Source organism: Peromyscus eremicus, chromosome 14, assembly GCF_949786415.1.
Source record: "Peromyscus eremicus chromosome 14, PerEre_H2_v1, whole genome shotgun sequence".
NCBI lineage: Eukaryota > Metazoa > Chordata > Mammalia > Rodentia > Cricetidae > Peromyscus > Peromyscus eremicus.
Window position 1 is genome coordinate 79,554,069 of NC_081430.1, and position 65,036 is coordinate 79,619,104.

The 65,036-nt window shown below is 41.0% G+C and overlaps 2 protein-coding genes across 36 annotated transcripts; both read right to left on the reverse strand.

Moving 5' to 3' along the window:
• Positions 1 to 1,287: 1,287 nt before the first annotated feature.
• LOC131924650 (disintegrin and metalloproteinase domain-containing protein 21-like) lies at positions 1,288 to 17,596 on the reverse strand. 34 transcript variants are annotated; one of them, XR_009382973.1, is made up of 5 exons: positions 17,553 to 17,596; positions 12,326 to 12,420; positions 5,506 to 5,678; positions 5,343 to 5,408; positions 1,288 to 1,500 (listed from the first exon to the last, which is right to left on the reverse strand). XR_009382973.1 is itself a non-coding variant. In XM_059279947.1 (3 exons), the coding sequence occupies exon 3, from the start codon at positions 9,069 to 9,071 to the stop codon at positions 6,969 to 6,971; it is 2,103 nt and encodes a 700-aa protein (XP_059135930.1). In that variant the 5' UTR covers positions 9,072 to 9,238; positions 12,312 to 12,420; positions 17,553 to 17,596; the 3' UTR covers positions 6,600 to 6,968. The 34 variants fall into 34 exon arrangements, 9 of the variants coding, with proteins under 9 accessions (XP_059135930.1, XP_059135935.1, XP_059135934.1 ...); XR_009382976.1 differs by having other exon boundaries at positions 12,352 to 12,420; positions 17,553 to 17,577; XR_009382979.1 differs by having other exon boundaries at positions 5,506 to 5,681; positions 12,352 to 12,420; positions 17,553 to 17,571.
• A 6,848-nt stretch (positions 17,597 to 24,444) lies between these two features.
• Med6 (mediator complex subunit 6) lies at positions 24,445 to 40,023 on the reverse strand. Of its 2 annotated transcripts, XM_059279956.1 has the most exons (8): positions 39,909 to 40,022; positions 35,543 to 35,702; positions 35,004 to 35,095; positions 33,182 to 33,264; positions 32,266 to 32,374; positions 30,297 to 30,412; positions 25,428 to 25,455; positions 24,445 to 24,850 (listed from the first exon to the last, which is right to left on the reverse strand). In XM_059279956.1, exons 1-8 carry the CDS (start codon positions 39,928 to 39,930, stop codon positions 24,720 to 24,722), a joined length of 741 nt encoding a protein of 246 aa, XP_059135939.1. In that variant the 5' UTR covers positions 39,931 to 40,022; the 3' UTR covers positions 24,445 to 24,719. The 2 variants fall into 2 exon arrangements, with proteins under 2 accessions (XP_059135939.1, XP_059135940.1); XM_059279957.1 differs by lacking the exon at positions 30,297 to 30,412 and having other exon boundaries at positions 39,909 to 40,023.
• Between the last annotated feature and the right edge of the window lie 25,013 nt (positions 40,024 to 65,036).

A 65,036-nucleotide genomic window follows, 5' to 3' on the forward strand; every position in this document is an offset into this window, starting at 1 on the left:
CATATATTAGGGGGTTCAAAGCATCTTTTAGGTTCTTTTAAATTACCTATTTCCTTTAGTCTGACATTTTCTCTGTCATTATGCTTTATTTATTTTTTCAGGTGAGAACTGTTTATTATGAATATCAGATGATTTTGTTGACTTGCGGTCAACAAAATTTTCCTGACTTGACAGGAAAGATTTCCTGCATTGTTAGTCTTCTTACCCCTGAGATAGAGTTGTATTTTGCATGCATGTAAATACATAAATGCAACCTGCTGAATCCATTTAGTTTTATGTTATGTGTTTATAGAGCTGACCACTTGGTATTAGATAACCAGTTAGTACCTCATCTCTGGGGAAGAGTTGACTATCCCTTTCTTAGTAGTCATTGCTGCAGCTCTTTATCTAGAAATTTCCCCTATGCACATTGGCATGTCAACTGGCACTGTCATTGTTTAAGTACTGTTTGCGCGACCATAATTTTGTGATTTCATGGGTGTAAGTTCCCTCTCATGTCTAGAGGACACTACTTGTGCCAGGGGATGTCTTTCTGTATGTTGTGAATATATGTTGTTTCCATTGGTTAATAAATAAGCTGCTTTGGCCTATGGCAAGGCAGCTTAGAGGCAGGCGGGAAATCTAAGGAAAGAGACAGGAAAGAGAAAGATGGATTCTGGAGAGACGCCAGCCTGCTGCCCAAGGGAGCAACATGCCAGCAGACCAGTAAAACCATGGAACATGTGGCAGTACATAGATTAATAGTTATGGGTTGAATTAAGTTATAAGAGCTAGCTAGCAAAAGGCCTGCCATAAGCCATATAGTTTGTAATTAATATAAGTCTCTGAGTGATTAATTTGTAAGTGGTTGCGGGACCACGGGGCTGGGCAGGACCAGAGAAAACTTGAGGCTACACTACTTGGGCATCCCGGTCCCCTGACTCTTACAATTTCTCTGTCCCTTCTTCCACAATGTTCCATGAACCTTAAGCATCAGGTTGTGTTGTAGATGTATTCATTGGGATGGACATCCCATGGTTAGTTATTATCTGCATTTTAACTAGTTCTAGCTTTCTGTAATAGTCTCCATCTGCTGCAGAAAAGAAGCTTCTTTGATAATAGGTGAGAGCTACACTTATCTGTGTGTCTAAAGGTAAGTATTTAGGATGTAGTTAGAAATTATACTGGTTTAGGGTCCTTGGTCTCACCATCCATGGGTAATTGTCTCAGTTTACAGTACCAGACATGAATTCACTCCTATTGAGTGGGTCTTATGTCCAATTAGACAACTGTTTTTTAACCGAAGACTGCTGTTCTTGCCATGCTGATTATTGCTATATTTCATAAACATCACAGCTGGGTAGGAAACTGATTGCTTCCCCAAATTTGAAGGTAAATCCTTATTGCTGAAGTTGCACACAATTTGGACACAGAACTTGAAGGACTTGAGCTGGAACTGACCCAGAAGCCTCCTCCCTGTACTAACGGCCTTCACTCACAGTACTCGATGGTGTTGCACAGCTGAAAAGAGAGAGAAGCAGTCACTAGCCCGACCCAGCCATGCTCTCTTTTAAAACCAGTCTCTAATGTCTTATTGGGGTTAATTCCATTAGACAAATGCCACACTCACAAATCTCTTCAGTATAAATCCTCTCTACCTTTGTACCTCATGTGAAGCTTCTAGATGACTAAACTCCTAAATTCTAAACCAGAAATCATTGCTTAAGTCTGAAAAGTATACTCTTAGATATTCTTACAAGGCATTTAGTTGTTCTATGAGGCAGTGCCTGAATTGTTTTAAGGTATATAAACAAATATTCTCCAAGCAATTCCTTTGATATTTTACTGACACTACATAGGAAAATAGAGTTTGACATATTCCCCGAGTCACTCTTATTGGAGAGTCTTTTGCCATATGCAGATAGTTAAGGATGAGAAGTTGTTTCATTTTCCAACCCATAAAACCCAGGTTTGGAAATATCTGCTCTAAACAGTAATTGGAAAGAGAGTAACTCCTCGTTTCTTTCTTTCTCCTCTGGCTACATCAGAAGTCATTAGTAAATGCTCAGAGATTTGTTTATCAAAATTAATAAACTCATTAAGTAACCTTTGCATTTTTCACAATGCGCAGGCCACAGCTCTGCTGTTTTTCTGCCAGTACATATCCCTTTTCTCCAGGCTCTAGTAAGAGTTTCTTTACTTTGAGATTTCCTTGGCATTTATGTCAAGAGCCTTCTCATTTTTCACAATCTTCTCAGAGTCCTTCTATATTCTCCCAGAAACAGAGCTAATGGCATGCTTTCAGTAATTTAGTAAGAGTTAAGATATTAAAATCTAGTTGTCTACCAGTGTTTCCAGTCTACCAATAATTTCCCTTAAAACTTAAAGATGTTTGCTGCCAAGTCTAACAACCTGAGTTTGATCTCCAGAACCAACATAGTGGAAGGAGAGACCTTCCTATAGGCTGTCCTCTGAGCTCCATAGGTGTGCCATAGCATGTGCGTGTGTGTGTGTGTGTGTACTAAATAAATGTAATTTTAAAAGATAATCTGAAAACTTTTATTTCTCTTAGTTCTGTGGGTATAAAGTCCTGGATGGAATCTGGTGTTTAGTGCCCAGTGCATGTAATACCTAATGCAGCCACTCATGCTAGAGTTTTTCATTGACATGTCTTATTTCTTGCTGTTACATCCCTTGTCTAGTTTTATGTCAACTTGACCCAAGCCATAGTCACCTGAAAGGAGTGAATCCCAGCTAAGAAAATACCTCTATAAGATCTGGCTCTAAATAGAAAATTAGAGCCTGATGAGGAGGGCCTAACCCATGGTGTGTGGTGGTACCCCTGGGCTGCTGGTCTTGGATTTTATATGAAAGCAAGCTGTGTTAGCCATGATGAGCAAGTCAGTAAGCAACACTTCTCCACGGCCTCTGCATCAGCTCGTACCTCCAGCTTCCTGCCCTGACATCCTTCAATGATGTATAGTGATGTGGAAGTATAAGCCTTATTATTAAACCCTTTCCTCCCCAATTTGCTTTTGGTCATGATGCTTCATCATGGCAATAATAACCCTAACTGTGTCAGTGCTCCTCAGACTCCCTATTAAGAAAACAGTTTACTGTCCAAGCCTTCATGTCTATCATGGTAGCCTTTGTGATGGTCCAACTGTTTTCCAAGACTTTAATCCTCTCAAATCCTGAGCTTGAGCCTGACAAACTATTTTGGTAAAATTATTCAAAGATAAGCACAGATTCAAGGGATGGAACACCAATCCCATACATCACAGAGAGACAGATTAAAGAATTTTCAGCCCTCCTTAATCTTCTAAGTGCAGTGTTAATGAGATTATAGGGAACCTACATATAGATTCACATGCAGTAAATGTGGGAATGTCAATGTACAAAGTCCCTGTAGAGTGTAATTTGTTGGTAAAGAGTAGAAATGAACGTGCAATACCCTTGACCCAGCAATACTTCTTCTGGAATTTTGTTCCAAAAATACTGTCAAAATTTGAAATTATGTGAGATATAAAGCTGTTTGTAGCATATAATGGCAAAATATGGGAAGCCACAAAACTCTCTGTGTTCATTTGGATTTAAGCAACAATTACTTTAGTGTAGTTACTGGATAAATGAAGAGATGAGGGTGGAGAGTTCCAGAGGATCTGATACTCAGGTACCTTCATAGGTAACACACACACACACACACACACACACACACACACAGTGCACATAAATACACATAGGCAAGATGCTCATACATAAAATAAGATAAATAACTCTTTAAAAATACTATATGGCAGACTGTTGGCTTAACAGATTTTTTTTCTCACAGTTCTGATGGATTTCAGGTTGAAGACATTGTATTAATTCAGAATCTGGTGAGAGATAGCTCCCTGGTTTGTAAACAAATGTCTTCTTGCTGTTCCTTCACATGGTGAAGGGAGATCATCTTTTTCATCCATTGGGTACAAGTCCCATTCATAGCTAGGCATGGTGACACACACCTTTAATCCCAACTCTCGGGAGGCAGAAGCAGGCAGATGTCTGAGTTTGAGACCAGCCTGGTCTATAGAGCTAGTCCCAAGACAGCCAGGCCTGCTCATAGAAATCCTGTCTCAAAAAAATCCCATTCATAAGAGCTCTAACTGTGTCCAAAGGTCTTACCTTCAAATAGAACTTTAACATACAACTTCTGAAGAGACACAGATCATTCAGTCTATAGCATTTGCCCAGATATCGTAGATCAAACTATGGTACTTCAACACAATGGATACAATGAACTTTAATATGGTATCCAGAAGATTTCTGCATAGTGATTCCACATGATCTTCAGGACCTGTCCTTAAGTGGTAAAAAACCAGATCCAACACATGATGCATATGTGGCCATTTTTAAAGTAGGATTGATTCAACTCTGTATAATTATTTGCTAAATTTTCTAAAACTAAAGACTAAAAAGACAAACCAAAAGCTAATATCATAGTTATTTGGCAGTGGAGGGAAGAAAATAAGAGATTATATCTAGGGTTAGATATATTTTTGAGTCTGTATAGGTGTGTGTGTATTTGTGTGTGTGTATTTGTGTACATGCACACACATTCATATCAATGCCAAAATATATGTATGGTCAGAGGACAACTCAGGTGTCAGTTCTCTGCTTCTGTCTCACTGAGGCAGTTCATTATTTGGTTCTAATCAAGGATTTAGAGCAAGAAAAATATTTGCTCCAAAATGAAAATGAACTGAAAGTGAAACTTCCACTCAAGTTGATGGATATGTTCATTCTCCATTGCTATAACAAATGATCTGAGGCTAGGTAGCTTGCACAGATGTTTATTTTTCTCACAGTATTGGGGCCAAATGTTTGATACTGGACAAACCCCACTGACATAGCCTCTTAGGTTTGCTGAGTCACCTCGTAGAAGATAGCATGGTGATGAGAAAACAAGAAAAAATGCAAAAAGGAGAAATCAGATGAGAAGCCAGACACCAAGGAGGTTCACTTTTAATGTTTTATAGCAACCCTCTAACCAGGGTCTCACAGGAACTTCATCAATTCCTCCCATGGACAACACTCTCAATGACTTAAACAATCCCCTCTTGGCCTTCTTGGCAAGATCCATTCAAAACCTATTCAAAACAAGCAGAAGCCAGTATGACCTCAAGGACCATCTATTAACTCATTCTTTCTAGGTTTCTGCACGTGGCTCCTCCATTTCCCAGTCCTTCCAAGAACATTCACATCCTAGGGTGATAGTTTAAATTACTAACACTTGAGTCACCTTTTTTTGTTTTTTGTTTTTTGTTTTTTGTTTGTTTGTTTTTTGTTTTTTTGGGGTTTTTTTTGTTTTTTACTTTTTGTACCATAAGTCCATGGTCAGCTTGCTCCATTGATTATTTCAAAGTTGTACCAAGCATACATACAAGAGTCTGCAATTATAAAATAACATTAGATTAATACATCTTAATCAATTTCAAATATTTATGTAATAACTTTTTTTTGAAAATTAACAAATGATAGAACTACCTTTTGTCTCCATCTGGACACATATACACTTAAAGCAAGCAAGCCATTTCCTATTGTATCATCTATAGCCAAGGTTAACCAGATTATAATCTTGCTTCACTCTTCAGTTTCTATGGTTTCCCCAGTTGTCCTTTTCTTGTTTGTGACTCTGGATGGTACATGGTCCTCATCATCTACTGGGATGCAGAAAACTACTAAGGCATGACCATAAAATAACAAGGGGACACAAGTGAAATATCAAATAGTTCATCAATTATTTTCCAAAGACTGAACCTCTTTGGGGAATAGAATGGAGTTCCCAAGGGTAAAGGCATGGCAGAAGCTAGTAAAGATTTTGGAGTGCCAGTTCTACACAGAGACAGCTGTTCAAGGATGACACAGCCAAACATACTTTGAAAACTACTACAGGAGGAAAAGGACATCAGAAAGGTCAGTTGACTCAATGTTATTCAGATGTTGTCTTGAGATATGATGACTGCCTAATTAGATCTATGTTTTCAAGAGATGGGCTCTTTAAAATGCTAAGAACAGACTAAGGATGGGACACGGTAGGCACAAAAGACCAGCCAGGTACCCCTGGTATACACAGCAGCATTTTATATAAATGAGGTGAGTATTCAAAGTTGAAGTTTGAACAGAAACTCTAGTAGATTTGAACAGATAGCCAGAGTAACATCTCCAAGGTGACTAAACAAGTATCCTTTTTCTACTAATTCAATTTTTTTTTGTTTTTTGTTTTTTGTTTTTCGAGACAGGGTTTCTCAGTGTAGCTTTGCGCCTCTCCTGGAACTCACTTGGTAGCCCAGGCTGGCCTCGAACTCACAGAGATCAGCCTGGCTCTGCCTCCCGAGTGCTGGGATTAAAGGCGTGCGCCACCACCGCCCGGCCTAATTCAATATTTTATGCAATTAATATTCCACTTCATTCAGATGTTTGTTCAAATTGGGCAGTGTGCAGAAAAAGATAATGAACAAAACATATAAAAAAATTCTGTTTCATGGGATTTGTGTATATTCACAGAAAGTCTCCAAAAGGGTTCCTAAACTGCCAGATAATGGCAAAGAGAATAGACAAGCTAGGCCAGCAGACACGTGGAAAAAAAGGTCATGAATTTTTAATGAAAGGAACAACAATTAACAAAGATTCACTCTTCACTTTTGTTTGCTAAATAAATCCAAACAGTTGGGTGGGTCAGATATTATCATTTCTCAATTAAGTTTTATTTGCTGCTTAAGATAATGAACAACAGCTAAGAACACATTAAGAATTACCTGTACCTTATGACAATATTTCTGATACTGATGAAGGGAAAGATACTCTCATCTTTCTATAAGTCTCAGAAATATGCTTAGTTCATACATACAATAATATTTTGTTGCCAAACTTAATGTATAGGCTATTAAGTTAGATATATCTTCTTAACCAGGCAAACAAGCCTTAGTCTCTTTGGGACCAGAAGGTATTCAATGATATAGTATATAAAGTCCAGCTATTAACAGACAAGTTAAAATAGACAAAACAGTCAAAATTACTGACAATTCAATAATATTGACTCTTCTTTTTGGCGATGTTGGACCACTATCAACACTACCTCCATAGCCCCTGTGCAGGCAGAAAGGCAGGGACCACCCATAGTCACAATGGCAGTGATGTTTGTTATTACAGATCCCCCTCCTATTACAGGTCTCAGGAAGGCAGGCATTTGAAAGGACAGACAGGCTGATACACTTCTTGTGTATGCAGATCTTCCCTGCTCCACAGGTGGTGCCATCTTTCACTTCACCAACATCCGGTACACCCATCCCCAAATGATGGTCAGTACTCCAGCAGGTGGCACCATTGGCATAAATGTTCTGCAAAACAGAGTGAGCCTGGAGATGGAGAATGTTTTCCACGTTTTCACACTGGACTTTCCCACAAAATATATCTGACATTCTACATTTTAGGTATATTGTGCCATTTGTGCCACAGTGGCCAAACCTGTTTCCCTGTGAGTTCATTTCTTTGTAACAATTAGGAGATGCACTTCTTGCACTTTTGCCAAAAATCTCCCTGCATTGTTGGTCATGGTTATTACACTGCTTTTGATAGCAGTAGGCATTGACACCACAGGAGACCCCATTCTGTACATAGCCATCTTCTGGGCACTGGTGGGATGTTCCATTGCACCATTCTGGAAGGTCACATTCATTGACCTTTGGTCTACAGAGTTCCCCTGATAGCATGAGTTTGCAGTCTTTGCAACAAAGCCCAAAAGCACATGCAGCCCCAGGCCTCAGTTTACAGTTCAACAAACAACAGGGGTCCTGTTCACACTCATGTATAGATCCACAGTCACACTCCTCTTCTTTCTCAACCATACCATTCCCACAGCGCTTCACCAGAAAGACTGCCCCTGGTCTTGGATGATTGTGCAAACAAGTTCCTTGGTTTAAAGTAGTCTCCACAAAATCGTGGTAGCTACAGTTGGTGAATCTCTCCGCTGGTACTCTGAAGGCACTCATGACACAACCTCTTTCCCCACAAGTACAGGATTCTTCATCATGCTGCATACCAAAAGTATGACCTAACTCATGGGCCACGGTGTTGGCAAAAAGAGACCAGGAGTCTCCTTGGAAATTTTCAACCCCACAGTCAAGTGGAGGATGACATATTCCTGCCACATAGGCTATACCAAGTACACTTATAAATGAGCTTCTGATGAAAATGTGGGCAGCATCGTGAGGTACCTGAGAAAGACTGATTTGTTTCCACTCAGAAAAATCTTCTAAGACCTGATAAATGTTTTCCACTGGGAAAACATTTCCTCGATTCCAAATCTCAATGCCAATCAAAGACACATAGGTATCCAGCTGCTTGTACATGGAATCCACCATGTTAACAATGAGAACTACATCTTCTCGCACCTTTGACAAATTGCGTTGAGAGTAAGTGAAGAAACCATAGTCTACCACTACAGCCAGCTCCAGAAACCATGTGTGGGTCCATGATTTTCCAGAATTTTGCTTCACAGCTGACTTCTCAGCTTCTTCAAGTCCAAAGCGTTGGTATGGTGTTCTCTTCTCTGTTAAACCACATATCATAGGTGGAAACTGTGTCTTGTTATAATTTACTGTATAAACTAGGTGTTCAAATGTGCTGGAGTGCCTGATGGGTTCAATTTCATAGGAGAAGCCATTCACTTGTAACACTCCCTGAAACCCCCCACTGCAGGTACTTAACGCAACTAAAGACTCAGGAGCCCCCTCTACAAAACCATGATAGTAACAGTCACTAGGGACAAAGGGGTAATCCTTGAGAAGGGTATGTTCCTCTGTGTAGGTGAGCACAGAGAAGTGAGTAGGAACCAGCAGCTTCTTGACTCTTATGTGGACAACATGTCTTTGGCCTCCAAAAATCAGGCTGTAGGAGAGCCATCCTGAATTTTTTGTACCTCTGGCCCTGCTGGTCACCTTTAGGGGGATGACCACTTCTGGAGAACTGAGGTATTGAGTGGACCCAGTCTGTGAGAGGTCGATAGGGGACAGAAACACCTTAAGGCAGAGCAGCAAAAGAGTGACTCTCATGAGTGCTCCAGCATCTGCATCTAATATTATGAAGCCATCTGCCCAGAGCAGAAAAAGACTGGGTGTGAGACACTCCTGTTCTGGCTCTTCCCCTGGAGCTGATCAGAGAGTAGTGGTAACATTTAGAGATGGTGTACTGGCAGAGTTGGACCATCAGAGCCACAGTGCTGAAAGTGAAAAAAATTATTGGATAAGGTGAGACATTCAAGTGAGAAAATACTGACTGATGAGTCAAGACAGTGTTTTTGGATTTGGTTTCAATAAATAAAGTGAAAAGTTCCAGGGTGAGGGTAGAGAAGATAATATTGGCCATATGTTGATAACTGCCAAAGTATGAAGATAAGTACTTATACAATTAGCTTAATCCTTACAGGTGATATGAAAAATCTATAATAAAAAGTTAAAACAGAATTAGGATTAGAATGAATCTACATCTTGATTTGTCTAATAGTATTAGTTCACATTTGGGTGCCTTTGCATAATGATTGATAGTGTTCCACCTGGTGGCTAAAACTGGAAACAGGAAAAATAATCAACAATCAGTATAAATTTGCCCTAGTCTTGGGATTTACATGAATTGTTCTTTATTTGTTGTCTCCTCATTGGATTCTCCTTTATCTGTATGTAGTACATTGCAAGGTCCTTAACTACAGGGTTCATAATGTTCATTTTAACATCTTCTGTAATACCCAGTATATTTCTATAAACCATGAAAAAGTAGAGAGATGTGGTGGAACACCTTAGATTATAAATGAATGTTATTTAAAATGGATTCGTCTCTAATTATAATTTTGGAAGGGGGAAAATTCATGAAACGCCTGTAAGGATATAGGAAGAATATGTTATCAGTTACCTGGAGAAAATAGAAATGTCAAAAGGAAATGTCTCCAAAAGGAAAATGAGAACACATGCAATTTAAAGTCCCAACCACTGGCTGTATGGTATTTTAGGACTGCTGTGGAAGAATTTCAGTTTCAAAAACACATACTTTTGAAAATGGAGAATTTCTGCACCTGACATACAGTCTCACTGGCAACACATCCATGTCTTTATTCATTAAAAAAAAAAAAAGGATTTATGTATTTAGAGAATACAAAGTACAGAATGTTGTGCCAGATCTGGGGGGATCAAAATATAGAAAATGAATATATATTATCAATTTAGTGCAAAAACTTATAATAGAAACACGAGTAAACTTTATGGGGTCTCTATGGTTGTGTGCAAGGTTTTATATTGAATAAATTAAAGTTCTCTAGTTTTGTTTTTGTTTGTTTGTTTGTTTGTTTGTTTGTTTTCGAGACAGGGTTTCTCTGTATAACTTTGGAGCCTGTCCTGAAACTCACTCTGTTGACCAGGCTGGCCTTGAACTCACAGAGCTCCTCTTGCCTCTGCCTCCCAAGTGCTGGGATTAAAGGCATGCACCACCACCGCCCAGCTGAAGTTCTCTTGTTATTCTGAGAGAAAAAGTCTTAAGACTTCATCATTGTTTCAACTAACTTATACAAACCAAGCCTATGTGAAAACAAGAGAAGGAAACCGGCATTTGTAATACCCATTGAAACAAACCAGACTGATCCGAGGTTAACAAAGTTCATGCTTTGGGGATCCTCATTGCAGGCCTCTAGAAATACCCTAAGGAGGCCTCACAATACACTTAATACAAGTCACCAATCATACCTCATAAACAAAAACAGAATTTCTGAAATTGGATAATATATTTTTTTTCTCATTACCAATCATATGTTCTGGAGAGGAAAGTTTTTTTTTTTTTCCTAAACTATCAGGAATACAGAATAAATATTTATTATAGTAGAATGAGAACTGCTTTTTAACTCCCCCAGTAGAAAGTACAGTGAAGTAATTTTCATAAGGGAAGAGACTGGAAAAATCAATTGCTAAACCTATTAACAGTCACAGCACTTGTAGATGGAACCCAAGGAGGGAGGTTTGTGCGTTGAAGGCCAGCCCTGGTGACACAGTGAGACCCTACCTAAAACAGGTAAATAAACATGAGAGGATACGGGCCGGAGGGTGGTGGCGCACGCCTTTAATCCCAGCACTCGGGAGGCAGAGCCAGGCGGATCTCTGTGAGTTCGAGGCCAGCCTGGGCTACCAAGTGAGTTCCAGGAGAGGCGCAAAGCTACACAGAGAAACCTTGTCTCGAAAAACAAAAAACAAAAAACAAACAAAAAAAAAATGAGAGGATACATATCGTAAAGGTGTGCCCAGATCAATATAAATATTGATGAGGGTCAAATTCCATTATACCTATGGTGCTGTTGACTTTTCAAATTTATAAACTGTACTGAGTAAATGTTTGCTTTCCTACTCATTTTTGTACTTGTCATTCTGTGTGTGCTCTGAAACTAGGCCCTTCATCTTATACATGACTCAGAATCAAAATTTTTATGTCATTTCTGGTTTTTATAAAAATACTGGCCGGGCGGTGGTGGCGGCGGCGGCGGCGGTGGCGGCGGTACACGCCTTTAATCCCAGCACTCGGAAGGCAGAGGCAGGTGGATCTTTGTGAGTTCGAGGCCAGCCTGGGCTACAGAGCGAGATCCAGGAAAGGCACAAAGCTACACAGAACCCTGTCTCGAAAAACCAAAAAAAAAACAAAAAACAAAAAACTAAACAGTAGTTGGTATAAGTGTGTGTGTGTGTGTGTGTGTGTGTGCGCGCGCGCGCGCGCGCGCGCGCGCACGTGTGTGCACACGCACATGTACAAGCAGATGCACATCATGTCTATGTTAGGTGTATTCTTAAGTCACTCTGCACCCTACTTTCTGTGACAGAGTCTTAGGTCTGAAAACTTGAATCTCACTGATTCTTCTAAATTTGCTGACCAGCAAGCCCTTGCCTGTCTCTTCCTCCCTGGCACTGTAGTTACAAGTACACACCACCATGCCTGGATTTTACATGGGGAGTGAGGATTCAAACTCAGGGATGTACGCTTCAGAGGCAAGCACCTCACTAACTGAGCCATCTCCCCAGCCCCAGGATATAGTTTCTCACAGCATTTTGGTTTGGAGTTTTTGATACACACACTTGTTATGTAGCCAAAGGTGGCCTCAAAATTTCTATGTAGTCCAGGCTAAATTCAACTAGTAGCCTCTACCAGCCTCCCAAGTGATGGGATTATAGGTATACACCAGGGTGCTCAGCTTCCTAATGTATCTTTAATCATACTGATAGTGATAAACCTTGCCTGAGGAGATGTGGAAAATAAAAATGACCAACCAAATGCCAATCACCTCCCGAATTCCAAATCCATCCTCACTTGATGAAAGCTTCCTGATTCAACTTTTCCTGTACCTCCATACATCCTTTTATGTTTTCTGGAATCTTCCTTTGATGAGAGAGGAAGAGAAGGAAAGAAGGACAAAGGTTAGGAGAAAAGGAGGGAAGGACTGGAGAGAGACACAGACCTCTTTAAGACAAGTCCCCTCCCTGTGCCTCTGTTTACCTAATTAAACTTGAGTTTTTAAAAAAAAGTTACTGTTACATGAAGGCTCACCCCAACTCCATCCTCAGAGGCTTCATATACCATACGGTTTGGAGTCAAGGCTCCCGTTCTCCTGTCCACAAAGTCAATACCAAAGCATTCATTCTACAACTGACTGCACTAATCTTTACATTTCTCATCAACTACTTCATCTCTCTTGCACAAATTCCTAAGGCATTGGCCTCAGACTGATAAAATTATTCTTCACCAAAAATTTGACACACCCCTGAATCAGTTTTCAGTGACTCAGTCATAGCTATAATCTCTTTCCCACACCACCCCATCTCTTCTATCACACATATACACACACTTCTTGTATCCTAAGGACTTTGCAGTTCTAATCCCTCTGTCTATGCCTTGCTCTGATACATACTCCTCAAGCTCAGAAGGAATTTGAGTATTTTCACTTCTCATTGTGTCATTTCTCTCAGTCTCTTCCTTTGTCCCTGGTCCGTTGGAACCCAGGTTACCAGTTCCAACGCTTCAACCACTACATATCCAAGTCTTTAACTCACTAAGGCCCTACAACTACAGTTTCTGTGTTGAACATGTCTAGAGGGCCACGTCTAAAGCTCTGATCATACGGAGGTGCCATTGGGAGATGCTGTGAACCTTCTAAAAGTGGAGTCAAGCTAAGGGGGGATGGTCTCTGGCTCCATGGAGATGTGCCATCCAGGGAACTATGGAAGCCTGGCCATCTTCCTCTCAGTTTTACTCCCCAGCTTGTAAAGAATGTGAATTTGTTCTGCCTTTCACTTTTCACCATTCCCATCTGGTCTGACCATCAGAGGCTGGTCACCTGATCATGGGCTGGAACCTAGAAAACACTGACCTAAAATAAACCTTTTTTCCTTATAAGTTTTATTATTTGGATATTATGTTACAGTGACAGAAATGTAACTAATATACCCATTTACAATACACATTGAGGTGGGGGGGGAAACTACAGAGAACCTGTCAAATTCTTTATTCCTTCATTGAAATTATTACAAAAATAATTCCCAAACAACACAATTACCAAAATTTTTCAAAGGGAGTGTACAATCTGAACTGGAACGATGTGTTCTGGCTTCCCAGTCCAAGGGATAGAGACATTAATTCAATGTACATCCAAACTCTCTGATACCTTGTTTATTTTCATTTTCCTAGATACTACATTGAAATCTCCTTAACGTTCTGAATCTCCTTGTTCATGTAGTTCATGTGGAGAAAATCCATTCTCATTGATATCACAATAAAGTTAAATCATTAGCCAAGTACACTTTGTCTGAGTATAAAGCTCTTTTTTTTTATCTGTCCTAGGTTTGTTACATAAATATTGGCTTGTTTCAGTCTGAAAATATCCTTGCCATTGATGTTCCTAGAAGATCCTGGATCTATTTGACCAGGGTCTTTGAAAAGTATTACTCAACAAGACACCAGGAGAACACAAGACAACTGAAATCTTTTCTTTTGAGATAATTTGTTTTTTTCACCTATAATACATAAAATGTTTAATCATGTAAGAGATATGGAAAACATGCTTTTTTAATTTGTATTTATTGTAATCATTCACTTGAAAAACAGAATGCAACCACATTGTAATTTTTATATTGCCTGAAAGATTTTCTGGTGTATATAAGCTGTAAGGGAAAGAATAAAGGTAGAGTTAAAGTGGGTTAGAAGGAAAACATCAAGAATGAGAGAATTAGAAGGAAAATATAAATAATAAAGATAGAGTTAGAAGGAAAATATCAAGAATGAGAGAATTAGGAAGAAAACAAGAGAGTTAGCAGGAGAAGGAAAACCTCAAGAGAGACAGAAGGGACATTTCTGGATAGAGATAAGAAAAGAAAATATAGAAAATAGAATGAAGAACACAGAATAATAAAGAAGGAAACCACCAAGAGAGTATATGAGTATCTTTTCCCCTAACCCCCTCAGATTAAAAAAAAAAAAAAGCCTAGTACATGATGACACTGTGGATTTCCCTTTGAGCCCTGTGCTAGTACCCCAGGCAGTAATACAACATGAACCTACATTTCACCAATACTTTTCCTGGAGCTTAGCTTTATAGCAGGCAGCAAGAAGAAAATAAAACCTTTACAGAAGACTCTCTGCTGTCCTTCCTAGAACTACAGAGACAAAACAAATGGAATATCACTCTAGTATTGATTATGTGAAGTTTAGCCACAGCTGTCTATATTCAACATTGTCAGACTATCGAGCATATTCCTTGACATATTGTGTAACTTTCTCATTATTTCAAATTCCTCAAAACATATATGCTCTTCTCCCTTTCTAACACCCCAGTATAACATGCCCTGTCTATCATTTAGATAGGCACTTGTATGAAAGCCTGATGACCTGGGCTGATCCATTTAAAAAGTTGTGGCATTAATTTAGTTGGTCATGATGTGTAAATTTTTTTTTTAAGAAAGAAAATAATAGAACTGTCAGAGGGCATCCCTGGAAAGTCCCCACTGATTCTCACACTGACACTCATACTGTGTCAAATAGAAGTTGGCAGGTTGAATGTGTGACTCTTGATAGTAAAAATTCAAAGATGCAGATGGTTTTCAGGATTTTTACTTTCTAAGCCTATCTGAATCCACACCACACTCACTTCTCTTCTATTCAGCTCTCCATTGTGGTGTCAGTGGAGAAGTGATTCTCCCCTAGATTTATTTTTAACTTTATTGTTATAGCAGTCACTGTGCCATGGCATGCACATGGAGGTCAGAAGATACTTTATGGAGTCTGTTATCTTCTTCCACTTTTCCATGGACCTAGTCAGGTTATCAGGCTTGTGTAGAAGTCTTTGCCTGCTGAACCAGCTCACCAACCTCCTCCCCTCAATTTAGGTAATAGCCATACTTTCTGGTCCATACTGTATTTCTGACCTGCTTGGGGACTAGGTCTATCAATTTTCACTACTTCTTCTGTATTTTCATCTTCTATTTTATCTTCTCTTTATTGGCAGTTAAGATAGCCAACCACTTCACCCAGATTTGTTCAGATCTAGCCTGCTTTTAAAACTTAAAAGTTGTCCTCCCTCATAGCCATGCCCTCAGTTTCAAACTTCAGTGATTGGTTACCCCACCCTGTACCCTCTACCCCCTACCTGTGCTTAAGTCACTCATGTATTTAAAAGGAAAAAGAAGCAAACATTAAGAAATTTCGCATTATCCCGTAGACTATTCTAGATACCGACTTACACAGAGTCAAACTGGATGAGTGACTTAGCAGCAGGAAACAGTCATTATCATGGTCTTTTCTGTCAGATGGTTTGCTTGATCCCTATCAGTCAACAGCAGTTTATAGTTGCAGCCACACAGAACAAAGAAATGCAGCCCCTCCCTAACCCCCTTTGTCTGTTTCATGACTAAATTCTAGATTTAGCTGCTTAGCAACAAGGGTCTTTCCCTTCTCTATAAACAGCAACCATGGGGATCTAGCTCAATGGCAAAGCATTTGCCTAACAAGCACAAGGCTCTGGGTCTATACTGGCAACAAAGAAAAGATAAAATTATTTTAAAAGACAAAATTATAAAGAACACCCAACTCTAGAATGTCTTGCTGTGACCCCACGGTCCCTATACAGCTTTGTTTCAGAACTTAGTGTAACTCAGTTGGACTGCCCTTCCACTTCCATCTTTTATTCCCCTGCAGAGGTCCTTGATCCTGGCTTCATAATTTTGCTTATACCATTGCATTGACCTGGATCAAATCATTTTTCACAAGTGAAGTGGATTACTTCAACTTTATGGACCAAGATCTAGATGAAATTTCATGTCCATTATCAAAACTTTTTCTAAATAGACATTAGCTCTCTAACACTCTTAGTAATATTATAGTCTATACATTTCTGTGTTATAAATTTATAAACTGCTGTCATCTGTTTTACATATAAGCTTTTGGGGTTATTTTTTGAGAGTTTTATTTTGTAGCCCTGGCTGGCCTCAAAACTCACTATGTAGCATAGGCTGGCCTCCAACTTGCAGTGACTCTCCTGTAGCTAGAGTTTTCCTGCCTGGCCCACAGTCAGGACAAATCTCTCTCACCTGCCAGTCCCACAGCCGCTCAGACCCAACCAAGTAAACACAGAGACTTATATTGGTTACAAACTGTATGGCCGTGGCAGGCTTCTTGCTAACTGTTCTTATATCTTAAATTAATCCATTTCTATAAATCTGTACCTTGCCACATGACTCGTGGCTTACCGGCATCTTCACATGTTGCTACTCATGGCTTACCGGCATCTTCACATGTTGCTACTCATGGCGGCGGCTGGCAGTGACTCCTTCTGCCTTCCTGTTCTTTCTTTTCTCCTCTCTGTTAGTCCTGCCTATACTTCCTGCCTAGCCACTGGCCAATCAGTGTTTTATTTACTAACCAATCAGAGCAACACATTTGCCATACAGAACATCCCACAGCACTCTCCTGCCTCTGCCTCATAGGTGCTGAGATTATAGGTCTGTACCACCCACACACAGTATCAGAGAAACTTTAAACTGCATCTACTATTAGAATGGTTTTGAGAAAAAATTTTCAGAGTCAAGAAATTTTGGTAGAGTACTTGACATGATGTGTAGTCTATGAGATTGGTTTAAATGTTAACTCTAGCTCTCAGATGATTTCTTTCTTAAGAGATTCTTATCCATTGAAACTTACCCCTGCTAATTTAACTAGTAGACCCAAACCCATGAGATAACTATAAATTAGAAGCATTATCAATCAGTTCTCTATTTCTCCTCAGAAACTTCTCTGGAACTATTTTAGCCATCTAGACAGAACTAGAGGCACCTCCCTCTTAGGATGGGCAGCTGTAAACAGCTGTCTTCAGCTTCATTCTGTGGATAAAGTTTGTTCCTTTGCCAGAAGTGATTAACAATGAAGGAAACTGTGTCAGTTGTTTGTTTGTTTGTTTGTTTGTTTTTCTGTGATCAAATATCTGAGAAAAGAGGCTTAAAAGTGGAAATATGTGTTTGGCTTACAGTTTTAGAAACATCAGTCCTTCATGGTGGGGAGGGTATGGCAGGATAGGACAGTTTATGTCATAGTGGCCAGGAAGCAGAACCAATGAATGCAGAAAGGGGCCAGGACAAGAAATAGCACAAAAGGGTATACCCCCAGTGACCATTAGGTCCAACTAGGTCCTACCTCCTAGCTGTCAGCACCTACCAGTGATTCCATTACATTATGAATTAATTTGAGGGTTAATGCACTCATTAGGTCAGAGCCCTGATCTAACCATCTTCAGAAACTCTCAAAAGCACACTAATTTCCTAAGCACTTCTTAAGCCTACCCAGGCTGGCCATGGTAGCTCACCCCTTTAATCCCAGCATTCAAGAGGCAGAGACAGAGGGATCTCTTTGAGTTTGAGGCCAGCCTGGTCTACAGAATGAGTTCTAAGACAGCCAGGAGAAACTTTGTCTCAAAAAACAAAAAGGAAAAAAAAAAGTCTACTCTAGGTTGACAAAACTATGACACATAAAAATGAAGTGAAAGAATCGGAAACCATGCAAACTCAACCCCGGAAAAGTTCAATAACAACTTAGTAGTACCAGTGTGCAAAGAAACTCTACCTTGGAAAAACAATTATGACAGAAGATTAGGAATTCGGCAATGTGCAACCCACAGGTGGGACAGCAGAGAAACCTTCCGGAAGCAGTTTCTCTCTAGCTTAGGAAGGAATAAGATCTATTGCTTTACAAAGTCACTGAGAAGGACCTCTAGTTTTTAAACCAAATAGAAGAGACACACTGCTCTGGTAGTCCTGCTACATTCAGATAAAAATACTGGAGCTTCTTTATGAAGCAAATGAAGTTAGGTTTGGTAAGGTGGAGAAAAGAAAACAGACTGGCTAGGTGCATTGAGAGCTGGGGAATAATGTGCAGGTTGTAACCCTGACATGGTAACAAACAGACCAAAATATCCCCCTGTAGGGGAGGGGTAAGTTTCAAGTCTCAGCTCCTCACATTAGCTTTGCTGGTGAAGTTGTATGTGGGGCTGTCATTTTTCCTGTGCTATTTGGCTAGTGGATGGTTGTGTTCCAAAAGGGTTGTGTCACTGGATACAACCTCTTTTGAGCTCTTTTAGCTGAAGAAAGAAAACTTTTCTATTAATTTCAAGGCAAATGGTGGTCAACCCATGCAACCCTAGCATTTAGGCGGCTAAGGCAGAAGGCAGCCTAGACTATAAGTTCAAGGCCAGACTGCACTATATGTTGAGACCCTGTCTCGAGAAAGTTTTGAAGACGGGATTGCATAGTTTAAAAAGACATCTAGGGCTGGAGAGATGGCTCAGAGGTTAAGAGCACTCACTGGCTGCTCTTCCAGAGGTCCTGAGTTCAATTCTCAGCACCCACATGGTGGCTCACAACCATCCATAATGAGATCTGGTGCCCTCTTCTGGCCTGCAGCCATACATGCAGGCAGAACACTGTATGCATAATAAATAAATAGATCTTTATAAAAAAAATAAAAACTGACATTTAAAAAAAGTAAAATAAAATAAAAAGACATCTACCAGGCTAGGGAGACAGCTCAGTTGGGAAAGCACTTGCCACACCAGCACGAGGACCTGGGTTATATATCCAATGACCATGTGAAAGTAAGGTACAGGCCGGGCAGTGGTGGCACACGCCTTTAATCCCGGCACTCGGGAGGCAGAGGCAGGCGGATCTCTGTGAGTTCGAGGCCAGCCTGGTCTACAAAGTGAGTTCCAGGAAAGGTGCAAAGCTACACAGGGAAACACTGTCTCAAAAAAAAAAAAAAAAAAAAAAAGAAAAAGAAAAGAAAAAAGAAAAAAAGAAAAGAAAAGAAAGTAAGGTACAGGAGCACAGGCCTGGAATCCCAGCACTGAGGAGGGAGAGACAAGTACTCACTGAGGCTTACTGGCTAGCCAGTCTGGCTGGATTGGTGATTTCTAGATCTAGTGAGACAGATTGCTTCACAAAACAAGGTGTATGTGGTGGAGAGATGGCTCAACTGTGAAGAGCACTGGCTACTCTTCCAGAGGACACGGGTTTGATTCCCAGCACCCACATGGCAGCTTGCAACTATCTGTAACTCCATTTCTGGGGCATACAATGCCCTCTTTCGGCCTCCATGGACATCAGGCATGCATGTGGTATACAGACACACATACAGGTAAAACACCTGTGTGACTAAAATAAAAATAAATCTTTAGAAATCAAAACAGTAAAATGGAAAATACTTGACATTGACCTCTGGTCTCCATATACCTGCATACACACCAATGCATATGCACACATATGCACATATGTGAGCATGTACACACAATCAATCAATAAATAAATTTAACAAGCCATAAATAAAAGAGAACTTTTTTTTAAGATACAAATGACTTCCACAATTTATTTTAATTTTTTTGTTGTTGTTATTGTTTTTTGTTTGTTTGTTTTTCAAGACAGAGTTTCACTGTGTAGCCCTGGCTCTCCTGGAACTCACTCTGTAGACCAGGCTGGTGACTTCCAAAAAATTTAAAATATACAATTCTTATGGAATTTCAATTATCTCAGTAAAATCAGTCAATGCTACAACTGTGTGTACTACCCAACAGTGTTCTATATAATCCAATCAGAATATTAAGAAAAGAAAAAGGTGAGGTAAAATGCTTCAGGGGCTAGAAAGAAAGAATTATTTACAACTGTAATTGTCTACATGGGAAACGTAACAGAAATGTCTTTCCTTATCCCAAGCCCCCTTGTACCTGTCATTGCGTGGTCTTCCCTTGAACTTCACTGGGACCTGGAACTTACTTCTAAACAAAAAATGACATTGTTTAATCAAGGAGATTGTCCGGAGAGGGTCATTAGTCCCTATTCACTTGTCGTCCCTGTAATTAAACACTTGACACAGTGTGGTGATAGTTTATTTGTGCACCCCAATAAAACTTATCTGGGGATCAGAGGACAAAGCCAGCTACTATATTAAACACAGAGGTCAGGCAGTGGTAGCACATGCCCTTAATCCTCGCATTCAGGAGGCAGAGATTCATCTGGATCTCTGTGTGTTCAAGGCCACACTGGAAACAGAGCCAGGTGTGGTGACACACGCCTTTAATCCCAGCACTAGTTAACCATAGAGGTCTGGAGGTCTGTACAGACAGACAGGAAGTGATAGAGCTGGACGGAAAGAGGAAGTGATGTAGGTGGGTGGAGACAGGAAGTAAGATGTCAGGGCACAGAAAGTAGTATAGGCATGAGTATACAGGAAGTAGCTCTCTCTTTGGCTGAGGATTTCATTGAGGTAAGACATGGCTGGCTTGCTCTCTGGTTTTTCAGCTTTCACCCCAATATCTGACTCTGGGGTTTATTTGTTTTGTTTTGTTTTTTTTTTCATTAATAAGACCTTCTAAGATTCATGCTATAACACAGTGTACTTAGGAAGGAAATGAAGTTACTCAGCTCCCAGTTGAGAGGCTGAAAGTCCAAAAAGTGCAGTGCACACAGGACTTGCTCTGAGTGTGCTGTCCACGGCACAAATTTCAGTGGCAGAGGCATAGTCCAGGAGCTCCTTTTATAAAAACCCTCTAGTAAGGATTCAAGACACTACCTTCAAGAAACATGCCCTAATGACCTGAAGGTTCCATTTCCTGAGGTCATCACCACTTCCCAGTAGACTGCTCTGCACACCAAGCCTTTCATCACAATGCTTCCTTGGTATATACCATTAAACTCCATGCAGACAATAGCAGTTGGCTTACCCTGCCAAGCTAGCCCTCTTAGAAACAATACAGTAATGAGTTAAAGCACTGATCATTTCTCTTTTGACAAGCACAAAGAAGACACTTCCCCTGGGCTCTGCTCTGCCAAGAAATGAAACTTCTACCAACCATAAGAGCTTTGGAAGCATATCTGTTCTGAGAATGCAGCTCAGTGGGTACCTTGAATACAGCCTTATGAGAGCCTGAGCCAAGGACCTAGCTAATCCATGCCCAGACTCTTCACTTAGAGAAAGCAGGATAATAAATGTATGTTTCTTTAAGCTGCTAGATTTGTAGTATTATCTTTAGTATAGAAAAACAAATATACCTCAAACACTTGAAACATCACCTCTGCCAGGCATTTTTTTCCCAGTGGCACACCATCCCAGTTCACCACTAGTGGCAATTCAACCACCAGAACACCCACTTATACCAGGACAGACTGTCTTCCACCTGCTAACAACAAAGTCCCTATTGCAAGTTCCTGGAGGCACTTGTCTCTGCTGCTGCAGCAGACTCTGAAGTAGCTGGAAGCTAACTTCTAACCTTGAATAAGTAGAGAAAACACAACTTAAACACTAAGTCAAGGAAGGGATAGTTGGATTTATCAGGTGGCTTCTCAAACTTCCTAATGCCATGACCCTTAATACAGTTCATGTTGTAGGGGACCCCATTCATACAATCATTTTTTGCTGCTACTTCACAACTGTAATTTTGCTACTATTAGGAATTGTAATGTAAATATCTGATATGCAGGATATCTGCTATGTGACTCCTGTGAATAGATGGTTCAACCTCTAAAGGGGTCATGACCCATAGGTTGAGAACCACTGTTATAAAGGGGCAAAGTGAAATTGTTTGAGAATATTTTGTTTTGTTTTTCAAGACAGAGTTTCTCCATGTGTATTCCTGGCTGTCCTGGAATTTGTTCTGTGGACCAGGCTGGCCTCAAACACACAGATATCTGCCTGCCTCTGCCTCCCAAGTGCTGGGATTAAAGGCATGCACCATCACCACCCAGCAATGGTATGGGGTTTTATACTCTGGCAACAGATTCAGTACATGGTACAAGCTTGCTCTTGGAATGGCTTCTAAAAGCAATGTCCACACACAGAGAAGCCTTGGCATGAGAGATGAAGAAGGGATTAAAGGGACCTTAGAGATAGACATGCCAAAATAAATTTATTATACATGGTCAAAATGTATAATAGTGATCCCTGGGAATGTCCAAAAGAATATATCATTGCCAATGTGGGGGGAGGGCTGGTAACAGGAGCACTAGACTCATGAGAAGATCCAATGTTGATCCTGTAAACCAGGGTTGAGAGAAGGAAAGGATGCTTTGGAATTCATCTTACAAATGCAATGGCGATAGTTTGGTTCTGGACACACAAAGACCAGAGAACAAAAGATGTTTAACCATCCCTGGAGTGAGGCATGATATCACAACTGTCATTAGACTGCCAAGGTCAGACTGGGAGTTCAAGCAGGGCATTCAGGAGTTTCTAGACTCAATCCCCATCACCACTAACTTAAAATAAGAAAGAAAAATAAAGCTTAAAGGATGAGTCAAGGTGGAAAGAGTAGGCAACTAAAGAGATAGGGCAATTCAATCAGGACTTTGTTTTGCTGTAAATAGCATTACTGGCGCTTGTGGGCAAGATCAGAATAAGACCTACAGATCAGCTAGCTGAATTTGTTAACATTAGTTTAATTTTCATAATTGGACTACAGACACATAAAATAGTGATTTTAGGAAACAGACTAAAGTACTTAGGGAAATGGGCATATACTTTTTTTTTTTCCACTGCTGGAACCAAAGTACTTAAAGAGAACTATGCAAGAGATGGAAATATACAGAGGAAAAGCACCTTCATCTCAGGGTAGATGGGAAACAAGTAAGAGGAATACAGAGGTGCTGGAGCAAGTAGATCCCTGAAGGACTTGCCCCCAGAGACCTATTCCTTCCATCTAGACCTCACCTCAAGTTTTTTTGTTTGTTTTATTTTTTCCCAGAACTTTCCACTACAGTACCATCAGTTAGGGACCAAACTTTCAATACATGACACTTTGGGGAGGACACTTCATATCCAAACCATAGCAGCATGACTATAAATGAGTAAAAAAATAAAAGGGATGTACATGTGCATGCATACCACACAGGCACACAGAGAAGCAACAACAGAGAGAGAGGGGGCAGAAAACACAGGCAAGTGTTATACATGAGGAGTATGTAAAGGAGTTCTGTGCTTGTTCTACAACTTCCCTAGACATCTGAGACTAAAACTAAAAGAACAAACATCTCACAGAAAACCAAATGCTTCATAAAAGTAGAAACAGCCGGGCAATGGTGGTGCACGCCTTGAATCCCAGCACTTGGAAGGCAGAGCCAGGCGGATCTCTGTGAGTTCGAGGCCAGCCTGGGCTACAAAGTGAGTTCCAGGAAAGGCGCAAAGCTACACAGAGAAACCCTGTCTCAAACCCCCCCCCCCCCAAAAAAAAAGAAGAAAAGAAAAGTAGAAACAAAGCAATTTGTCTTGTCACTTTAAATAATAAAACACTTTCTGCGGCTTAACTGGCAGTAGAACACGTAAGTGACAGCCTTGGTGACAGAGACCCTGAAAAGCACAGTACCTTCACACTCTGTACTTAAAACCAGAGTCCACCCCGTTGGAGTACAACAACCTGACCAGACAGAGTAAGAGCCCCAGGATGTGGAGGCTGCAGTGACCCAGCCCTACAGGCCATGTATATGGCGCTATACACAAATGGGTCACTGCAGCCTTATTTAAAATACGGCAAACTGGGAAACCTCCAAAATAACACAGGAAGCATTTTAAAAAACTGAGCTCCAAATCTTGGTAATGATATTCCGTACACTAGTAAACACCGGTAAGTGCTCACAACAGACTAACATTATGATAAAGAAAACGTGCATAAAGAATTATTTAAAAACTGTTATTTAAAAAAGAACACAAAGCAAACTGACAAGACTCCATGGGATGATGATATCAATGAGTGAAGGTTTTCCTTTACCTTTCAATTATTCAATAAAAGTATTATTGTAATAAGGAGGAATATCCAAATACTACAAGACATGCTTAGTTATTGCATTAACATTTAACCTCTCAGAGACAAGGAAAAGGCGTGGTAAGTAATATATACAAATAACTTTATTGTTTTTAAAGATATATACTGGCATATCTGTGAGTTAGGTGCACTGCCCATGTCCAGTAGAGGCAAGGTTACAAAAGATACATAAGAAATATTCACATAGAAATCATGGTAGGGAGAATGTCCTTTTGTAAGGAACCAGTACATTCCATACAAACAAGAGGGCTGTGATAGTGTTTTAAGACTCAAGAGCCTCCCACGGTGCTGAGGTATAGTGATTGACAAGGAGCTTGCCGGCTTCTTTCTTGTCCACTATTCACTGAAGTCTCATTCGTTTCTCAGGGGGACCTTTAGTGCTCACAGTCTGCTGAACATTCTTTGCACTCTCCTTCTCCTCAGATTTCACAGTTTCTGGTAGAGGCTCTGTCTCTTTCTTTGTCTGATCCACTAGACATCAAAAGCAGGTATTTTGTCAAAACAAATGAAGGTGGAAGGAAGACATAACTTTAAACACTGGTTAGTATCAACGGCTTACTCTTTTAAATTCATTTTTAATTGCTTATGAAGTTGAATATTTAGTTGTTTTCCCAGGCAGACATATTTTAAAAATCATTTATAAACCTAAAAATTTATTAACTCGAAAAATTTATAATGCTAAGCAAACACATGGTATTAAAATAAGACATCATGTGTGAACAAGCCACAAAAACAGATCCTATGGCAACTTACCAGCCAGCTCAACACCTGTTCTCGATGATGAAACCTAGCATCAAGTCACCGTGGCTTCTTTGCTCTTCCTGTTCTCTTTACCTAAACCCCAGTTTTAAATGCTAGTATCACTACTACAAAAACACTAAGTGTTGGCAATTCAAAAGTGTTCAAAGGTTAGGGGTGACAAACTATAATGAGACAGCCTAAAAGGACAAAATAACCACAGCTCATCTCACATGCCATTGCTGTTAGGATATTAAACAGGCTGCTTAATCTTCCTTCAAGTTTAATAAGAATAGCAGATGAACCATACCTGGGACAGGCTTTTCTCCAGACTTTTGCTAAGATTTGAAAAATAGGAAATGGGAGAAGGAAAAGGAAAAGTCAAGTTAATAATGTTTCTTCTGGGTTTCATAGTCTTAAATGACATACTTACATAACTGCATTGTAAAATGATTTCATAAAGGACAATTACCATTCATGCACCATAAAAAGTAAGCTTGTCATTTTCTACTCTTTACACCCTTCATTCCAGAAAAAAAAAAAAAAAGACACAAATCTAAAACCAGAAGTCATCCATAAAAATGCTGTACAGCTAACAAGCTGTGTGCCCCCCCACAAAGGCTACAATAAAAAGAGTAGTCATGTGGAATCCAATGAGAAGAAATAAGAGAACCACCAAACCTTAGAGACTTGCCTGCTTAGAGGATATGAACTATAAAAAGGAGAATGAAGCCAGGAGTGATTTAAGCCCAGCACTTGGGAGGCAGAGACAGGTGGACCTCTGTGAATTTGAGGCCAGCCTGGTCTACATAGTGAGTTCCATGGATAAACCCTTTGATTTTAAGTATGGTAGGCATGGGAACTAAGAAAGAAAAAGATGTCTTTCACTCAAAGATTTATTTATTTTTATATGTATGGGTATTTTCCCTGCATATATGTCGGTGTACCGTGTACATGCCTGGTGCCCAAGGAAGCCAGAAAAGGAGGTCAAATCCTTTGGAACTAGAGTTACAGATGGTTGTGAGCTGTTTAAGTGGGTGATGGGAATAAAACTCAGATCCTCTAAAAAGCAACAAGTGCTCTTAACTGCTGAGCCATCTCTCTAGCCCAGCTGGCTCAGTGGTTTAAGATAATGTATTGCTCTTGCAGAGGACCTAAATTTGCCTGGGCAATTTAATGAGACCATGTCACAAAAAAAAAAAAAAAAATTAACGGCCAATAAAATGGCTGAGTAAGTAAAATGCACCTACCACCTGAGTTTGACCCCTGTGACCCACATGAGAAAGGGAGAAAATCTACTCCAAGTTCTCCTATAACTTCCACATCCATGTATGATGGCATATGCATGTCCCCTCCCCCAATAACTACCCTGCCAGTAAATTAATACTAATTTTCCCCCCTTAGGAAAATAGTGAGGGGAAATGTGCTGAGGATGTAGCTCCTCCAAGGCCATGGGTTCAACCCACAACACTGAAAAAAACTAAAAAACAAAGAGGCCTATTTTCAAGGCTGGCCCTTGGCTGGTATACATAAACTTGAATTGTAGGAGGTTTCCACCATTCTGTACCTGATAACACTGATTCACTGTCCCTAGGCTACACAAATATATGGTTTATAGCAAAGATCTGCTTTCCTTCAGAGACTGTGGGACTTTGTTATGTGCTTAAGAGAAGCATCAATATATGATGAACTACCTCTAAAAGACTTAATTCTAAATTCTAATAAATTTCCCAGGCAGAAATATTCATATGTTGGTGTGTTTTTATTGTTGAGGTAAAAATGTATACTCTACATAACCTGTTACAAGGAAGGGAAAAGGACAAGGAAACCTATATACAGACCACAGACCCCTCCAGACTCTATTGTGTCTTTTCCCCTAGAATCTGACTACATATTCTTTAATGCATAGGAATGTTTTGCCTGAATGTATATCTTTGCACTACATGCATACCTGGTGCCTGCAGAATCAAAAGAGGACACTGGAGCCCCTGGAACTAGAGTTACAGACAGTTGTGACCTGCCACATGGGTGCTCGGAATCCAAACTGATCCTCTGTGAGAGGAGTCAGTACTCTTAACCACTGAGCCATCTCTCCAACCCTTGGCTGTATATTCTTATTATATCACATAGTAATAAATCTTTACCAAATAAAACCACATAAATATCTAACAAATTAGCAAATACAGGGGTAGTCATAGACATACCACAACACAGCCATAGATCATGAACATATCAAGATTTAAATATGTCTAAAGTAATTATTCCTTATTTTACAACAGAAGAGGGAATAGAGTAACAGTAAGGGGAATAAAATTTTAAGATTTTTTTTAAAGGTTTATTTATTTATTATGTATACAGTGTTCTGTTTGCACGCATGCCTGCAGGCCAGAAGAGCACACTAGATCTCATTATGGATGGTTGTGAGCCACCATGTGGTTGCTGGGAATCGAACTCAGAACCTCTGGAAGAGCAGCCTCTTAACCTCTGAGCCATCTCTCCAGCTCCAAATTTTAGGATCTTTGTACTGCTAGTTCTGAACCACTTGAACTGATGTCCTATGTACCAGCACACACTGACTAATCTTTCCTAGTGAATACTGCCAACCAACTAACAGAATGTGCTATGAGATGGGTAAACACAACAGGAATGCCTTTAATCAAATTTAATCACACAGTCTTAAGGTAAACCTAAATGGAGCCATAGCCTATATAGTGCCCTAGCAGCTTCCAGATTAAAAACTAAAACCACTGAAAAGAAATTCATCATAAAAGACCTAAGGACCTGAACCCCCATGCTCACATTAGTATCAGTGTAACATTCAGCAGTAACACAAATTAAAACATGGAAAAGAGGCTTCAAGACTCCTGAAGACTTCTCAAAGACTCTCCTGTGCTAATACTACTACTGAAAAAACACTTAGGCATCAGAAGCCCGACTGTTCAATACTAAGTAAAAGTACACCCTGAGCTCCAAGCAGCTGAGCAACTCTGCGTAGCAGTTCCAGAGAAGCCATCTTTTCCTGCATCTATTACAGAGCTGGATGTACTCTCTTGACTATTTACCTTTCGGTTCTTATGATTAAAACAAATATCGGGTTCAAAAAACATCTATTCTCATGTATCTATTGCTACCTTGAAAAGAAAAACATCACTGAAATTATATGAAGGGCATAGTCAGTTTGATCACATAACAGAGAGGTAGGAGATACAAAAGATGAGCACTGGGTTCATGTGTATTTGCTTTTAAATTATTCCATTTTTACATATTTATTTTAATTGCCATAACTTTCTACAAGGTAAAGCTTTTTTGTATTAAGAGTCAAGGCTGTCTTTAAGCTTCTACTGTGTCTAGCCTCTCTCACTAGATGGCTTAGCAGCTATGAGCACGGGCTGCTCTTCCAGAGGACCTGGCTTTGATTCTCAGCACCCACACAGAGGCTCACAACTGTCTGTTCCAGAGCATTCAATGCCCTCTTCTGTCCTCCAAGGGCACCACATATATATGTGGTACACAGACATATATGCAGGCAAACCCATACACATTAAATACATAAATAAATATAAATGAATGAATGGTTTTAAAGGGAACCTTTGGGCTTACCTATAGACAATATAATTAATTCTTTAAAAATTAATCTTACTTTTTTGGTGCAAGGTTTTTTTCTTTTTAATTATATGTGTATGTTTTGTCTGCATGTATGTCTATGCACCACATGTATGTTATGGTACATACATGTATGTATGTACTTGCAGAGGCCACAAGAGGGTACTGGATATTTGTGAGCTGCCACATGGGTGCTGGGAATCAATCCCAGGTCCTTTGGAAGAGCAGCCAGTACTCTTAAGTTTGCTGAGCCATCTCTCTAGCCCTAAGTTTGTTTTAAGATTTATTTTTATTTATGTGTGTATGTACACGTATGGATACCCATGGAGGCCGAAAGACAGTATCTGACCCCATGGAACTGGAGTTACAGGCCGCCTGATGCGGGTGTTAGAAACCAAGCTTGGGTCATCTGAAAGAGCAGCAAGGACTCCTCAATCGCTGAGCCATCTCTCCAATACCTGGTACAAGTTTAAGACTGAGTATGTATTGTACACTTACATCACAACTCAGCCTGAATGAGCTGTGTTTGCAATACTCAAGAGTCATGTGTGTCTAGTGGTTAATGTACTGGACAGCACAGATCTAGATGCCCTTCCCTCAGGCTACGCAGTAGAGATGGTGTACTCACTGAATAAATGACCAGCACACCTCATCTCAAACAGCCCAGAGCAGTTTCCCAGCACACAGCACACAGCTCTAACTCATGTTTCCCCTTGTTCTACCTTCAAGAACAGTTCATGAAATTTCTCTAAGCTAGCTTTCTCATCTCATGTTCCAACCTTTGTCTCTTCACTACCACATAACCATTATAGTAACATCTCTCACTATTTTAGAGTCAGACAGGGGAAGGGGAGGCCTGTTCTAAAGTCATTTTATGGTGTTTAAAAAAAAACAAAACAAACAAACAAAACTCAATTAACTTAAAACTATCTTTAAAATTCCCTCAAATCCTTCCTAACAACAATAAACATGCCTGTGAGAGTACACATTTCTTTAAAGGTCCAGAATAACTAGCACTAACATGGCCATGAACTCCATTTCTCAGCTGCTTCACTTCAAAAGCTCAGAGTGTAGAATGGCAGGTGGATCTACTGCTAGACTACTTCTAAATCCCTAGGTGGCATTACAACCCTTTAACACAAAAGAGAACTCTAAGGAACCTCTGCTTCCTCTCTTGACCATGCCAAGCCCTCTACCACTTTCTGTTAAGTCTTAACCCATTAACCATTTAAGAGGCGACATATGTTATATATCAGGCTGGGAATGCAGCAGGTAGAATAGAAAGCATGAGCTTCATATTCTAGGTTTGTTAGAATCTACTATGCTTTCAGCAACCTTACAGGTGAGAATATTATCCAAACACAGAGCTCAGTGTTCACACAGATTCAATAAGGAACAGAGAGCAATGCTGAATCCATTCCTTTCATTCATTACCTCCATTCAGCCTCTTTAAACCTTTCCTCTCATTCAGGGGTAATTTTTCAGCTAATAAGGAAAACCAATATTTCTAAATCATACCTAAAAGACTTTCCAATTAAAACGTGTCGAATCAAAATTCACAACACATTCTCATTACCTGAACAAACTTGGGTGGGAATTTTTGTCTGAGGTCTACGAGTAAAGCATCCACACGCTGTCTCTGAAAAATAGAGCTTGGCTCTTCTTTCCTTTTGGCTTTAGGTTTGACTTTGTCTATTAAAATACAAAATCCAATCAACATGCTGAAACCATTATTTTAATAACATCTTTACTAAGACAATTCTTCAAATAAAACAGCAAATATATAAAAGGAGTTCCTAACTATCCTTTACAAACGATGTTAAATTCTAACATTTCAAAAGCTGACATACCTGTCTCTTAAAGATTGATAGACAAACAGTTCTAAGACTAACATTCTTCATAATTACCTAAATCACAATCCATATTATAGGCCTGAAATTACTTTTGAGTATTTTAAGTGCAATTCAATAGTCCTTTTCTGTACAACCTACTAAGGACAAATAGAAAAGACAGGTTTTAGTTACTATGCTCCATTATAAAGATAGTAATTAAACCAGGCAAGAGAATCAGGAGTTCAAGGTCATCCTTGGCTATACAGCCAAGTTAACCTATAGTTAACCTGCCTAGACTACACAAGATCTGTCTCAAAAGACTGAAATTAGGTGGGGATGGTGATCCATATCTCTGTTGATCTTAGCATTTGGGAGGATGAGGCCAGAAGAATTAATGGCTCAAGGACAGCCTGGGCTCCATATGGAGAGATTTTCTAAAACACATTCATTTATTCATTCCCATTCTCTCTCTTTCTCTATGAAACATTGTATTGAGGAGAAAAAATACAAAACAAGATCATGAAGGCAAGAATAAAAAAGGATATGGAGGAGAAATTCTAAAGTTACTCGCATTTGCTCTGGCAGGGAGAACAGAGGTAGGGAATGGGTGCAGGGACTGTCTCTAAATGAAGGATTCCAAGTGGCCATGCTCTAGACATCATAAGGTGGGAACAATTGCCCCAGGTCAATTTTACTCCACTAAGGTACACTTTCCTACATCAAACATTACTGCCTGCACCCAATATTAAGAATCAAAGTAACTTTATTTGAAAGGCCACTACACAGCTCTGAATCCTACATAAAGGTCATCTTCCCTATGCTTAATTATTCTCAAAAAAAGAAAATACACTGATATGGACACATTTCTGGACACAGGTTTTTGGTAAAACATGCCAAAAGAACAGCCATCAATTAGCATCCATGGAAACTAAAGGACCTAGTATCATGACAGGTGCTAACATCAAAGAATTAGAAAGTGACCTAGGTCCAGAGAGAGGTACAGTAGACAAGGCAGTAGCCATGCAAGCCTGGAGAACTGAGTGTAATCCCCCAAACACACATTAAAGATGGATGCAGAAAACCAACTCCAGAGCTGTCCTCTGACATCCACCATCCACACATATTCTGTGGCACACAAGCTTATATGCACATCACACACTTACAAACACACACACACACACACACACACACACACACACACACACACACACAGTTTCAAAAGACAGCCAGCAAACAACCTAATCAACTAGGGATATAACTTGGGAGTAAAGTGCTTGCCTAGCCTGCCTAAGGCCCTGGGTTTAACCCTTAACACAACAGGAGGGAGTAAAAATGAAAATGAAAGGGAGGGAGAGAAAGGGAGGGAACACAGTCTGGCCATCTGAAGAAAGGGCACCAAGAGCAATATCTCATCTCCTGACTTTGAAGACTAGAAGGCTGAATGGTTCCAAATTCCAAGACAACCCCAGAAGTAAGAAATATCTTTGCTCATTCATCACCAATGTTTCTCCTCTTATGTTCCATCTTTATGTTTACATCTTCTTTACAAAGCTTATGGACATGTGACCTCATAGACAAAACTAACAACTGTTCTGATGTTACTATTACTGCACCTATGACATGAACACAGGGGCAGTAATGCCATCATCTGAGAAATTAAAACCTATCTCGGAGTATCAAACCATTCTGGGAGGGCCTAGGCACACTACTTACCTTGCTCTTCATGATCTTTAAAGTGCCACCAATACCCTTTGGAAGGATGGTATCGACAGTATGACATAGCTTCATCAAAAGCTGACTGAATACCATGCACTGCAGTAAGCTTGCAAAACAAAACAAAAACCAACAAATTCTAAATCTCTCATGAGGTCAACTAAAATGTCCTAAGTAAATATAAAATATTACATATGCAAAGATAATTTCCTGTTTTCAGAATCTAGATTGCCATTTGACTGGAGTTGTATTCACCCCCAGTATCTGCAAGGGATGAGTTCCACACTCACATCCCTTACATAAAATAATTAGCATTTCTGTGTAACCTATGAATTCTCCAATATTCTTTTAATCATCTCTAAATTACTTATAAGACCTAACACAATATAAGTACTATATAAACAGACAGCTATTACAGTGTACTGTTTAGGGAATAATAAAAAGGGCAACAAAAACATAGTATAGGTGCAGTTCTTTTTCCAAGTACTTTTATGTATATTACTAATGATGTGGAGCCTGTGACTCTTCAGACTCTATTAGCACGGACTTGACCCACAGTAACAGTCAACATTTTATACCAGCTTACACAAAGCAGAAGAGCTCCTATTTGATTCTCAGAGCAGGGGCTCTCAATTAGAAGTTTGCTTTAATGTTCTAAGAATGTAAAAAAAAAAACTAGGTGTGCTGGCACACATCTGGAATCTCAGGACTTGAGATGGAGGCAGGAGGACTGGGGTTCAAGGCCATCTTTGGATACGTAATGAGTCCAAGGCTACTGTCTAAAGAAATAAAAAGGGAAGGGAGGGGAAAGGAGAGAGGGAGGGAGGGAGGGCAGGAAGGGAGGGGAAAGGAGAGAGGGAGGGAGGGAGGGCAGGCAGGTAGGCAGGTAGATGCGTAGGTGGGTGAAGACACATACCACTCTGGAGTTTATAACTGATCCCAAGTCTGGTGCCTGATAGATGACTCCAGCAATGATATAATAATCAGCCAGTGGGATAACTAAAGCAGCAGGAAAAAATGCTTATGAACACATCTTGGACACAAACTGCTAAAAAATGATTTTTTTCATAGAACGAACAACTAATCTCTGGCACTTTAATATATGAAACTTTAAGGGAAGGTCTGGCAATTTCTATAGAAGTAGGCAGTATGGGGAAACAGCCACACTGTTCATTTATGCTATCTAGGGTTGTTAACAGTTGAGTAGTTCCATGTAGTTCCATCCACAAAGCCTAAAGAGTTTACTCTCTGCCCTTCACAGAAAATGTACACCAACTCTTACCCACAAGCAGGGCTTCTCAAACACCAGGCACATCTGAATCAAGTTTAATCAATTCAATGCATCTTAAGATTATTAAAATGAGATCTTACTAGGTACATGTATAGGTATATATAGCACATTTCAATGGACTAAACAATGCCAATGCTGTCAGTCAACCAAATTGGGAAGTAAGACTGAAGAACATAAGACACTTAGAGACCAGAGTGAAGAAGGTATGTGATGCATGCACTATACTTTCCTCGGAGTCCTAAGACTGAGCCCTCAGGACAAAGATAACTATTACTGAGCCTCAATACCATCTTGTGTAATTACTATATCCTGAATGTTCACAAGTAGCCTTGCTTATTATCTACAGTTCTCTTTTTCTCTGCAGAGACTCTAGACCTTCCACTCTGAAATAAGATTTGAATTTCTAACTATAACTTCTTTGACAAGTGATTTTCTGATATTGAAAGGTTCCAGGGAAAAGGATGTCCCCAAGTGTCTTTATGTAGAGCATCTATTTGAGAGATGTCTCTCAGCAATACCACCCTGCTTTTCTACTTTGAATAATCTCTTCTTCAATGAGACTCTGCAAAATCTTGGCTTGATCCCAAGGTGTCTTGAAGTGCCAGTCACTGCTAAAATATATGCTTTAGCTCTCTGATTCAAAATCAAGTCTGGATGCATTTACTCTTCAATGTTGTTTCTTAAGCAAATATTCATTTGATAGTAAAACCCAGGTAAGATTTTTGGTTGAATGTATCATTTGAAGATACTCAGTGGATTCTCTATGAATTTAATAAAAAGTATTAACTCAAAGACTGAGAGGAGATGAAAGTTATTCAGGAGGCTCAAGGTCCAGTGGGAACTCAACAACTGCGCTCATAGGAAGAGGTGAACCATCTGGGTTTTTGATATACTTCTTACGGGAGCTATACCTGCCTGCCCAACCAAAATGTATACCGTGAACATGGTGGAAAACTGCTTACTACTGGGAGCCTTTAATTCTAGTGAACAGAAAATGCCTATGTGACCAGTCCTCAAAAAAAGGTTTAGGCTCAGAATTTCAAATGGCTTCCTGGAGTAGAAATGTGTGTGTGTGCGCACGCGCATGCGCACACGCGTAACTTCATCTTATGCTAACTAGAAGGCACATTTGGTATGGATCCTCAGAAGATGCTGATTCCTACAATGGCTTTTCCTGTTATTTGTCTAGCGGTGTATCCTTACCAGGCAGCCATAACAAATTCTGGCCATGAGTACAATAGATGCTGACTCTGATGAGTACACTCCTAACAAGTACTGGACATGTATGTAGTTTGTGGGACCTATAGAAACAGAACTCGATGCAAAACAAAACAAATCATAACATACCAGTTCCTGAATGGTATACCAAAATAAATCCCTTATTTGAAAACAAAAGAAAGCACACAGATCAGGAAGTAAACAAATTGTGGTGTTTTGGACATTTTACCTTGAGCAGGGGACTGCCGCTGTTGCTTTCGAATGATGAAAAGAATGGGTTCTTGAGCATGTAAAAGGATGTATTCAACTCCAACCATCTGACTGAAATGGAAACATACAGAGAGATCTATGAAGGATTCCCAAAACTGTGTAGGACACTTAAATTACCAAATAAACTGCAACAGTAGTGTAGAAAGGGGACTAAAACTGCTTATGATTAATGTTAAAAGTTGGCTACTGAAAAAAACCAGCTATTTTCCCAGACAGTTGGTACATAGATTAAAATGTGGTTTTTAAACAAATTTATAAAAATTCATGAATTTAACAGTAAGTTACCTTTAACAGCTAAAATTACCTCATAGCAAAAGCTATTTAAAATATAGAAACTAAACTTTATAAAACCAGTGAGCCATCTCCTCAGCCTAAAGCTCAGGGGTTTCCTTCCAAAGATTCAACTGTATCTGTCACTAATTACCATACACAGGCAAAATGATCAATCACTGCAAAATCTCGAGTTAGCAAAGGTGCTACCTTCTTAAAACAACTTACTTCAAGTGCTCTAATGTTAGCCTCTGCATCTTGACCACTTCATTATTACACGTCCTATCATAAAAAGGGTTGCTTCTTTCTGAAAAGTAATCCAGGACACTACCACTGTTCAAAATGGGGATCCAAGAGCTGTCAACCCAAGAGATTCCCAGCAGATTATCTATAGGAAAGAAATAAAAGAATTAAAAACAATAAATAATCCAATGAATACCTACTATGTGCTGTGAATTAATGATATAGATTCTGCCCTATGCACTCCTATTTTGGCTGTGAGCCTAATATTTAACAACTGAGCCATCTCTACAGCCCAGCCCTATGAACTGTTAACAGTCTAACAGAAGAGAGAACTATGAAAAAGGAACACAGGAAGGACTACAGTAAAGTTAGGGGTAAATTAATTATAGAAGCATAAGTGGGGTAACAAAACAGCTCACAGAGAAAATGGAAATTACGCTTCACGGGCAAGAGGTAGGTTTGCATTACTAAAGGAGAGACTCGCCATGAAGAAGAGGGTAAACTGGTTCCCAGCAGAGAGAACTCATACACAAAGGTACAAAAGATAAAATACATTGTTTCTCTATTTTGATTTTGAATAGTTTGATTGGGTAAAGAAGTATTAAGATTTGAAATCTAGAAAGATCTTTTTAAAGACTAGAAATCCAAAGTTTTTTGGTTTTTGGTTTTTTCGAGACAGGGTTTCTCTGTGTAGTTTTGGTGCCTTTCTGTAGACCAGGCTGGCCTTGAACTCACAGAAATCCGCCTGCCTCTGCTTCCCAAGTGCTGGGATCAAAGGCATGCGCCGCCGCCGCCGCCGCCGCCGCCGCCCGGCTGAAATCCGAAGTTTTTAATGCTAACAACTGATTAAAAATTTCCAAACACACCCACAACCACCAGTTTAAAGATCCTTCCATTGGCAGGCAAAGAATATCAGGGAGCCTCTACTATAGACAAGAGAATAGTGATACAAAAGTTAAGGGGCAAATGGTAAGTAAAATCCCCTTTTTACAGCCATAATGTTTCAGATTCAGAGTAGAATTAAATCTTAATTTTTAAAAAGACATGGTAGAGCCAGGAACAGTGATCAAGACCTACAGGCCATAGCACCCTGGGAGGCTGAGACAGGAGGATCAAGAGATTGAGGCCAGCTTGGACTACATGTGATCCTGTCTTAAAAAGTATGGTAAATTAGTTTTCTATAACTAATGAGTTTCATTGTGTGCTGACTATGATGATAATGTTTCATATCAGTGCCTACTAAACACCACTAGAGTTAAGTTATAAAAATCATAATGCTAATATAATACTGGTTGAAAAGTTTCACCTCTTCTATACAGCTACTTTGGGCATCTCTGAAGAAGTCAAATCTTGCTGGGCATTGGTGGCACACGCCTTTAATGCCAGCACTTGGGAGGCAGAGGCAGGCAGATTTCTGTGAGTTCGAGGCCATCCAGGTCTACAGAGCGAGATCCAGGACAGACTCCAAAAATTCAGAGAAACCTTGTCTCGAAAAAGGAAAAAAAAAAAAATCAAATCTAACTCAAGGTAACAAGTAATTTCCAGCAAAATGAATCAAACATAAAAAAGTTGTTACATATAAAAAAATAATAAATTGTGCTTTATGTGACCTAAAATAAAGGAGACAAACAGATTAAGTATGTTAACAAAAATAATACCAACTGTGGTGGTATTGTGTTCCCTAAAATACTGTGCACCCTAATAAACTTATCTGGGGTCAGAGAACAGAATAGCCACTAGGTACAGAGGCTAGAAAATGGTGGCACTCACGCCTTTAATCCTAGCATTCCAGAGGCAGAAATTCCTTTGGATCTCTGTGAGTTCAAGGCCACATTGGAAACAGCCAGGCATGGTGACTCACGCCTTTAATCCCAGAAAGTGAGCCTTTAATCCCAGGAAGTGACGGCAGAAAGCAAAAAGGTATATAAGGCGTGAAGACCAGAAACTAGAAGCTTTTGGCCTGGTTAAGCTTTTAGGCTTTTGAGCAACAGTTCAGCTGAGATTCATTCTGGATGAGGACTCAGAGGTTTCCAGTCTGAGGAAACAGGATCAGCTGAGGAACTGGCGAGGTGAGGTAGCTGTAGCTTGTTCTGCTTCTCTGATCTTCCAGCATTCACCCCAATAACTGGCTCAGGTTTGATTTTATTAATAAGACTCTTTAAGATTCATGCTACAACCAACCATCTCTCTCTCTCTCTCTCTCTCTCTCTCTCTCTCTCTCTCTCTCTCTCTCTCTCTCTCTCCTCTCTCTGTGTGTGTGTGTGTGTGTGTGTGTGTGTGTGTGTGTGTGTGTGTATGGATAAAGTCATAGTCAAAATATTCAAAAACAGGAAATGTTTTCAGAAAAAGGTATCTTTTCTAATAAAAAGCAACAAAGGGAAACCATGGCCAGGCAGTGGGGGCACACGCCTTTAATCCACCCCCCCCCCCAAAAAAAGGGAAACCACAACTAAGATTTAAATTCTCTAGTCCTACTAACAATCTTATTTACTGTGAAACATGCATTCCTTTTAGCTATTTTAGGAAATTGACTTTTTTTCCTTAAAAATGTTTCTTATACCTTATCTTTATATCATTTACCAGGCATAATCATTTCATGCCCATATCTATTAACTAAAGGTAGGTAGGTAAGATCTTTATTTACATATACAACATTATATGTGTTAAATGCTCAGTAAATTTGTAACCCAATAAATGTTAACTGTGACAATGGTAGTGGTGGTCTTTTCTCTGCTCTCATGGCAATTTTAATATACTGTTATTACTAATTCTCATAACCAAAAACACAGAAATGTGCTCCCATTAAGTTGTGAGTTTTTATTTGTCAGGAAATTACTCATCAAATGCTTACAATTCATGACTGAAAGCCAAGGCAAGTATGATTTACTCTATTAATCACACATCTTAATCAATCAATTTAAACAGCCTCATATATTTAAGGGCATTCACCTACAAAATACTGAACTGGAATGAAAAGTATAGTCTCTGGCTGAAAAAAAAATGTATTTGTCCCACTTCAAGATAACCTCTGGTCACAACTTCATAAATAGACCTACTACCAAATCAGGCAGATTCAACCATTTCTCACTAATGTAGTTATCACCCTTTTCCAAGCTATCTGCAATTTCCATCCATTCCAGAAAAGTCCTCCTGGTTTTTCAAATTCTTTCCTTGCCTCCCTACACTATTCTCAGCAGCAAAAATGATCTAATACATAAATATATAAATTAAAAGAAAGACAGTCAGAACATGCCATCTCCATTTGATCAAAACTCTGCAGTGGCTCTCTTACTCTGAGAAAATAAACCTTACCCTAGCCTACAAGACTTCTCTAAATTATCTTCCCACATCTTCTCACTCCATTTCTGGCTGTACCAGCTTCTTTGCCATTCCTCTAAATATCAAACACATTACAATTACAGCTGTCAGGGTAGCACTCAGCAATCTTCAACTGATGAACTTAGAAACTTGAAACTCCTCACAATGGAAGACAAGCAGCTAAAAATGTGATCCAGAAATACTGACAACCGATACTTAAGTAACTATACATAAGCTACCTGGAACCTCAGTTCACCTAAGATAGCAAAAGATATCTCAAACACTTTAAAAAAAATATATGAAACATGTTCATTTAAGTAACCCTAATTAATTAAACTCAACACACACGCACACACACACACACACACACACACACACACACACACACACACCATGGAAGTAGGTGGTGAACTTGTTGGGAATAAAGGGTTCACCGGGAGTGTGTAAGATAAAAGAGGGTAATGGGCGGTATATATGATCAAAATGCATTATATGCATGTAAAAAATTGTCAAGAAAACAAAACTGGAACATATACAAACAAACATGCTACCCGAGACCAAGAAGCAATGAAGAGGTTGCATCTCCATTTATTTATTCTCTGATTCAACGAAAATGACAATACCGCTACAGCCTGCCGAAGGTAACTACTGAATGACAAATGAAAGGTATTATAGACTAAAAATTAAAACATTAATACGAAGACTTAGGGATTTCTGTCCGGTACGATAGGATCAGTCCTTATTTTATTCCACTTCTCTCTTCCCAAAAGCCATCCCCTCACCTCGATATAACGCCCCAGCATCGTGGTAGAAAAGGCCAAAACTGCTTCTAACTCCTCCGTTTCGACTCTTTTAAAGAGACTCGTCAGAATACGGAAAAACTCTACAACTTTTCGTCAAATCAGAGCCTTCGGTTGTCCAGAAACCACTCAAAAGAGCTTGAGAGAGACCTCACAGAGGGTATGAGGCTGACCCCGGCGAGCTATAAACCCCTAACAGACCACAATCTGGGGGTGAGCGTAACACACATTACCTCGGATATCCACCGCCGCCATAATTCTAAAAGCGCTCGTAGAGCCTCCTTCCGGCGCACAGTGAAGGTAATGACTACCGCGACGGAAGCGGCGGGCTGCCGACCGTACGGGAAGCAAGGAGGGCCAAAGTGTTCTGGAGAAGCGCGCGGGGTGGGAAGCGGGTGGGAGGAGGGGTAAAGTAGGGGAACCGGGTTGAATTTTTGCAGTTGGACACCCGCGAAGGGGAAAAAGGCGAGGCACGGGGTGGCGACCAGGAGGTCGAAGAGGTGGGACCCGCCGAAGAAAGCCGGGAGGAGGGAAAGGGCGGGACCTGTACACTATGGAGTAGGAGAAAGGAGGGCCGCAGTGCATTCCAAGCTGGAGCTGGCCGAGTCTGGAGGGACAGGGTCAGAGAAAAAAAAAAAAAAGCAGGCCAAGCATCAGGGCCGAACAGTGGAAAAAGTAAGTCTATTTACAGGTAAAGAGGTTGAACAGAGTCCTGCCTCATGCACACCACTGATATTCTAAAATTCTCATCTAAACCGAGTCTAAGACTCTCACTTCTAATCCCAGCTCTCAGGAGGCAGAGCCAAGTGGATAGCAAATTTAGGGCCAGCCTGGATTACATAGAGAGACAGTGTTTTCAAAATAATAAAAATACCTCATGAGTATACAAACGAGCTGTTATTTAGCAGAGAATTCAAAAGTCTTTCGTTTGCCTGTTGACTGAGCCCATTAAAAACCTTAACCAGGGCTGGAGAGATGGCTCAGAGGTTAGGAGCACCGACTGCTCTTCCAGAGTGTTAGTTTTTTGGCTGCGTTGTGTTCTTACCCTGCAAGGAAATGCCACGAAACACGACAGAATCCGCTAACAAAGAGTTTTATTAGAGGTAAAGGGACAGAGAGTGAACAGGCCTGCGGGAAACACGTGTGTGGAGAAGAAGGAACCGGGAGCATGGCGTGTTGTAAATCTTTCACAGAGGTCCTGAGTTCAATTCCCAGCAACCACATGGTGGCTCACAACCATCTGTAATGAGATCTGGTGCCCTCTTCTGACTTGTAGTCATACATGCTGTATAGCCTGTCTCGAAAAACCAAAACCAAAACCAAACAAAAAACAGAACCATAATCAATTAGAAACCTGAATCAATTTATGACGAAATTTCTCAAAATAGGAAGTGCTTCTGAGGTAAATTGTTAACGAGCTTGAGAAAAAGGAATGTTCTGAGTATTGTCCTAGTGTCTGCCTTCCAGGTAGTCTGGAACAGACAGACTTCAAGTAGGGAACAATTCTGTGGTGTGGAGAAGGCATAGGAAAACGACAGAAGGACTTTCTCTGTCTAGTGTGGCTTTATAAAAGCAAAATGAGCCGGGTGGTGGTGGCACATGCATTTAATCCCAGCACTCAGAAGGCAGAGCTAGGCGATTTCTGAGTTCGAGGCCAGCCTGGGCTACAGAGTGAATTCCAGGAAAGGCTCAAAAGCTACACAGAGAAACCCTGTCTCGAAAAACAAAAACAAACAAACAAAAAAATCAAAATGATGGAGGTGCCTGCAAACAAGACAGAGCCCCAAAGCCTGACACAAGGAGCCTATATTCTCAAAACTAAGTACTGCCAAGCTCCCATTCCCAGCATTTAACCATAACCAACTAGTAAGGCAGGAGGACCCCTCATTTAATTGGGATTTTTTTTCACTCAGAGACCAAGGAATAGCACATTTTAAATCAGTGTAATAAAAGCATATTTCTTGTTCACTTCAATTTTTGACCTAGGATGTTATACTTGAAATGATGTGGATAAAATAAATGTTCACAAAGAAGTATGCACATGCTGAGCTGGGTTTTTTAATACAGACAGTTTCAGCAGGAAACAGCAAGCTTTTGTTTTGTTTCACTGATCTTGTTTCCTTGTGTCCTTAGAAGCAGATTAGGAGAGGCTGTGACAGAACACACGCATGATAAACCAGATGGATGTTAAACCAGACTGGGGAAGTCCACTGGATTTTGCAGGCAACAGGAGAAATGTGATTGAACTTCTGGTTTAGAAAGCTGCTTTCAGGAGGATGGAGTTGGAAGTATTCCTAAGACTCAAACCGGGGAGTCTATATCGGCAATCATTGGAAACTAAATGATGCCTTCACTAAAAAAAATATTGAACTGAAGGAGGGGGGGATGAAAAATATTTAGGTGACAGGATTAAAGAGCAATGGTGACTTAATAGCCTGGTGGGGGAGAGGGATTAAAAGTGAGTCAGCCCCAAGGGTGCAAGCATGGCAGAGCTGGCCCCACTATTGATCTGTCATGGGGCGGTGTCTGCGAGGGAAAGATGCTTCCCCTTGTTCCTCACCCCTTGCCACCTTTGGCATGTGGGAGATCTGGCCCCTGGGTCATGAGAGGAAGGGCTGGCCCTGCTCTCACTGGCTGTGGCACTCAGGACAACAGGCCCTGCACCTCACCTAGGCAGCACAGTAGAGCTGATCCTGTTGATGGGGGTTAATATGACCAGAGAATGTGAGCATGGGAGATCTGGCCCTGCCCCTCATCTGCCTTATGGAGAGATTACCCTCCCCTAACCCCACCACTCACCCCTGTGGCAGGTGGGAGAGCTGGCCCTGAGGTTGTGAGAGTGGGAGAGCTAGTCCTGCCCCTCACCAGCTGCAGCACACAGGACAGTGACCCCTGCAACACAGTGGAACTGGCCCTAGTGGTGTAGCTGTGGGTGAACCGACCCTGGGGGCATGAAAGCAGAAGAACTGCCCTACCTCTTGCTGCTTGCTACACAGGGTGAACTAGCCAGGGCAGTGCTGGAGAGCTCCCCCTGGTGGTGAGGACAAGGGAGAATTAGTGGGCTGCCAGAACCAGGGCTATGAGTTGGCCACCCCAACATCCATGATCTGCTGGAGCATGAGGGGCCAGTCCTGCAGATCCAAAGTTGCAGGATCTCCACAACACAGGGCAACAGAACATCCAAGAGGAGTCCCAGTGAGGGCCCAGTATCAATAGTGTAATGGGATTCAGAGGCCTCAAACCAGACCAATGACTTATTGCAATGAGCAATCTTTTCTTGCAAGTAAAGATATATGGACTAAAACATATACTGTGTGACTCACGGTGTCACACTACAACTTCTACAGCAAGAGTTTTCTTTTTTCTTTTAAATTTTACTTCATTCTACTGGGGGAGGGGTGTTTAGGGCAGAGGGTGGGTGTGAGAGGGAGAGATGGGTAGGCTCGAGATGCATGGTGGGAAAAGCCACAGGAATCAATAAAATGTTAGGAAGGAAGGAAGGAAGGAAAGAGAGAAAGAAAGACAGAAAGAAAGAAAACTCCTAAGAGCTCTCCTGACTAGAGAACAATGCAGAAGACACAACAAAAGCTCCCTTTGTGCTAATGTTCTAAATAAAAAGAAAAACACATGGCTGCGTTCCATATGATATCCTTGAGAAAGTGGTCTAGAAAGTATGAAGTCTGTATGAGATGTTTCCTCCTCTTTTGAGGAGGAACTTCCGATGTTTCATAATATAAATGAGGGTAGACAATAACCTCAGAATTGCAGCGGCAGCACCTCTGAAAAGTCATTCTGGAATCTCTGAGAGGGCTCCAGTGGTCCAGGGAGAGACCGAGTATCAAGATGGCCTGCGTGTTTAAATGTTACAAGAAAATACATCACTCATATACAGCATGAATTAGAGGACAGCGCTTCTGAAAACAGATGTTCACCTGGGGGAAGTAGCTGTAACGGTAAAATAATCCAATCACTAAGAGCTTTAGCCCAAACAGATAAGCTCAGTCAGAAGACACAGAATCACCAGTGCCTAATGGGCGTCGGTATTCTTCTCACTACAGAACATTCATTAAGGGTCTGTGGGGTTGGATGGCACTAAACTTCAAAGACCCCCATGAGCCAGCCAAAAGCACCTACAGTGACATACTAGATGATCAGAATCTCGCATCACAGTAGAAAACCCCTAACCACCATCATCATCTTTGGGATTGAGGTCCTGAGTTGCTTAACTGATTCTGAGTGTTGCAGAGGAGTATCGGACTCATCTGTCAAGCAGGAGCCCAAAGTCAAACAGCTGTGTGTCAAGTGACAATCACAGAAGGTAGCAATAACATGCAAACCTGATGATGAACCCTTCTTATGGACCTCTGAGTAGAGGATTAGGCAGTTTCCTAAGTAAGACGATCAAGGAGGGGCATGTAGCTCCGTGGTAGGGACTTCCCTAGCATGCACAACACCCTGGGCTGCATCTCTAGCATTCGAAAGAAGTTATAGCCAGGTGTGGTGACTCACATTTGTAATCCCAGCACTTGTGAGACAGAGGCAGGAAGATCACTTCAAGTTCAAGGCCAGTCTGCTTGCTCTACAGAGTGAGTTCCAGGTCAGCCAGGGCCTCATAGTGAGATACTGTATCAACAACCCCCTTCCATAAAACTCCCTAGATTTTATTAATAATACAATCAATTGATCCTGGTTTCTTATTGCCATTTTAATCTGAGCCTTATCTACATGTGGGTCGCATTGTTAGTAATGTTTGTTTCATCCTTTTTCATCTTTTTTCATGATTAAAATCACCAAAGATTTATCCAATTTGATTGCTTTTCTTTGAAAATCAGCTCTTACCTTAATGAATTCTAGTGTGTCTTTTTCGCTTTCATTTATTTCTGCTCTTAATCCTGTTCTTTCTTTCTACTTCATGTGGCTTTCCCTCAATTTTAAAAAAGTAACATCTCATTAATGCTCTTTTAATCATTTAATGCTATAAATTGTCCTTAAGGGAACACTTTCCATTGTATACCTTGAGTTTCATGCACAGTGTTTTCATTTTCATTTTATTCTGAGTGTTTTTTAAAGTCTTGACTATTTTTTTAACCCTGAGTTTTTTGTGTGTTTTTAAAATTTACAAACGTATGTAATTTTTAGTTTTATCTTTTTTGTTACTCTACTTGCCTTGCTCTCAGAAAATATCTTCTATTCAATACCTATCCTTAATATTTGCTAAGCTTGCTTTGCCTCCTACATGATTATGTTACAACTGTATTTTGAAATAAGGTCTTGCTGTATAGCTCAGGCTTGCCTCACACTTGCTGTGTGGACCAGTTTGACATGGAACTGGCTCAGCCTCCTCACTGCTGTACAGCAATGTGTGGCATCATACCCTGAGACATCTAAACTCCTCTGAATGCGATTCTCCTCTTCCTGAATTCACACATTCAGCCCAGTACATGGGAGAGCAAACATGTATATGGATGAGGAGGCAGGCACACACACACACACACACACACACACACACACACACACACACGCGAACAAACCACATTTACCTAGAATATTCCACCCGTGGATAAGAAAGATTAAAACAAAGGCCCAAACTGAAACAAAAAGGTTTGGAAGTCTGCAGATGCTGATGTAATAAATGTGACTTTAGTCAGAGAAGACTATGTACTTAGGGAGAAAGGAAACAGTGTCTGGGGACAGATTTTCCCCTTAGCATCCCTCCACTGACATGTGAGGAAATTATAGTACGTTCATCCCCACCACTTCTAAGAAATAGAAGTGCCCAGGCGTTTTGGTGATTGGACGATTCTATCTCCCAACCCATTTTCATGTTACTTTCTCTCCAGCTCGGTTGCCTGGTAACTCAGATCCCAGGCCTGCCTTCCTAGTAATTACATTTTTGTGATCTCCAATCACTGCCTCCTGCTGAGCTTTCCTGCAGTTCACATTTTATTTCTAAGTCAAGGCTATGTAGATGTAAGGAAATAATTTTCTGTTCTCAGAGCCACACACAGACTACGCTGATATAAGAATATTTACCAAGTATTTTCTGATAGAAGGAAACCTCTGGATTCATATTCAATTTCCTGCTGCTGGAAACAACCCATCTCCCCCATAGATGTCTGTCTCTATGAATGTGGCTTTATGTGAGCTTGACAAATAATGTAAACTCATTTTATATTTTCTTATAGCTGTCAAGAGTAAGATTCGATGTTATTTCACAGATTTTATTTAAAGGAAGATTGGCCCTTAACAGAAGAAATAAGTGTTGAAATGATAGCCTTTGTAATGAAGTCCATTTTCTCATCCATCCACATCACACATTATTTCCATGTTAGATACAGATAAAAAGTATCAATGCATATAATTTTCAGATAGGTAGTATACTTGTGTGAAATATAAAACCATACTATGTATGTGCTATAACAAGCTGAGAATGCCTATCTGATTCATGGCCTAACCACGGAAAGAAACAAAGTTGTCTTCCTTGGTCTTTCTTTATTCCTTACACTCTTGGTTATGGTTGGGTATAAAATGGCCATGTAAATAAGTATTGTAACAAGAAGTAAAAGTGACTTAACAGATGTTGTAAGGATACAGGGAACCAGTCAACTATAAACCCCTGAAGTGTCCTAGTCGTCATCACAAACCCCAGATGCTAGACTCTGACTTTGCAAGAGTCAGCATCTGCCATGGTGGATGTTATCTCCCTCAGTCTGGTCTTTCCTTATTCTCCTCCTATCCATCCCTTTTGGGCAGGGAGGGTTTATTCTATACCATTGTATATTTGAAGTAGATAACTTTTTAAAACATCCTATAATAGCTCACTGTTAAGAGATTGCCTTGAACCTCAGAAGAGAATTTGAGTTTTGGACTTCTGAACAGCATGGGAACTTTTAGAGATGGGCTAAGTATATTTTGCATTATGAGTATGAAACCTTAGTGGGTGAAGGTGGAATGTTTTCATTTAGACCAATGTATTTGGGTATCAAGTTGACAAGGGGTGGAGATGTCAACCTGACTGGATTGAGACTCTGTGGAACCATACCTCTGGACTTATTTATGAATGTATCCAGAGAGTCTAACTGAAGAAGGAAGAAAGACCCACCCTGAATATGGGCTACACCATCCAATGGGCTGGAGTCCTGGGCTTTCATAAAACAGGAAACAGACTGAGCGCCAGCACTCATCCCTTTCAGCTGCCTGACACATGGCAGTGTAACCAGGTTCCGTATGCACCTGCTGCAATGATTTCTCTGGTGCGGTGTATTGTACTCTCAAACTGCAAGCTGAAGTAAATCCTTCCTTCCTCAAGTTGCATTTTTATAGGTATTTTGTCACATGAGCAAGAAAAGTAACCATAGTCATAGCGAACGTGAGTACAAAGATTTTACAAAGGGGATGTCTTTATCTGCTGATGCTAATGTTGGTTGTTATGATTAAAGCAGAGCACTGAAAATAGTAGAATAAATTCTAAGAACTCTCTAAATATAAAAGCTTGGTCCTGGGGTTGGTAAGATGACTAGTGGGAAACACATCTGCTTCAGAGCCTGACAACCTGTATTCAGTCCCTGGAACCCACATAAAGGTGGAAGGAGAGAACTGACTCCACAAAATTACCATCTGAGTTCCACACATGGACCAACACATTCACATCATACATACATGATGATAATAGTGAGAAGAAGAATTTTTAATTAAAAATCTTGATCCTGATCTAGTAGTTGTGTTTATTTGTTTGTTTGTTTGTTTGTTTGTTGCATATATCCTAATTGGTTTTAATAAAAACCCAGAATCAGGTTTCAGGGTGAAAACTGAAAGTTTAGAGAAGCAGAGCAAGTCACAGCCGCCACCCCTTACTCACCAACTCCTCAGCCTGAAGGAGCCTCTGCAAGAGAGCAAATTCCTGTCTCCTCCCACCTTATATTTCTTTCTCTGCCCAGCCATACCACTTTCTGTTTCAACCTTCCTAGTGCTGGGATTAAAGGTGTGTGATCCCGAGTGCTGTAGTTAAAGGTGTGTGCCACTGCCTGGCTCTGTTTCTCTTTTAGATATTAATCTAGCCCAGTGTGGCCTTGAATTCACAGAGATCCAAATCTCTGCCTCCTGAGTGCTAAAATTAAAGGAGTGTGCCCCCACTGCCTGACCTCTATGGCTAACTCTGGCTAACTCTGATCTTCAGGCAAGCTTTATTAGAGTACAACAAAATATCATCACAGTTTGTTTCTCGAGATAGGGTTTCTTTGAGTAGTTTTTGCTGTCCTGGAACTTACTCTATAGACCAGGCTGGCCTTGAACTTAGAGATCCACCAGCCTCTGCCTCCCAAGTGCTGGGATTAAAGACATGTGCCATCACTGCCTGGGCATAGTTCTTGATTAAAAAGAAGTATTCAAGGATTGCTGCCACATAGCTTCAATATGTCTTGCTTGATCACACTTCATGAGATGAGGCCATAATAAACACTTAGAAATAAACAGACTAGGGTCAATAATGATGTTTCCTTGATCATTCAGTGTGCTCAAGCTAATATAATTTTAGACAAAAGCCAGTTAATATAAGATATAATAATACTAAAATATAACTAAATTGAAAAATATCAGCAAAATTATAAATAATAGTAGATGCTTCAATAGCTCATACTTAGGCAAGACACAGTCCTAAGCACATAGACAAATTTTTGCATTTAACCTCCCAACAACCTGGTGAGGCAGTCATTTTAAGTGGGCAGCTTACACACAAAGAAACAGAAGTTTAAGAAAGTTAAACAAGTCACTCAGGGCCACAAACTTGTATCAAGAATGGAGCCCAAGTCTCCAAAAATCCTAACTCCTTCCCATTCTGTGATTTTGCATTTAGCATATTAAACACAACTGAACAGGTATTAAAACTTGAATAGCTCATTAAAAACTTGAGTGTGATTTTCCTTGTAGAGTAAAGGGAATGGGCACATTGCTTTAGCTGGGAACGTAGTCACAAATATGGGAGGGGTCGTGTTCAAAGAGGAGCAGGTAAAACTGCCATTAGTAGCGGTGCTGAAAGAGGAGCCTGCAAGGTATACACAGCCCATCTCATGAAAGAACTGATTGGCATAGAACTTTTGACATGTTCCAGAAGGCCCTGGATCATCAGTTATATTACAGAATGAGAATTCAAATGTCAGTATGGAAAATCCATTGGATACATATTAACCAAGAGTTCTTAACAATAGAGGTAAGCTCGGACTGTCAAAGTGATAAACATGAAGCCCTTGTTGTGGGGCAGGAGGGGATAGCTCCCTTGTGTCAGAACATGATCAAAAGAATGACCATGGTGAACAATGCCTTGGGGAACTGTGAGGGAGGCTCCAGGAGAAAAGGCAGAGGGCCTTTTACCTCAGGTGTATTTAGTTCTCCGAATTGTTCTTGGACGTGATTTCATGCCTCCTGTGACAAACATTTACATTCAATTTGTAAGACATGTTCATTCTTGTTGAATATCACAACATAGGTAGAGAACCCAATCTGGTCAGTGTACCCCAGATGTGGATATGGCCTTCTGCCTGGCTTTCGTGCTTTCCCAGATATAATCTATAGTAAATGTCAGGAAATTGTGTTTAAATTGGTCTGTCCTGAGAAGGTTCTGGGAAAGGGCTGCTCTATTAATATTTGCTATGTGCTTCCTGATGTCTGTTTACATGCTTTTCTGATCATGCCTTTCTGAACTCAGCCTTCCTCGGATCATTGTTTTCTTTGTTACATTTATGTATAATAGTACACTGAAAGTGAAGTAAGGCTGTCAGCTGCATTAGACTGTAATCTGCCCATCTGTAGTTCTTCCAGGTCCTCAGATTCCACGTCTTGCAAACACAGATCTCCCAAGGCCCACAGGTGACTGTTGGGTGTGTGCAAAAGTGGAAAGGGCTCAGTAAACGAAGGCTGTCCTAACTTTTTCACCCATAAAATTTCCTGCCCTGGGTTATGCTTTACTAACCCAATTGGGGAGTCATCAGTTCTGACTTCAGAGGAAAGATTAACGGTAAAATTCATTAGGTTTCCTGAATAAAAAAAAAAAAAAAGTGTAATGTCTTCCAAGAAAATAATTAAACCACCATGGGTCTCATCTGTATAATTTAAAATTATGAAGTAGGTCATTACTTGGTGTCCTGAGTCTAGAGTGCATCTAAGCTAGTCGATAATCAGACTCCATCTGTCCAAAATTAGTCAAATTACTCTGCATGCCCGGAATGAAAATGCATTCATTTCATTTTAGGGTTGTCAATGTATTGTCAAATGTAATTCATATGTGTCTTGATTATCCATTCTGATTTTCCTAAAATGCTTGAATCTTGCTTAAATAAAAAGAAAAAGAATATATGAGATGTGTAATAAAGTCTCTCATTCAAGAGCTCAGAGCCATAGAAAGAGGGAAGTTGGATAGTGCTATGGTCTTGATCTGAAAAGTCTCCCACAGGTTTGTGGGTTTGAACACATGGCCCCAGCCAGTAACACTACCCTGAAAGGTTGTGACAACTTTAGAAGGTGGGATCTCAAAGGAGCGCATGGGTTCCTGTCTCACACTGTGCCTCCAGGTCTAGCCACCATGTAAGTATCTCTGCAGCATGCTCCTGAAACCAGGATGCTGCCCCACCATCCCTTCCCTACCACAAGGGATGGAAATCCTGTGCCCAAATAAATCCTTCCGTCTTTCAGTTGTTCCCATCAGCTTATCACCACAACCAGACAATTAACCAGTTCAAACAGAATATTGTTATCCCTACTTATGAGACAGAGAAGATAAACAGACATGTGACAAGTTGCCAGGTGTTGAGGAGGTCAATTAAGCCAGCAAGCCAAATGGAAAGTAACCATCAAATCTCTTGAATATGTTTTCTGCAGTGGTGCAGACAGAGGACAGAAAAGGAAGACACTGGCTCCCCAGGGTTCCATTTTTGGAATGGCAGAGTGAAATGGAAGCACAGATGGGAGAAATCGTCTTACTGCCAAAGGGCCCTAAATAAAAGGCTCCTAATATTTCTTATTGACTTGTGAGGCAGCAGGAAGGAAATGGAAAGACTGGGAATGAACAAGCACCAAGTCATACTAACGAAAACTGCCTCCAGAAAATCCTCAGTAACAAGGTCTTGGCAAAGGTACCTGGGAAGTGTCTCAAACAATGTCCCAGTAGAGACACCTCCAAATGCAGGCACCTGCTCTGGAAAGTGTAGCCTTTCACACTTCTGTCAATGCCACATTAAAGAATAAAAAAGATGCTTCTTCTTGGAATAGGTTAAACCAAGACCTAACCCAAGTTTGAATTCTCCACTTCTCTCCCTGTGTCTTCCATCTGTCCTCTTGTCTGTGTTCTGTCTGACTGTTGAGTGTGTCTGTCTGTCTGCCCCTAACAAGGGGCTTTGTGTTATATTTATTAAATAGCATAGAAAACATGAATGGGAAAGGAATGGGGGATTTTTTATTTAATTGTTTCGAGACAGGGTTTCTCTGTGTAGCCCTAGCTGTCCTGGATCTCTCTGTAGACCAGGCTGGTCTCAAACTCACAGAGATCCGCCTGCCTCTGCCTCCCAAGTGCTGTGACTAAAGGTGTGTACTTTTTTTTTTACAGAAAATTTTAAGAGTTTTACAAAGGAAGGAGTTGCTTTCCTGACACAGAATAGCACTTAAAGTTGCAAGCAGATGTTATCAACCTGTATCTACATGTTGAGTTCAACATTTATGGTGGATATTTGTTTTCTTTGAGATCAGGGTCAATCTACTGGCTGCTTTTAGCAAATGATTGCCACAACACACACACACACACACACACACACACACCCCACACATACACACACACACACACACACACACACACACACACACACACACACACCATGCATGTGTATACATTGTTCTGGGCTGGAGTGTAAAAGAGTACATCATTTTAAGATTAAAGCTATTGGCCAGGCGGTGGTGGCACAAACCTTTAATCCCAGCATTCGGGAGGCAGAGCCAGGTGGATCTCTGTGAGTTCGAGGCCAGCCTGGGCTACAGAGCGAGACCTAGGACAAGCACCAAAACTACACAGAGAAACCCTGTCTTGAAAAACGAAAACAAACAAACAAAAAAGATTAAAGCTATGGGTTTAGCCATTTCTTTCCTGTGTTGCTTTTGGTCATGATCTTTATCATAGCAATAGAAATCAAACTAAGACAGAAAGGTAAGAAAAGTTTTTGGAAAGAGTTATTCCCACAAACATTGCTGATCCAAAAAGGGCCTTAGCCCCTGTCTGCATCTCCCTCCACAATACAACAGTGTTCAGGCTGTGCAAGAAGTCTGATGTGGACAGAGTGACTTCTCCCATAAAATCTGCCAGTTAAAGCCATGTGGTTACCTGTTGGGCCTCAAAGAGGAAAATCCAGATCGGATATTAAATTGAAGTAGACTCAGCTGTCCAACGGGCCAATTTGCCCAAAGCCACGAATTGTGAACAGATATCATAAAATGGTTTTTTTTTTTGTAATTTCATGCAATTACTAGGGGCAATTGTTAACTTCATTTATTTATATTATACTTTAGAAGGACAAAAACTGGACACAGGCCTTGAATAGAGAAAGAAGAAACTTAACCAATCACCAACTTTACTGACTTTTCACTCAATCAACTTTGAGAAAAGAGAGAAAGGAAAAGAATGGGGATTGGAAAACTATTTGACCCCCCTCGGTCTTCTGAACATTGATGGGTCTGCTTTTGCCACACCAGACTTGAGCATCTCCTGTCCGATCAGCACTGGAAGGGGGCTCTTCCAGGCTGGAATGATGCTCATATTTAAAATGATGCTCATATTCCAGCAATCTTTAACAATGGAGTCTCTAACTTTCGTTCTCGTTACCTCTCACTCAGAGGATTGTAATAGACCTCCACTTACCACCTCTGCCTCTGGTTTATTGTCCCCATTTAAATACCTGGTAAGCAATGAAGAGTACAGCACAGGGCCCCCTTTGGAAGTCAGATGTGGACAATCAGTAACTGAGCCCACAAGAGAACAAGGTCTAATGATACAGCCTTTTAAAATGTTTTATAATAATCTATTTATCTTTATTTTATGTGCATTGGTGTTTGGCCTGCATGTATGTCTGTGTGACAGTGTCAGATCTTGGAGTAACAGACAGTTGTGAGCTGCCGTGTGGGTGCTGGGGATTAAATCTGGGTCCCCTGAAAAAGCAGTCAGTGCTCTTAACCACTGAGCCATCTCTCCAGCCCTGTAATACAGCCTTTTAAAAAGGCAAGCTTATCCATGAATGAATTAGAGGAAAAGAACACTCCACTTCTTTATTCATTTATTCAATAAGTAATTATAATTAATATTTATTAGCATATATATAGTTACTATATTCTGGAGGTGAAAATATTCCCCCTAGTAAATAATGGGAGTGTTGAAATAGGAATTTCAGTGAGGGATTCACATAGATGACATTCTAGTAATTAGAAAGGGCAAAGTGGTGTTTTCTGGATGCAGGAAGGAGAGGAGAGAGAGAGAAGGAAGAGGAAAGGAGATACATAGGCAAGACATATTCTGGCACATTCTGTTTGCAAGCATTTCACTCTGTCTGGAGATTAGGAGTGACAGAGGTTGTAATGAAGGACGCAGAAGATACAGCAAGAAGCCAATCAGAACTAAGTAAATGGGGGCTTTGTATTCTTCTAGGATGAGAAATTGAGGGTTTAATCCTTATGTACTTGAGGTAGCCTTTGTAGAGCTTTACTTAAGTAACAATAGATTTTTTTTTGTTTCAAAAAGTCCAACCTGGCAGTTTTCTAAAGCAGTGAAGGGAATAAGTGACTACAGGCACAACTATCTACAGTCTTAGTGAAAGGGCTGGGGGCCTGAATTGGGAAGAAAAGAAATGAAACAAAGAAGAAAGAGTGGATGTGATGGGTATGGAGGAATTAGAATTCAAAGGAACTGGTAACTCAGTAGATGTAGGAATTTGTGAGACAATTTAGAATGATTTGCTTGTTTGGCTTTGGTGAAAGATGGATAGGTTCACTGAACTAAAGGGTGAGGGAGAAGAGAAAGTGTTTCAGGCATGCTAAGCTTCAGGTGACTATTGAACACTTGAATAGTGAGATCCAGAGGGCAGCTGGAATAAGAGCTACATTTCAGGGAAAACTGGGCATGACCGTCATATGCTCCTAGGTAATGTCTGAAGCAATGGTAAACCACCTTCCTCTTTGTAGCCCTGCTAGTAACATTGCTGCTGAACTCATCATCCCTTTTGAACTGTGACAATAGTCTCCATAATGATCTTCAGGCTCTACCCTTTCCATTTGTTCTTCATATTTCCATCAGGGTGATATTTCTAAATATAATATATATTATCACCCAAAGTGTGTACTCTACAAAGTAAAACCTATACTTTTAGCTTTGGGTCTTATGGCAGGTAAAGAATAGGACAGCTTCATTGAAAACATCTATTTTTACATCCTGTCTTACAGGGCTATCGTACTTTAGGATTATTCCAAGGAAATATTGGGAAAGTGGGTCCTACTTTCTGAGCATGGTGGTGCATGCTTTCAATCCTAGCTCTCCGGAGCTTGGGGCAAGAGCATCAAGAGTTTAAGGACAACTCGAGCTACCTAATTGAAAGGCAGACATGAACAGATGGTCTCTAAATTTTTGATAGGTTGTCTGGTACTTCTACCATAAAGTCCCAGACACATTAGCTATGGCTTTGGCCTCAAACCCCAATTAGAGATCAAGGAAAATACACTGGGGTTTTGAAGTATCTGGATGTGATATATTTAGGATAGGCAGTTTTGAGAATTCTACATGCTGATAGAAAGATTCCCTTGACCCCTTACTCCTAGATCTAATTCCCAACTATGACCCACATCCTTACCACTTGAGGGACTCTAACACATAGCTAAAAGTTACTCAGAGGAATGGTGGCTTCCCTCCTCCCTACATCTCTAGGATGTGAGACAGAGTCCAAGCTGGCAGCTGCTAGTCCAAATGAAACTTGCAAACACCTTTTGTAAGTCAATACAGCAATTCCCTGTGCAATAGTAGTTTTTAAAATCTTTATTCCTTCCTTGCTATTAAAATGTGAATCTAAACCTGCCTTACTGGTGAGGTTGACATTTTGGCAGTTGCTAATCAAGTAGAGCTAGAACAGTATTCTTCCTTAGGGAGGGTAATTGATTTACAGTTCATCACTCCTGGCCCAGTTCAATCATGTGGACTTGGAGGGTGCTTCTGATCATTAGCTCACATGCCAATCACCTGAAGAACTCAGCTAAAATTGAGATTCTGATTCAGTTGGTCTGGGATGAGATTCTAAAATGCCCCACAATTGGATGTTGCTGGACAAGGAGCAGCCTTTCTGTAGCAAGGGACTGGGGAGGTAGCACAGGGGTTCGAATGCTTCCTCTGTCACTAACTCTGTTTTGTTTTGTTTTTTACCCCCGCTCTAACTGGAAGTGGATGTGTTCTCTGGGGACATTTCCGTTATTAACTGTATCTCAATGCTGTGGTTTGAATCTGAGATGGCCCCCCTAGGATCATGTGGTTGAACACTTGGTCCCCAGCCAATGCTGCTGTTTGGGAAGGTTATGGAACCCTTAGGAGGTGGAACCTGCTATGGGAAGTTACTCCCTGGGGATGGGCTTTGAGGCTGTTCTTCCTCTGCGTCCTGTGAGCAGATGAAATGTGATCAGCCAGCTTTCCACTCCTACCACCCATGCCTCTTTTTCTTCCACTTTGTGGGCCTTTGCACACTCTTTGTGGCCTAGACATTTTCATACAAGTGGACGGTCCCTTTCTTCACCAAGTGATGATGTGATAGTCCTCAAGAGACTAATAGGCACATGGTTTTTGTTTTCAAATCAGTAAGTGAGAACCATTATTATTCATTTTTATAGTCCCAGCATGTCACCCCTGTGTTCAGGATTGTGGGATGATTTTCTTCTGGAGATATAGGCTCCTCCTGGCTTCCAATGCCCTATGTATTAAATCCCTTATTTACCCTTCCCTTCCTTTCCCTGATCAACTCCTAGAAATCCTTCTTAGTTGAAGAACTTAGCTGATAAAATGAGTTTGTTGAACTGGAATTCTTCCCAGACCTTCTCATCACCACTGTGAGTTAAACAGCTCTCTCACATGCTCTTAGAGCATCCTGTGTACATCCTAGAATAGTGATTAATAAGTCATTTCTCTTCTTGAGAAACCCCTGTGGCTGGTGAGCTTTCAATAAATTCTGGCCGTGGAATAAACAAGTACATGAGGAAATAGAGAAACGCCACTTCCAACCTCTGCCTCTCTGAATCTTTTGATGAACTCCCCTCCTCTCTCATTTTTTGGTTGTTATTGTTGTTAACAGTATCTTAGTGTGAAGCCTAGGCTACCTTCAAAATTGTTAGCCTCCTGCCTCACCTCCAAAGTCCCAGGATAATAGGCATGTGTCACCATGCCTGACTGACTGGTAAACGTCTTCTTTTATAGGTCCTGGACATTGCATCAGCTAAGTTCCTTACCTAAGTTCTGATCTCTAGAGCCCATGTAAAAGCCTGACGCAGTAGTACAGGTCTATAATCCCAGTGCTCTCCAACCAGGAGATAGAAAAAGGAGATGGGAGAATGGCCAGAAGATCACAGGTCAGCTGGTCTAGTATACAAAGCCTTGAACAAGAGACCTTGCCTCAACCAAGGTAGAAATCAAGAACTATTAACCAAGATTGACTTCGGACCTCCACATAAGTCCCGTGACACATGGCATGTACACACACACACACACACACACACACACACACACACACACACATACACACACCTGCACTCACAGAAACATGTACATATGTATACATACATACAAGCATACAAATACAGAACGGTAGAGGGGGAAGGGGGGAGGGAAAGAGAATACAGCGAACGGACGTGCAGATATCAAACGTCAGCTAAGATGGTAACTCAGCACAGCAGTTTCAAACCTAGAATGAGCTGACTCCCTCACACCCAAACACAGGCCTGGTACTTTCTATGGATCATAAGCATTTAGCGTCATCACTCATCCTCACGGCCCAAGAAATCTTATGATTTCACTTCCATCCACATCTCTAGCCAATTCCCACTGTCCTCATGTTTCCAGTTGCAGAAGCCTGTTTCACTTCCAGAAAGACCCAGCTGCCCTCCCCAAGGTCTCCTCACATGCTAGTCATATACTGTGTGAGGGGACATCCTCATCCCACCTACCCCCGCCACACACACGCACGCACGCACGCACGCACGCACGCACGCACGCACGCACGCACGCACGCACGGCTTCCAAGCATAGGAAGGGATCAGCAGATATGATCTGAATCGCTAAATGCTACTGAAGTACCTCTTCCTGTGAGGTCTCTGTTTCTTCTCATGTTACTATCCCAACTATTTTCCAAGTCTGGAAAGTTCTGACTGCTAGATCTAATCTCCTGCTTCACCAGGTGCTCTGCTAGGAAAGCAGAAAGGCATCTGAAGCTCCTCAGTGGGTCCATTTAAAGGCAAATGAGGGTAAAAGAATCCAGACCGCTCCTTTTTAGGATCAGGTTTTCCCATTTATAACGTTGCACTCGTTGGGAAACGGCATTGCTCCCATTTAAGCTCATGTAGAGTCACTTGTAGCCAATTTCTGGGGGTGGCAGCAGCAATTAAAACCAATTACACAAAGACCTAATTTTGATAATCTTGTATTGTCAACAAATGACTCACAGTTTGGGCATCTGCAGCTGGGTAGGAACAGTTCATGGAGATACTGTCACCTTGGACCATGTGTTCTCATTGGAGGCGATGGAAATTGGCTCTCATGGGTGTGCAAAGGCATGCAAAATAATTGTGCTCTTGTTACGTTTGAATCACAGATGTCATGTACTATATTCACAAACATATAGTATATAAATAATGTTAGAGTTTCATGAAAACCACATCATGTGATTCTTTTTATATGAAATATCCATACCAGGCAGATCTACAGAGGTAGAGGGTAGCCTGGTGATTGTCCTGCTGGGGAAGAGAGCTACGGGCTGTTGGGAATTATTTGCTAATTGATATGCTGTTTACTTGGGGGAGCAGTAGATTAAGTTCATAAAGCACTCCCTTGCCGCCAGTTTGTGGGAGTTGGGTAAATTCTACACTCTGTAAATATGATTAAAAGCCATTGATTTGCATACTATGGGTGGAGTGAATGGTTTGTGATTTCTCTGAAATAAATTGTCTATGAAAATGCTTCCCTTTTTTTTTTTTTTTTTGAGACAAGGTTTCTCTGTGTAGCCCTGACTGTCCTGGAACTCTCTCTATAGACCAGACTGGCTGGAACTCAGAGAATCACTTGCCTCTGCCTCCCAAATAAAGACATGAGCCACCACTACCCAGCTCTTCCCTTCTTCTTTTTTTTTTTTTTAAATGTTTTTTGAGATTTTATTTTATGTGTATGAGTGTTTACCTGAATCTATGTCTATGTGCTATGAGCACACAGTGCCTTCAGAGGGCAAAACAGAGAACTGGATCCCCTGGGACTAGAGTTACAGCTGGTGGTAAGCAACCAGGTAAGTGCTGGGAATGGAACCAGGGTCCCCTGGAAGAACAGCCAGTGCTCCTAACCATGGAGCCATTTCTCCAGCCCCTTAAAAAGATGTTTCCTTTCTTTAAAAAAAAAAAAAGAAAGGAAGGAAGGAAGGAAGAAAGAAAGAAAGGAAGGAAGGAAGAAAGAAAGGAAGAAAGAAAGAGAACAAAAAGAGAAGGCATGGGCAAAGGAGAGCAATTGGGGGGAAATATGACTCAAGGGACCAGCAACAACAAAATGAGAAATATTTTCTTGAACTAAAAAAAAAAAAAATTTTCATTTATTTGTGTATTGGTTAATTTATGTATTTGTGTATGTGTGTATATGTACGTAATGTGTTTGTATATGCATGCATACATGCATGTGCCATGGTTACGTATGGAAGTCAGGGCAATTTAGCATTTGGATCCCAGATGTCAAACTCAAGTCGTTAGGCTCTGTGGCAACTACCATTATTTTCTTGCTGGCCTCCAAATTTCATTTTTAACCTTGATACTCCCAGACCAGATATCAGTGGTGACATCTCACTCCTCAGAATAGTCTAGGTTAATCTTCCCCAAACTAGCCAGTGTCCTAAGGGCCTCATCTCTACCAGTAGATGGAATCTGAGTTGGTTTCTCTGCCCAAACCTGGTTGCTATGACTAGGTAGGCATGCTTTATAGAAGTCAGGACTCATGGCAGTGACTGACCATATTAGAAACTGTCTCCTAGTGCTGGCAGTATAGCTGAGTGGCCCTAGGACTCAGTCACCAGCCCACACATTCATTCATATTTCCCGACCACCACCAATTAGAAACTATCTCCTTAAAGCTGGATGCTTGCGGCCACAGAAGAGTCCCTAAGTATAAACTCACCAGCTCAGCCATGTGGGTGAGTTCTCAGGATGACAGACTCTGGTGTTCAGCAAGCATGGCCTTATTAGAGATGCTCTTGCGAGGGAGGGTTAGGGTATAGGGATTCACATAAGCTGTTACACAGGACTGACAATATGTTCCACCATCCCCAAAAGAAGCCCTGGAGCTGAGATGGCCCGTGTGAATTGTCCCAGTGAAGGGACTAAGTCCTTTATTCTTGAAGGAATGTCTGAATGATTCATCCTAACATCCATCCTGACCAACATTTCAGAAGTCAGGCCACTATTGAAATGCACCAACAAAGGCTCATGGGATACTTTATTGCTGTAACTGGACTGCAGAAATTAGTGTTCCCGGTAGATTCATTTTTTTCAATCTCAGAGCCACACAGAATGTGTTTCTACAGAATTATATTGCTTATGGCACTAACACTAATATCACAATTTATGTTAATATTATAAGGTAAAATACAGGAGCCAGCCATCATCACATAAGATATATCCATGAAAGTAAAGACATTTTAAGCTGGAGAGATGGCTCAGAGGTTAAGAGCACTGGCTGTTCTTCCAGAGGTCCTGAGTTCAATTCCCAGCAACCACAGGGTGGTTCACAACCATCTGTAATGAGCTATGGCGCCCTCTTCTGGCCTGCAGGCATATATGCAGACACAACACTGTATACCTAATAAAGTAAAGACATTTAGATAATGGTGCCAATGTTGTTTGTGCATTACAATATCATGTGACTGTGATGGGGGGTGGGGGGGTGGGGGGCACTCCATGACAGTGTGTCCACCCTAATGCAATCTCTGACAAGCAGGGAATTAAAGCCCTGAGGACAAAGGAGCCACAAAAGAACCTAAAACCACAACTGTAAAAACAAAACAAACAAAAACCTCAGCTTTTGACAGCCAGAGTCCCAGAGAGATGGCGGTTGGGGTAGAAAAGTGGGAGGGGGAGCAGGCAGTGGCCTTGACGGCTCTTCCCTGATTGGTCCTAATTCTCATCTTATTTGCATACCCACATTCAGTGCACCAAGGTCAGCTGGTGCACCATAAATTTGAATGCTCTTGGGCTGCGGAGACAGAACATGCCAAGAGCTTGATGGAAAAAAGAGAAGGACAACTGCCAGGGACAGATTTGGAAGCTCCCCACACCTGAGGCTCCTGCCCCTGGGCAGGGAGCTTGTTTGAGCTACCCTCCAGGAGTTGACCAGCAGCTGGAAGCGGGAGGACTCATTCCTGCCTCAACCTCCAAGACCCTTCATCTGGCTGTGGATGGGAATTCATTCCTGAAGCTGCTTTTAGCCTCCCAGACCTGCCAGAGATAAGGAAATGAGAGACCTACTGCTCCTGTTGCTCCCATCTGTCGCCTGCTTTCTGCAGAGTTTCTCTGCAGGGGACCGCTCCTGACTGACATCCTGAAGTCTTTCGAGAGCTTCCTGGATTTGTAACACTCCTCAGAGCTGTACCAGTTCTCTGCTACATTTCACTGCTACAGAGACTTCAGACTTGTTTTATTTGAGTATTTGAGATCGTTCATTCCCGTATAGCAATGTGTTTAAAGTTATCTTTGGTGGCTGGAGAGATGGCTCAGCACTTAAGAGCACTTGCTGCTCTTCCAGAGGACCCAGGTTCAGTTCCCAGCACCCACATTGGTCAACTCACACTGCCTGTAACACCCTCCTCTAGCCTGCATGGGCACCTGCACGTACATACACAGATGCAAATAAAAACAATAATAAAATGAGCCTTTAAAAATTAAGTTACCTAATCCATTTGAAGTTGTTAATTCCAAGTTAATAATCAAGCATCTCTTGTCTGAACATTGCTCACTGTCTACCCATTCAATTCTTGGAGAGAGGACAGAGAGGAACCCAGTTGAAGACAGGAGATGGTCTCCACAGACCAGTTCACTGGTGTGAAGGTCATATATTTGATCTGAAACTTGCTTGTGACTCGATCTTGGAATTCCCAGCCTTGAGAACCATGAGAAATACATCTCTGTTCTTCATCAATTACTCAATATGTAGTTACATCTACATATTGGGATATTGCTGTAACAAATAACTCAAAATACGATTGTGGTTTCGGAACTAGGTAGTAGGTGGGTTTAGAGGAACATTATAGAAAAGGCATAAATGTCATGCACAGCCATGTGGCTGATTCTGCTGGGAGCTCAAGGCACTGGAGAGAAAACCTGAGGTTCCCGGGCTATTACATAAATAATAGTAAACATTCATAATATTATTAGACAGATGAGCCATTGTTTTGGTTTTTTTTTAAAGATTTATTTATTTATTATGTATACAGCATGTATGACTGCAGGCCAGAAGAGGGCACCAGATCTCATTACAAATGGTTGTGAGCCATCATGTGGTTGCTGGGAATTGAACTCAGGACCTCTAGAAGAGCAGTCAGTGCTCTTAACCACTGAGCCATCTCTCCAGCCCCAGATGAGCCATTCTTATGAAGTGTCAGACAGAAATGAGGAGAAAGACATTGGAAACTAGAGGAAAGGCCATCCTGTCACACAGCGCCAAAGAACTGGGCAGAATTGTGTTCGAGTCATTTGTGGAAGGCAGAACCCGGGAGTGATGAGTAAAGCAAAATGTTCAGAATGCTGCCTGGCTTCCTCTGGTTACTTAGAGTGAAAGAAGAGTGGGGAGAGGGGGAGGGGAAGGGAGAGAAGGAGAGAGAGAAGGAGATGGAAAGGGAGAGAAGGAGGGAGAGAGGGAGAGAGGATGAAATTTATAATCAAAAGGGAACTAGAACATAAAGATCTGGAAAATTTACAACCTGGCAGGAGAATTAAAAATAAAATGCTTGGAAGAAAACACCAAGGGTGTGGCCGGGCAACTTTTTCTGATATTGTTATGGAACCAGGTGCTATCCATCAGGACAAGAGAAGACTGTCACTGATGGCTTCCTGGAGACTATCGTGGCTGTCTCAATCATCATAGTCCCCAAATGGCAGAACCTTAAGAACAGACCAGTTTCAAATGAGAGGCCCTGGGTAGCCATAGGACCTCACTGCTTACTGCCCAGGGCCACCTGGAGTTTCTGCCCCATGCTTTCAGGTGCAGTTCTCTCTGGTCATCCCAGCTGCACCTCACATGTGACTAGATGCATCTCTGATGCCTTTCTGGAAGGCACCCAAACAGTAAACTTGTCATTCATGAGGTACCAATTCAGAACCTGTGCACAGCACAAGAACTCCAGACCTGGATGCCTCAGTCACCTAGATATCAAAGAATGCCCTGTGGAGTCTTTGGGTAGCCTTAGACCCCAATCTGTAGTGCCATCTGCATGTGGCACCTGTGTGGGAGAGGGACACACATAGGACTTTAATCATAATGCTTCTGCGTAGGCTGTGCTCAGTGAATCCCCTGGGGTGAGGCAGCCAGGGAACTGGGAGCTCAACCCCACTCTAGTGTATCTGGAAGGCAAGAACGTAGCCAAAGATTACATTAGAGTCTTAATATTGAATGTTGTTTGCCTTGTTGGCTTTGGGACTTGCTTGAGACCCATTAGCCCTGTCTTCCCTCTTTCTCCCACTCACAATGGGAAGGTCTACTCTGTCCTGTCACACCATCTTACTTTGGGAGTAGATAACTTGTTTGCTTTCACAGGTTCAGAGCCGGAGTGCAGTCTGCCTCTGAATGAATCGCACCTTGCAGGTCTCGCTAGGCTTTAGACTTCTGAGTCGGGGCTGAATGAGCTGCAGATTTGGTGGCTGTTGGGATGTAAGGAAAGCATTCCTCTTCTGAAAAGGATTTAGAAGGTCAGGAACACAATGCTGTGGCCTAACGATGCCTTCAAAACTCTTATGTTGAATTTACTCACCAATGTGATAGTATTAAGAGGTGAGGTCTTGAGGTATGGTACAGCCATTTCCCTTCACAAGACTCAGGAAGTAAATGAAACTTATATGTCCAGAAAGCTGAAACTTAGAAAATTCACTAGCACAGTCTCTTAAATTTTTGTTTTGTTTTGTTTTGGTTTGGTTTGGTTGATGTTTTGTTTTGTTTTGTTTTGTCTTTGTTTGCTTATTTTAGAGAACCCAGTCTCTCTAAGTAGACAGGCCCTAAGTAGAGCAGAGTGGAAACACATCCACTACCTTGCCATCCATGGATCAAGACAGCCTGACCGCTATCAAGCTGCATGGGTTACATATTAACTGAGGTCCACTCCCCTACAGCCTAAGTCATTCCTCCAGTAGCGGACACATAGCCCACATATTAACCAAGCATGCTTTCTTGCAATGTAAGACCTTCCCTGCCCTCAAAAGCCTCCAAGATGAGAGTCTTGTTTTGTATGGTGGAACTGAAGCTGTGTGCTTCAGATCCTTGCTCTTTGTTGCCTGGAAGATGAGTTGTTTTAATAATCCTGCTTCCCTGCCCTCCCAATCCTTATGTCCACTTCTCCTCCCTTCCCTAAAACAGGTTATATAAACAATAAGCAGTTGCAGAGAAAAGAGACTCTCCTACCAGCTGAGCTGCCCGCAGTAGACTCTCTGGCTGGCTGGGCTGCCTGAAAACTGGGGAAGGAACTCCAGGGAGGCAGCCTTCATGAGTCATCAGCCATGCTGGGGCAGGCTTTTCAGTGATGCAGCTGCCTTGAGTCATCCAAGCTTCCTGTAAGTAACTTCAATCAACTCACTGCTTCACTAAGCTAGCCTTGTATGGAATCCTTTCTCAGTCTATCGTTAGTGCCCCATCTGGGGCAGTAGATGTTTGTTTGGCTCTCCACAGGAAAAGACACACATCAGAAGGTGGTTAAGTCATGGGCAGAGCATGGGCAGAGGAACCTGGTGAAAAGATTTCAGAGTGCTGTTTGGCACATTTTTTGTCATGTAGAGATGCCCAGGCAAGGCACAATCTCAGCTGCAAGGGGGCAGATCTTCGTCACCACATGCCAAACCTTGAGGTATCTTGATCTTAGAACTCCAGCCTGCAGAACTGTGGGAATTTGGAGCTTATAAGTTATCCAGTCTATGATTTCTTTTTAAGTTTTTGGTGATAACAACGGATAACTTTACAGTATAAGGACGTATCGGAATGAAAACAAAGGGACCAAAATTAGCTGCGGGACTGATTTGCTGAGACGAAAAGAACAGGTGTGTGAAAACATGGTGGTAGAGTCAAGTCTTGTTTTGGTGTGCAGTGTTTGAAGTGGAAGCAGATCATTTATACGAAGACGTCAGCAGCCAGACATGTCCGTCTAGGAAAATGCCACTCATGCCACACATCAACTCCATGCTCTAGCAGCCCTTGACCATCCAATGGAGCACCAGAGCCATGAAAAAAACACAAGAGAAAAATTAGTTGGATGGATATTTTTTATCATCCTGCAAAGAGTGTCAACTTCCTGGCCCAACATGATGCTGACACAGAGCTCCTTAAGCTGAGGGTGTTTGCTATAGAGCAAATTACATTTTCTAACCCATGCTGGATCTTCTTCATTCACTGTACCTCCAAGAATCGTCAGTACAATCACTACATAGGCTGTGTTCGGGAGAGTTGACTCCTTTAGGTTGATATGGAAAAAAAAGTATTTGGACTAGAGTGATACATCAGCCCTTCCTTTCTTTCCAGCTGCCTCAGCCAAATACACATTCCCCTGAATTTCCGCTTCATCACTGTGAAAATGAAGGCATCCCCCGGGGACAGATGACTAGAATGATGGTAATCCTTTGCCTGAACGTGATAGGTTGACTTGGCATTTAAAATTGTGTTAGACACTGAAATTCAAACTTTAGCGGTTGTCCTTCAAATTTAACCACTATGAAAAAGGGTTCTCTAGTGTGGCAACAAACCTCTTCATATCACAATTATGACTAAATTACAGCCACTCACTTGACAGACATAAGTTCTGACAGTGTTGTTCATGCAGGCCTCACCATGACCCTGTTAGAGGGTACCAGAGCATAAGGCATTAGCACTAACT

What these genes read in the sequence shown, in the direction of transcription:
- LOC131924650 (XM_059279947.1), bottom strand. Translation starts at nt 9,071, where the DNA reads ATGAGAGTCACTCTTTTGCTGCTCTGCCTTAAGGTGTTTCTGTCCCCT.
- Med6 (XM_059279956.1), bottom strand. Translation starts at nt 39,930, where the DNA reads ATGGCGGCGGTGGATATCCGAG. An exon ending in GCGGCAGTCCCCTGCTCAAG is followed by an intron (nt 33,265 to 35,003) that starts GTAAAATGTCCA and finishes CTGCTGCTTTAG; the next exon opens with TTATCCCACTGGCTGATTAT. An exon ending in TGGAGAAAAGCCTGTCCCAG is followed by an intron (nt 24,851 to 25,427) that starts GTATGGTTCATC and finishes TTTGATGTCTAG; the next exon opens with TGGATCAGACAAAGAAAGAG.